At 40.3% G+C, this 72,089-nt stretch overlaps 2 protein-coding genes across 4 annotated transcripts; one reads left to right on the forward strand and one right to left on the reverse strand.

Annotated features, from left to right (window-relative positions):
* The first annotated feature begins 8,303 nt into the window (after positions 1 to 8,303).
* Positions 8,304 to 21,210, forward strand: LOC107811606 (uncharacterized). Of its 2 annotated transcripts, XR_001653944.2 has the most exons (3): positions 8,304 to 10,664; positions 11,606 to 11,956; positions 20,834 to 21,210. XR_001653944.2 is itself a non-coding variant. In XM_016636572.2 (2 exons), the coding sequence occupies exons 1-2, from the start codon at positions 8,388 to 8,390 to the stop codon at positions 11,621 to 11,623; spliced, it is 2,295 nt and encodes a 764-aa protein (XP_016492058.2). In that variant the 5' UTR covers positions 8,304 to 8,387; the 3' UTR covers positions 11,624 to 12,388. The 2 variants fall into 2 exon arrangements, 1 of the variants encoding a protein (XP_016492058.2); XM_016636572.2 differs by lacking the exon at positions 20,834 to 21,210 and having other exon boundaries at positions 11,606 to 12,388.
* A 1,800-nt stretch (positions 21,211 to 23,010) lies between these two features.
* LOC107811607 (pentatricopeptide repeat-containing protein At1g74600, chloroplastic-like) lies at positions 23,011 to 28,023 on the reverse strand. 2 transcript variants are annotated; one of them, XM_016636573.2, is made up of 3 exons: positions 24,505 to 28,023; positions 24,235 to 24,287; positions 23,011 to 23,458 (listed from the first exon to the last, which is right to left on the reverse strand). In XM_016636573.2, exon 1 carries the CDS (start codon positions 27,799 to 27,801, stop codon positions 25,147 to 25,149), a length of 2,655 nt encoding a protein of 884 aa, XP_016492059.1. In that variant the 5' UTR covers positions 27,802 to 28,023; the 3' UTR covers positions 23,011 to 23,458; positions 24,235 to 24,287; positions 24,505 to 25,146. The 2 variants fall into 2 exon arrangements, with proteins under 2 accessions (XP_016492059.1, XP_016492060.1); XM_016636574.2 differs by having other exon boundaries at positions 24,235 to 24,350.
* Between the last annotated feature and the right edge of the window lie 44,066 nt (positions 28,024 to 72,089).

The following is a 72,089-nucleotide window of genomic DNA, read 5'->3' on the forward strand; positions in this document are numbered from 1 at the left end:
CACTTTTCATCAAAACACGAACTTAGCATCTTTTTCCAACAACTTGCACAAAGGATTCACTACCTTCGAAAAGTCTTTGATAAATCTCCGGTAGAACCCCGCATGCCCAAGAAAACTTCGGACTCCCTTGACGGATGTAGGGGGAGGGAGCCTTGAAATCACATCGATCTTTGCTTTATCTACCTCAATACCATGCTTCAAAATTTTATGCCCAAGAACAATTCCTTCTTCTACCATAAAGTGGCATTTCTCCCAATTAGAACAAGACTGGTTTATTCAAAACGGGCCAACACCCTATCAAGATTCTTCAAGCGCTCATCAAATGAGTCCCCCACAACACTAAAATCATCCATAAACACCTCCAAAATTTCTTCCACCATATCGGTTAAAATGGCCATCAAACACTGCTGAAATGTAGTCGGTGCATTACTCAACCCAAAAGGCATCCTAGAGAAAGCAAATATGTCATACGGACAAGTGAATGTGGTCTTCTCCTGATATTCTGGAGCAATCAAGATTTGGTTGTACCCAGAATACCTATCCAAGAAGCAATAGAAGGCACACCCAACAAGTCGATCTAACATCTGATCCAGAAATGGCAAAGGAAAGTGATCCTTGCGGGTCACTTTATTCAACTTGCGGTAGTCCATGCATACCCTCCAACCGATAACTGTTTTTGTCGGAATCAACTCATTTTTAGAATTTGTCACCACAGTCATGCCACCCTTCTTCGGTACACATTGCACCGGTGAAGTCCAAGAGCTATCAGAGATGGGGTACACAACCCCGACATCCAACCACTTGATCACCTCATTTTTTACAACTTCTTGCATTGCCTCGTTCAACCTCCTTTGATGCTCTAAGGAGGGCTTTGCATCATCTTCCAGAATAATCTTGTGCATACAGAATGCGAGGCTTATTCCCCGAATATCAGTTAAAGTCCATCCAATTGCCTTTTTCCGCTTTTGAAGCACCGCCAATGTAGCATCAACCTGCATGTTAGTAAGGCAAGAAGAAAGAATAACTAGCAAAGTAGAATTTGAGCCTAAGAACTCATACCTGAGGTGTGGAGGAAGTGGTTTCAACTCCAACACCGGAGGCTCCTCAATTGATGGTTTGGTTGGTAGAGTCTTTCTATTCTCGAGATCCAAAGACAATTTCCTAGGCTCATAAGAATAAGAGCACATTCCATGTGAAGCATTCACGCACTCCACTCGGCTTGCATCCTCGTTGACATCAAGATTCAACAATACGGCCTCCAATGGATCCTCCATATTGATTATTGCACTGGTGTCATCAATTATCACTACTGTGACGAGGTCAACAAAAGAGCACACCTCGGTACTGTTGGGTTGCTTCATAGACTTGCACATATGAAAGACCACCTTATCATCACCCACCCGGAAGGTGAGTTCCCTTGTTTCCACATCGACCAATACCTTCCCCGTAGCTAGGAAAGGTCTTCCCAATATGATAGGAACTTCGTAGTCCACCTCACAGTCCAAAATCACAAAATCAGCTGGCAAGATAAATTTGTCCACCCGGATAAGCACATCATCAATAATACCCAAGGGTCTCTTCATCGATCTATCCGCCATTTGTAACCTCATGAAAGTCGGCCTAGGTTGCCCAATACCCAAAGTTTTGAAAACTGAGTAAGGCATCAAATTGATACTAGCTTCCAAATCACATAGAGCCTTGGCAAAATCCACACTCCCAATGGTGCAAAGAATGGTGAAAGCATCGGGATCTTCAAGCTTCGGGGCCATTGAATTCACTATAGCACTAACTTGGTGAGTCATCTTTATAGTTTCACAATTCATAGAACGCTTCTTTGTGACCAAGTCTTTCATGAATTTTGCATAGCCCGACATTTGTTCAAGTGCCTCCACAAAGGCACATTAATAGATAAGCTCTTCATCATGTCAATGAAATTTTTAAACTGATTCTCATTCTTTTGCTTTGCGAGCCTTTGAGGATAAGGTGGAGGTGGCCTTGGCAAAGGTGCCTTGGCTTTTGGCACAACTGGCTCCGGCATGTCTATTATGTATTCCCTAGACGGGTTCACATCATTTTGAGTTTCCACCTCGACATCTTGAATATCAATACTCACTTCATTGTTCACATTTTCATCAACCATATCTTCAACTACCAAAGGGATTTCCTCTTCTTGCAACTCAACACCATCATTCAAAACTTGCTTTTGCTTAGAGGCATTCACATCACCGCCTCTCCCACTTCTTGTTGTAACCGCCATAACATGATTGTTCCCACCCTTCGGGTTCACCACCGTATCACTTGGTAGAGCACCCTTGGGGCGAGTATTTAAAGACTGAGAGATTTGGCCTAATTGCACCTCCAAATTTCTAATAGAGGTATTGTGGGAAGCCAACTGTGCATCAGAATCCGCATTCTTCTTCATCACTATTCGAACATCATTTTAATTCTACCCAAATCATTGCTAGAAGAACTAGGACCTTGAGAAGGAAAAGGGGGTGGATTGTTCGGTTGTTGGTACATTGGGGGCCTTTGAAAGCCTTGCCCCCGGTTTCCTTGGCTTCCATTGTTCTATCCACCTTGATTGTTATTGCCACCCCAATTGTTGTTATTACCGTTCCAATACCCTTGGTTGCCTTGATTGTTGTTCTGATTGCCCCAGTTGTTGTTTTGGTTGTTGTTCCCCTAATTACTATTGTTTTGTTGTTGATTGACCCAATTGCTATTGCCTTGTTGTTGATTGCCCCAATTGCCTTGAGGTCTCCACTATTGTTGGTTAGAAGAGTTGCCCCGTTGGCCTAGATAATTGTTTACATATTGAACATCTTCACTTTGTTCATCATAGCCATCATTTTGAAACCCATCACAGTCATCATCAAATTGCTCAGAATTCCCTTGGTTTTGTTGCCTTCTTTGCCTTCTTTTGCTGACAAGCATATTAATACCCTCCACGGCATTCACTTGGTAAGGATTTTGAACTTTTTGCAACTGTGCCTTTGCCAATTGGTTCATAGTAGTTGTAAGTTCAGCTATAGCTTGCCCATGATCATGTAGTTCCTTGTGCAAATGAATAACCGCGGGGTCATCATGAGGCAAATTGGCTCTACTTTGCCATGCAGAAGAAGTGTCAGCCATCTCATCAAGTATATCACATGCCTCATCATACGATAGCTTCATAAAGTTTCCCCCAACAAGTTGGTTTACTATGCATTGTTTGTTATATTGATGCCTCGGTAGAAGGTTTGTTGTATCATAGCCTCGGTCATATCATTGTTGGGGCATTCTTTTACCATTGTTCTATAACACTCCAAAATCTCATGCAAAGGTTCCGTGGGCTCTTGCTTGAAAGCCAATATCTCATCACGCAATGCCGCCATATGCCCCGACGAGAAAAATTTAGTAATGAATTTATCTACCAACTCATCCCAAGTTGTGATAGAATGGTTGGGAAGTCTCTCGAGCCAATCTAATGCCTTCCCCCGAAGTGAGAATGGGAAGAGTCTCAACCTAAGAGCATCCTCGAACACATTCATTTGCTTACTCCCCCAACATGTATCTACGAACCCCTTGAGATGTTTGTAGGCATTTTGATTTGCATCGGCCATGAAATACCCATGCTGCTCAAGTAAGGTCAACATCATATTGGTTATCTAAAAATTGCCTGCCCGGATTCGGGGTGGGACAATAGCACTCGCATAGCCTTGGTTCGGAAGTACCCTGGGAGCCACTCTTGGAGGTGGCGGAGGAGGGTCTGGAACATTGTCATTGGGATTAGCATTGGCATTGCGGCCTACGTTGTCCTTGAGGTACAAGAGGGACCTCATCATCTCCGACATCATCTACCTCCTTCCTCGCAATCATATTTCCAAGAGGGTCATTAGCGTTGTTCGCTGCCATTTGGTACCTGAGTTGTGACACAAACAAATTAGTAACAAAGAAGGAAAAAAGAACAATACACAAGACTAACTAAATAGATAGCCAAAACCGTTAGATCCCGGCAATGGCACCAAAAAGGTTATCGCGGCCTACTCCGCACTACTATTGAGTAGCGAGAGAGGGTCAGAGCAGCTTTTACCCGATTTACGGTCGGGATCGATTTCCACAGAGAGCTAGAATTTGGAATTGAGTATCTATCTAATTTAGGATTGCGTATGTGTTCCAAATTACACTTCTAATCATTTTTGGGGTTTTCATTTTACTTCTACTATTATCAACTACAAATGGTAAATGCAACTAGATTAAGCTAAGGGTTAATCTAAAAAGGGTTGTTCAAATGATTTAAAAGGCACTAGGGTAATGACTTTCACCTAGGTGGTTAATTGACGGGTAACTGAATCTAAGACACGATTGACATAATTGGGGAGTATGATAATATTACTCACTCTACACCTCTCGGTGGTTCGAGTGATTTTGCCCGAATTGACTTTCTTAAGACCAATTGGGTATGCAAATTTGCACAAGCAACTATGTGTCAAGTCGGGTATTACTCTCTCGAGGTTTAACCCTTTAATTGGGGCTATCAATATCTTGAGTACTCCCCAATTCCTTGTTGGACCAATTTCGGAGACTTAGGCTCTCTTTCTCAAGAAGAGCCCTAGTCAACTAAACACAAACTAGTGTTTGCAACCACTAATTCAGCCATTAACCATGAAATTGGCCCAAATATCAAACACCCATAGTCAATCTAGCCCTAAAATACAAGACCCATCAATTACCCATACTAGGATTGAGCCACAACCCTAGCTTATGGGTCTAGCTACTCATAATTAAAGAAGAAAATCAAGAAATAGATGAAGAACAACTCATATTAATTAATTGCTAAGCTAAATAACAAGATTCAATGATTAAAGTAGATAAAATTGCCCAAAATAGCTAAGAATCTCGAACCCACGAGCGCAACTGCTTAATTACAATATCTGATACCCTAAAAATGAGAAAAGAAGCTATTTACAATAAGCTGAAAATTCTGGACAAAAATGCCCCTGCAAAGTTAGTGCGGACCGCACAAAATGGAGTGCGACCGCACTAGGGCTCTTGAATTCAAAATCCAACTCTCTTAACTTAGGCAATGCGGACCGCACAGAACGGACTGCGGTTGCGGAGGCTTCTAGTGCGGTCCGCACAGAATGGACTGCAGACCGTATTGGCTTGAAACTTCAAAACTGGCATCTCTCTGATTCTTGGGTCTGCGGACCGTACTAAGTCTAGTGTAGCCGCATTAACTTCAGTGCGGAATGCACAAAACGTGGTGCGGCCGCATTGCCTTTCTGCCTGAATGTCAACCTCTCTAAATCCCCTAGTGTGGACCGTACAAAATGTTGTGCGGCCGCACTGGGCCTGTTTTGCTTGAGCTTTGTCTTGTCTTGGGATTTATGCAAGTTTCACTCCTTTTTGAGTTGATCTTTGATATTTTGTCACTTTGTTGATCAAACCTGCAATCAAGCACAACTTGTGAGCCTTTTGGGACTATTTTGTATGAATTTCTAATCAAAGCATAAGCAAGAAGGAGTATAAAATGCGTTAAAATCCCTAGTTATCAACCACCAAGAGCAACCGTTTTTCCTCCAAATGGTCGATCCAAATTGGATGCATCTTTATATCTAAAAATATCTCTTAGAGTTCTATCTAGAGCTTCAAAACAATATCTATGCATCATTGGTGCTGATTCCCAAATATTAACTTTATCTTGACAATCAATTTTGATAGAGGAGTACTTTATTTTATATTACATATTGAATCTGTGAGTGGGATTGCAAATCTCAAATGAGCTGTTCGACCTCCTGATAACAAAAGAGATGCAGTTCCGCTGGACGCAACTGTTAACACAATGTCTCCTTTAGATCTTATGGTTGAAAACAAAGTCCTCCAAATAAATGTATTCCCAGTTCCTCATGACCATATAAGAAGAATAATCTACCTTTGTCCTCATGCATTGTTGTGATAATTCTATCATACACTAACTTTTGCTCCACTGCTAATTTAAATTCTTCATGTTCCTTAGACAAATAACACCTAATATAATGCAATTCATCACAAATGAGTCTATTGGCATTTTCAATACCATCAACGGAATTTCCAATCATACCATCACCAATTGCTAAATTCCTATCAGAAAATTGTCTTAGATCATTCAAATGTGAATCCACATTACTTTCTTCCAGCCTAATATTTTTTGTTAGCTTTAGGACATGATAGTGATTCCACAAATATGAAGAACTAAGGATAGCATTAAATATCTTGCCTAGTACCTTTTGGAATGACTGGAAGTATTTTTTTGAAGTCACCACCAAGAACAACCGTTTTCCTCCAAATGGTCGATCCAAATTGGATGCATCTTTATATCTAAGAGTATCTCTTAGAGTTCTATCTAGAGCTTCAAAACAATATCTATGCATTATTGGTGCTTCATCCCAAATATTAACTTTGTCTTGACAATCAATTTTGATAGAGGAGTACTTTATTTTATATTACATATTGAATCTTCAGTTACATTGAGTGGGATTGCAAATCTCGAATGAGATGTTCGACTTCCTGGTAACAAAAGAGATGCAATCCCGCTTGACGCAACTGTTAGCACAATGTCTCCTTTAGATCTTATGGTTGAAAACAAAGTCCTCCAAATAAATGTATTCCCAGTTCCTCATGACCATATAAGAAGAATAATCTACCTTTGTCCTCATGCATTGTTGTGATAATTCTATCATACACTAACTTTTGCTCCACTGCTAATTTAAATTCTTCATGTTCCTTAGACAAATAACACCTATTATAATGCAATCATCACAAATGAGTCTATTGGCATTGTCAAGCAGGAGACAAAGTGATGGTGGAAATTCCAAAGTGATACTTATTTGCAGGGGTCCATCATCCTCGCCTATTGCAAAAGTACATTGGCCCCTGGGAAAGTTGCATACCAGGTGGATACCCTAGCCTGGTCGAAGATTCATCCAATCTTCTATGTCAACCTTTTGAAACCTTTTCGGGAAGACATAGAGGATCCTTCGCACAACCAACTCATAATACCCATAATATTTTTCACAACATGACTCACAACTTGTTAGAAACCGGAGATACGATAAAAAGACAAAGGAAAAGTCCCAACATACACTACAATTTCTTTTGGCCGTCAGCCTCTTGTATCTCCTCTTCTTCAAAATTAAACTCTAAACTAGATAGAGAAATACATACAATGTGCTCAAACTACAGTCGTAGACATCATTGAAACTAAACCCGATTCTTCCTCACCTGCTTCTCCACTCAGCCGCCACCTTTGCCGAACTAACTCCCAGTCAGCTTAACGGCTTCAAAAATCAGTTTTTTTCCTCTTCAAAAGAATAAGAAGTTTTAACTGCAAAATCCTACAACACTTTCAGGTAATCTTGTTCTTCCATAAGACATGTATTTTCAATTTGTTACCTTTGATTTTGTTGTAAAAAATATATTTACTAATATGAAGATCTAAGTAATTTAATTCAAAGTTAGTGTTAAAGAGTAGATAGTCTTTCGTTTTTTTGTCCATGGTTTATTGTATTTTTTTTTTGCAAACTTTAATATTGTCTAATTTGAAATATAATCATGAAATCCATTATTAAAATATTTTGGGGAACTAAATTAAAGCTTTACTAGTCTCCTAATCGAGCCACATGTCCATCCCTTACAATTCTCAATCAAAATTTATAGAGTTTCAATTAAGATAAGACAACAATCAATGAATGTGTTATTTAGTTATCAAATGTGAATGAAGCTGTTGAATAACACGTTCATGGGCAGTAGTCTATAAATAATTGTTGATCATTAATGAGGGCGGCTCAACGGAACTGCTGGCTTAAAACTAAAATATATTAAAAGACCCTGAATTTTTTTCATAATATCCATATAATATTGAGGCAAAAAAATGGTGAGAGAACAATATATAATATGTGGGTTAGGTGTAAATCATATGGTATTGAACTCCCTATAAAATAATATAGCATTAAATGAAAATGGTAAAAGGATTGAGCCCATTATCGATCGTGTTTTGAACCTTACGATAATTGTCTCTAGGATTTCTTAGTTTAAAAAAACGAGATACAAAAGAACTTGATTATTAATATGAGGGTCTATCAAATGTGACAAAAAGGAATAGCTAATTTAGAGAATTCGATTTTAAATTAGAAAGTAAAATAGTTAAAAATATGAAAAAAGAAAGAAAAAAAGAAAAATAAAATTGATGAGAAGATAAATATATTATTTAATTTAGTGAGAGAGAAGCTTTATCCTGATTCAATCCTAATCTACCAAATTCAAATAAATATTAGAATTTAAAATATTTTATCAATAACTATTTGGGTGCCTTACCCTAGAGCCGCCCTGGATTGATTTCCTTGGATTGATTTACAGATATTATACGAATGAGTGCTGCTGTGCTTCCTAAACATGTGGCTGCTGTATTAAAATGTCAAAAGAACCCATTAAGGGCACTAGAAATATTCAATTCAGTGAAAAAGGAAGATGGGTTTAACCATAATTTGTCTACCTATAAATGTATGGTCGAAAAGCTTGGTTGTTATGGGGAGTTCAATGAAATGGAAGGCGTCATCGAAAAAGCGAGGCAGAAGATTGATAATAAGATGTTAGAAGGGGTGTACATTACTGCTATTAGAAGTTATGGGAAGAAAGGGAAAGTTCAAGAGGCGGTTGACGTGTTTGAGAAGATGGAGTTTTTCAATTGTCAGCCGTCTGTTCATTCGTATAACACGATCATGAATGTATTGGTTGAACATGGGTTTTTTAAACAATCTCATAAGGTTTATATGAGAATGCTGGAAAAGGGGATTTCTCCTGATGTATATACCTTTACTATTAGAATAAAGTCGTTTTGTAGGACGAACCGGCCTCATGTTGCTTTGAGGCTTTTGAATAACATGCCCGATCAAGGATGCAAATTTAATGCAGTTGCTTACTGTACAGTAGTTGGTGGATTTTATGAAGTGAATTGTCGAGTTGAGGCTTGCGAATTGTTCGATGAAATGCTTAGGCTCGGAATAACTCCTGATGTTACTACGTTTAATAAGCTTATATGTATGCTTTGTAAGAAGGGGGATGTCCAAGAAAGTGAAAGGCTTCTTAATAAGATTATGAAAAGAGGAGTGTTTCCAAATCTTTTTACATGTAATGTCTTGATGCAAGGTCTTTCTGAGAGAGGCCAACTAAATGAAGCTGCTAGGATGTTAGAGACTTTGAACAAAGAAGGTTTAAATGCTGATGTAGTCACTTATAACACTCTTATATGTGGTTTATGCAAGCACTCAAAGGTTGCTGAAGCTGAGTCTTATTTGCATAAAATGGTGAACAGTGGGTTTGAGCCTGATGCATTCACCTATAACACAATCATTGGTGCATATTGCAAATTGGGTATGATACAGAAAGCAGACAGAATTCTTAATAATGCAGTTTTTAAAGGTTTTGTTCCTGATGAGTTTACTTTCTGCTCCCTTATTTATGGATTATGTCAGGATGGTGACTTTAACAGAGCCAAGAGTTTATTTAATGAAGCCGCAGGTAAAGGTATGAAGTGTAATGTAATCCTATATAATACCTTAATTAAGGGAATGTGTCAGCAGGGACTTATATTAGAAGCGTTGAAGTTGATGACTGAAATGCCTGAGAATGGTTGCAGGCCTGATACATGGACTTATAATCTGATCATAAAGGGTTTGTGCAAGATGGGCTGTGTATCTGATGCTAGTAATATCCTGAATGTTGCCGTGGCCAAAGGGACCCTTCCTGATATTTTTACCTTCAATACCTTGATTGATGGTTATTGCAAACAGTCGAAATTGGCTGATGCAATCGAGATTCTAAATACCATGTGGGATCATGACGTTGTTCCAGATGTGATAACGTATAACACAATGTTGGATGGACTTTGCAAGCTTAAAACTTCTTATGATGTGATGGAAACCTTCAAAGTCATGGTGGAAAAGGGGTGTGTCCCAAACATAATCACATATAATATTCTCATTGAGAGCCTTTGTAAATCAAGAAAGTTTATGAAAGCTTTAGACTTACTTGAGGATATTCAAAGCAAGGGTCTTATTCCTGATACAGTGACTTTTGGCACTTTGATAAATGGGTTTTGTGAGAATGAGGATTTGGAAGGAGCCTATGAGCTATTCAGAAGAATGAAAACACAATATAATTGCTCTCATACTACTGCAACGTACAATATTTTGATTAGTGCATTTGCTAAAAAGCTGAAAATGGACATAGCAGAGAAGCTATTTCTTGAGATGAGTGAATGTGGCTGTTCTCCTGACAATTACACCTACCGTTGTATGATAGATGGTTTCTGCAAGGTAGACAACAGCGAATTGGGGTACAAGTTTTTGCTTGACAACATGGCGAAAGAGTTTCTTCCATCAAAAGAAACAGCGGGACGAGTGATCAATTGCCTATGCGTGAAGAACAGGTTGCTCGAAGCAGTTGGTATCATTCATCTCATGGTGCAGAAGGGTGTTGTACCTGATGTGGTCCACACAATTTTTGAAGCAGATAAAAAGGATGTGGCAGCTCCCAAGATCGTTGTGGAAGACTTGCTGAAGAAGAATCACATAACCTATTATGCCTATGAGCTTTTATACGACGGGATAAGAGACAAAAAGGTTTTGAAGAAATTATCCGTGCAGGTTCGTCCTATTCAAGTAATTACTTTTCTCATTTACTGGAGTACACATAACAATGACCCACTCAAAAGTCTTTTGCCTGGATACAACAACTCTAATAATTGTATTTATAATGTATAAATATTTAAGCCAAGATGGTAAAAGTTAAGTGATTCAACTAGCTATCCAGTCAAATGGTTATTCTTGTTGAAAGTTGAATATATGAAAAATAAAAGGGGACTTGTTTCGGAGATAATCTGGCAGGTGAAATGATTGTGTGTGTTTGACCGGTTTCAGCTGCAAATTGTTTTTATAACATTACTTGAATAAACTTTGCTCTGAGACAGTTTTATAAATTCTTTTTCTGGAAAGTCACTACAAAAAGTTAAGCTATCTAAACACATTTTAGTGTAATTAATTCTTCCAGAAAACCTTCAGAAACCTCTCCGGATTATTTTCAAAACACCACCTAGCATATTCTGCATGCAACAATGGATTGGAAGATGGAGGATAAAATGAAAGAAACTTACTTTTCTCTTATATTTGGCTTGAGGGAGGAGAAATGGAAATGCATGAGACAGAATACCACATGAACATGCATTTTGCAAATCGGGGACATTTTACTTTTTCTCCAGATGCAAAGTAAGAATGCTCAAAATGAAGAAATATAAGAACACAGGTTATGTTCAGCCCTTTCCCCAGAGAATCAAGAAGCAATTGCACTCACCAGCCTGCTGATAGATCACCTAAAAGAAAAAAAATGCACGAACAAATGAAACTCTAATCAACTGGATTAAGATTACGTTTTATTCAGAAGATCAATTAAAGCTGAATGAACTATAAATTTGACATGTAAACGAACTTCTTGGATTGAGACTACTTGCAATGACAAGAGAGCTTGCCCACAACTCAGAAGTCTAGAGCTAGTTGTTCTAAGTATTTTTGCTTCTTTCTTCTGTACACAGAAAATATTCTACCACTAGTCACTTGAGCATTGATGGCAATCAAACTAAGGTAATATTGAGTCACGATTTGTGAGAAGTAGCAAAACATGATTGAAGCTATGCTGTTTCAAATCCATCTTACAAGAGCGATATAGCTGTAGTCTCATGAAGAAGACAGTGGTGCAAAAACATGATGGCGAAAGCCTGTGACAGTAGCTGAAAACAGCGGACCTTTGAAGAGAGAGTGGGTTTAGCCTCAATGCTTCTTGGCTAACTCAATCATGTTGATTCAATGCTTAATTATCCAATGATGTTTCCCAAGTCTCTCCATGGGACATCTCCTGGTTACACCTCTCAGCACTCTTAGATCAGGTAATTTTACAGCATTGTTCTTTCTTCTTCAGCATCCAAAATAATAATAAACTCAGCTAAAAGAAACCGTATATTTGCAAGTGTAAGCTGATAGAAAGGAGAATCCAAGCCCGGCTTCTTATGTAGATTTGTTGGAAATTTGACGAAAGTTTCAAACAAATAAATAAATTTGTGATCTATAGTTAGATACTGTAAAAAGAAGACCGAAAATTTTGAAACAATATCAAGTTCTTTTCTATAATTACATGTTGTAGAGAATCTCATGATGAGTTTCAGACCATTTTCAGGATTTACTTCCCGAAATGTTATGGATGTCCCTCCCCCCACCCCGGGGCTTGTAATGAAAATATCATACATATATGGAGGAAGTGATCAGAGTAAAAGACATTTCTCGTCTGACTACAAAAAAAAACTGATGACAATTGTTTGTTTTATCTGATGTGGCTCATGATTTTCCCCTGTTGATGTAAGGACTTTGACAAAGGTCTTAGCAAGGAGTACATCGATGCTTCTATAGATATTGTACCACTAAGGACCTAAGCCCAGTTGTGCATCAAAAAGGTTGAAAAAACTGCTTGATCCCTATACCGATTGTTAGATAGTTATGTATATAATATGAATTAGTCCTAGTCCCACATAGAATAGGAATATGATATGTATTGTATAAATAAGGTTCATTGTATTGTAATTAAACAAAATATCAATAATAGATTTTTCTCCTGTGTGTTCTCACATGGTACCAGAGCAACCGTGAGAAGTTTATCGCTGTGCATAAATTCCAGCGACTCTAGGAAGAGAAATCTCAATCGGAAGCCCTTTATCCGGCAAAAACAGGTTTGTCCGCAAGAACAATAGTATCCATCAGTGTTGTGCAAAAACCAACACTACTAGGAAGTAGATTAGGGCTCGGCGGCCAAACTTTTAAAAAATCTCCGACAGAAAAGGATTCACACGCTCACGCGCGGCAGAAGAATTTCTCTAGCGAAGTTCCGACGTCCATGCGCCGGGGCTTGAGGTTGTTTCCGGCCAGATTTTGGCAAAACTTCTTCAGGAGAGCCTGTTCTCCTTGCAATTTCGAGCCTACCCATCCAATTTAAATCAAATTCCGACCACTTTTATATATTTTTGACGTGAACAGTGATTATTCCGGCGCAAACATTATAATGGCATTCATATTATAATGGCATTCATATTAGAATCCAATTTAGATGGTTTCTTTACCAAATTATATTGAGTTCCTTCAGTACAAAGCATGTAAACAAACATCTTTAGGGATAGCTTCCGCTGTACAAACAGATAGTAGCGTGACTTGTGTCTCCCAATCTTCAGCCTTTGAGTCTTGGGTCATTGATTCAGGTGTATCTGATCATATTTCTAGTAACAAATTGCTTTTCACTACTCTTTCATGTTCTCAATCTTTCCCAACAGTCAAAATGGCCAAAAACCACCATGGCAACTGGAATAGGTCATGCAAGTCCACTTCCTTCCTTACCTTTAGATTAAGTTCTTTATGTTCCCGGTAGTCCTTTTAATCTCATAGCCGGTAGTCGCTTAGCTAAATCACTTAAATGCTCTGGTTTATTTGTTGATGACCTTGTTTTTATGCGGGAACGCACTACAGGGCGGATCATTGGTACCGGGCGTGAATCAAATGGACTTTATTACCTTATCCTTGCAAAATCACATGGTCTCACATCTTGTCTTCCTTCAATAACTTGTCATGTTAATGATTCACCAGATTTATTACATAAATGGTTGGGACATTCAAGTTTCTAAAAACTTCAGAAAATGGTACCTGATTTATCTCACTTGTCCACTCTAGAGTGTGAGTCATGTCAGCTCGGTAAGCATACTCACTCCTATTTCCCTTGGCGTCTTGATAATCGAGCAGAGTCACCTTTTACTTTAGTCTATTCAGATGTTTGGGGTCCTAGTCGGGTCAGTTCTACCTTGGGATTCCGCTACTTTGTCAGTTTTATTGATGATTATTCCACGTGCAGTTGGATATTTTTGATGAAAAATCGATCTGAGTTGTTTTCTATTTTCTAGACCTTCTACATTGAAATCCAAAATCAGTTTGGGGTTTCTATCCACACATTTCGTAGTGATAATGCCCTAAAGTATTTATCTTCCCCATTTCCCTATACATCTTATTGAAAATGCTTGTACCCTACTCATACAATCTCATGTCCCCTTGCATTTTTAGGGATGCAGTTCTTAATCTTGCTATCTTATTAATCGTATGCCATCTTCAGCTATCCAGAATCAAGTTCCATTCTTTATCCTATTTTCCCACTTACCTTTGTTCTCTCTTCCACCCCGTGTCTTTGGGAGCACGTGTTTTGTTCATGATTTTATTCCAGGAAAAGATAAGTTTGCTCCTCGTGTTCTTAAGTGCGTATTTTTGGGTTACTCGAGAATGCAAAAGGGATATCGATGCTATTCTCCTGACCTCCACCGGTATCTTATGTATGCTGATGTTGCATTTTTTGAAACCCAATCATACTTTACAAGTCCAGGTAATGACTTAGATATTTCTGAGGTGCTACCAGTTCCATTTTTTGGAGATTCAGTTACTATCTCTCATTCATCTTCCTCTATAACTCCAGCTTCACGAGCTACAGCTCCAGTTGCAGCTCCACCACCTAGTCCAGTTCAACCTTCTACAACTCCACCACTCTTAACTTATTATCGTCGTTCACGCCCAGCATATGGCTAGCTGATTCACGTCTTGCACCTGACCCTGCTAATACTGCACTTGTCTCCTCTTAGTCAACCGATTGCACTACGGAAAGGTATACGGTCTCACTTAATACTAATCCCCATTATGTCGGTTTAAGTTACCATCGTCTGTCATCACCCTATTGTGCATTTGTATTATTTTTGTCCTCTATTTCCGTCCCTAAGTCTACAAATGAAGCACTGTCTCATCCAAGGTGGCGACAAGCTATGATTGACAAGATGTCTACTTTACATACGAGTGGTACTTGGGAGCTTGTTCCACTTCTTTCGAGTAAATCGACTGTTAGCTGTCGTTGGGTGTATGTAGTTAAAGTTGGTCCAGATGGCTAGGTTGATCGACTTAAGGCTCGTCTTGTTGCCAAAGGGTATACTCAGATTTTTGGGCTCGATTACAGTGATACTTTCTCTCCCATGGCTAATATAGCATTAGTCCGCCTTTTTCTATCCATGGATGTTGTTCACCATTGGCCGCTCTATCAGTTGGACATTAAGAATGTTTTTCTTCACGGTGACCTTGAGGATAAGGTTTATATGGAGCAACCACCTGTTTTTGTTGCTCATGGGAAGTCTAGTGGCCTTATATGTCGGTTGCGCCGGTCCCTCTATGGTCTAAATCAGTCTTTTCGAGCCTGGTTTGGTAAGTTCAGCACAATTATTCAAGAGTTTGTCATGACTCGTAGTGAAGCTAATCACTTTGTGTTTTATCGACATTTTGCTTCAAATTATCTGATGGTTTATGTTGATGATATTGTTATTACTGGCAATGATTAGGATGATATTACTAAGTTGAAGCAACATCTCTTTTAGCACTTTCAGACTAAGGATCTGGGCAGATTAAAGTATTTTCTAGATATTGAGGTCGCTCAGTCTAGCTCAGTTATTGTAATCTCACAACGGAAGTATGCCTTAGACATTCTTGAGGAGACAAGAATGATTGGCTGTAGACTTGTTGACACTCCTATGGATCCAAATTCTAAACTTCTACCAGGACAGGGGGACTCTCTTAGCAATCCTGCAAGATATATGCGGCTGGTTGGTAAATTAAATTACCTCACAGTGACTAGACATGACATTTCCTTTCTTGTGAGTGTGGTAAGTCAGTTCCTGCATTCTTCGATATATAAAATCAGCTCCAGGCAAGGGATTATTATTTGGCCATGAGCAATTTGTTGGGTACTCAGATGCTGGGATTATTATTTGAAGATCGAGGCCATGAGCAATTTGTTGGGTACTCAGATGCTGACCGGGCAAGATCATATTTTGATAGACGTTCTATGCCTGAATATGTATTTTAGTAGGAGGTAATTTGGTGTCTTAAAAGAGTAAGAAACAGAATGTGGTTGCTCGTTCTAGTGCAGAAGCAGAATATCGAGCAATGGCTGTGGCAACATGTGAGCTAGTTTGGATAAAAATATTTGTTTAATGAGTTGAAATTTGGTGAGGTCAGCAAGTTGGAACTTGTATGTGATAATCAAGCTGCCATTCATATTGCATCAAATCCGGTGTTCCATGAGAGAACTAAACACATTGAGATTGACCGTCACTTCGTCAGAGAAAAGATACTCTCAGGAGATATTGCTACAAAGTTTGTGAAGTCGAATGATCAACTTGCAGATATTTTCACCAAGTCCCTTACTAGTCCTCGTATTAGTTATATATGTAACAAGTTCGATACATACGATTTGTATGCATCGGCTTGAGGGGAGTGTTAGATAGTTATGTACATAAATATGAATTAGTCCTAGTCCCACATAGAATAGGAGTATGATGTGTATTGTATAAATAGGGTTCATTGTATTATAATTAAACGGAATATCAATAATAGATTTTTCTCCCGTGCGTTCTCACACTGTTACCAATTTTCATTTTACTATAACAAATTTTCTTGGCCATCCCACGTGTTGTGCTGTTGGTATGTTTTTACCCGGACAGAGAGAACTTTTCTCTTTTAGGTACTAGTTATGTAAGCAATGGGAATCTCGTTGTTGTCGTCCTCTATAGTGGTTTCGTAGAAATGCATGTTTGATCATTTTACAAGCTTGAGAAACAAGTGTTTCAGTAGATGAGTTTTCATGTTTGTGCTGGAAAATACGCATGCAAAATAAATATAGACTCCTTATGTTAGAGCTAAGGGTGGAAACCAGATGGGCCATGGCGTGGCAAAGAAAAAATGGGGCAGGGAGGTGAGTTCTTAGGTGGCACAGGGTGGGTAGGTCAAAATTCAGTTTTTTTTCATAAAATAAAAAACGCGGTAAAGATTAACAGAGTTTAGGTAATTAAAGATTAACGCGGTATCCATTTTTGTGAATAACGAGCATCTCTAAGTGGAGAAGTTTAGAGCTTGCGTTCACAGAGATTTTTCAAATCATAACCGGTACAATATCAAGAAATTTCCAAGAACACCTAAATTTTCCGAAGCCATCGTTTTACCATGACATTGTAATTTCACCACTCTCTTTAATTATGAAGTTCAACTGATGTTATATAGTATTTGTGTATGAAAAATATGATTGGAACTTGGTATTAAAGTAAACAAAAAATAGATTTTCTTGACGTTAAAGAGTTGAAGGAAGAAGAAGATGAATAGTAACTTGGGGTATTAAATTGAGTTAATTAATGACTCTAAATAATTCTATTGAGTTAACATATGCTTTGTAATGACATTTTGGACCTAAATTATGGGAGTAATTGAGAAGAAGGGTATTGGATGCCTTGATACCGATTGTGAGTCCAAAAATGGGTTATGATAATTTGTTTGAACTTGAATGGATGAAGTTCAATTGTAAATATTGTAGATTGATAATTGTTGAATGTATTGGACGTATCGAGACCATTATTGGGAGCGAAATAAAGGTAAGTTAAGATGTACCTTCCTTTAAGGAGTTTTGCAAAAAATACATGAAAGTGAGTCTATGAAATTGTCTAAACTGTTTGTATAGTTTTGTAAAGAACGAGCTATGCATTCCATGTTTGAAATGAATGGGCTATCGTGTGCTTAGATATCCATATTGTTATGTTGGTTATACTATTGCCTCAATCTAAACGATAGCACCATGATGACACTGTCGCTCTTACTTTCATGTCACTACCATCAGAATCCCTATTCATTACCATATCTTTTTCATGAGTCCTGACTTTGACAGCGTTTGATTATATCGTTACTCTGTCTTCCTTCAAACAAACCATTGGTATTTTAACAGGTGTTTTTAACTTATCCGGGGCATTCTTTCTTTCCTTTAATTTCATTCCCAATATGAGAGTGACAATTACCTTATGCACTACACTTCAAGTAGCTAGTGCCATCGCTTGAGTGTCGAATCTTGCGCCCTTCAATCATGCCGTTTGTCACCCATTTGTGAGAGAGACAAAAATAGGAGTTTGATTCTCATTTTACGCTTTAATGCATGATCAAGAATGAAAAAAGCGAAAACGTTTCTAAATGTTATGTTGCATCCCAATTATAAGTGTGGAAGCGCAACATACCAATAAGAGAGGACTCTACTAGACACTGTCACACCTCCTTCCTATGCAACCTAGCACTCTGATACCATGTTTTTCACATCCCAAAAAGACAAACGCAGCCGACACCCAATGCCATCAAGTCACACCGAGTGAACCACATAAACCTGTCGACCCCTTCTTGATTATTTCAAAGTTTTAATTACAACTTAAACATTTAGAAACCATTTTAAATCATTTAGTTTCAAAGTCTCCTTTTTAGCTCAAAACATAATTAGGCATGTGGCCAAAGTACATGAGTGCGGAATGAATTATGAGAAATAAAAATATAAAGCCCATCTACATGATTAGACCGACGCACAGTGTCATTGGGACCTCTATAGACATACAAAGTTAATATAATCTCTAGATGCACCCACTGATAAAAGAAGCAGGGTCACCAAAGTATAGTAGAAAATAAAGGAGACGCCTAGTTTCGTGCTGTCAACTTCAGATGCTACAATATATCTGAAACGTCAAGTAAGTTGTCCCACAAATGAGACTGAGTATAATTTCTATGAAATCATACCCTTGAGTATCATTAACTCCTCCCGAAAAGATTCTTGAGCACTGGCTTTGGAACTCCGGGATACAGGATAAAATAGTATATCATGACCTTTTTTTTTGAGAAAGGTAAAAATATAACGTGACATTTTGACAATGCAATTAATAAAGCTTTAAACAATGAAATGCATTTTATGTGATAAAATGCAATAATTTAAGTCAAAGCATTATTTTAGCAATTTCTTATTTAGGTTAGGGAGTTCTGGATAAGGATAAGGGGATCTATTAGGCAGAAGTAAAACATTCACTCAACAATTGTTCCTCGCAAAAGGAATATAACCAATTGAGATCATCATCATCATTGTGCCATGTGTAATATCATGACGGACGAATGTTCACTCAACAATTGTTCCTCGGAAAAATAATAAAACATTCACTCAACAATTGTTCCTCGCAAAAGGAATATAACCAATTGAGATCATCATCATCATCACTGTGCCATGTGTAATATCATGACGGACGATTGTCAAGTCGTTATAAACTCATCATGGTGCTATCATTTATTTCAAGGAAATAGTATAACCAACATATCAATCTAGATATTTAAGCATATGTAGCCCATTTCATTTCAAACATCGAATGTATAGCTCGCTCGATCATACAAAACTATACAAACATTTTAGACTTTATCATAGACTCACTTTCATGCACTTTTAGCATAACTCCTTAAAGTAAGATATGTCTTAGCTTACCTCTATTTCGCTCCCAATAACGGACTTGATACATTCAACATGTCCAATATGTTCAACAATTATCAATCTACAACACTTACAATTGAATTTCATCAATTTAAGTTCAATCAATTCATCATAACCTATTTCCGGATTCACAATTTGCATCAAGCCATCCAATACTTTTCTTCCCGATTGCTCTCATAATTTAGGTCCAAAATGCCATTACAAAGCATACATCAGCTCAATGAAATTATTAGAGTCATTAATTAACTCAATTATTAACCACAAATACTATTCATCTTCTTCTTTTTTGAACTCTTTAATATCATGAAAAGTCATTTTTGGATTTACTTTAATAGTAAATTTCATTCACATTCTACCCAAATACACTTAATAATATCATTTGGACTTTATAATTGAAGAGAGAATGGTGAAATTACCTTGTTGTAGTGAAATTCTAGCTTCAGAAGATTTAAGTGTTCTTGAAAACTTCTTGAGATTATTACCACTTTTGATTTGAATAATCTCAAGCAAGCTCTAAGCTTCTCCATTTAGAGCTGCTCGTTATTTGCAAAAATGGAGATGGGCGTTTCCTCTTCGCTACCTTCGGGTAGAAATCAAGAAATGGGAAAATGCCCCATTTTTTGCTTCTCTCTCCGCAAGTTACTGCATAAGATGATTATATAATCTTTGAGCCTTACTTAGTGTAAAGCTTTTAAGTGGGTAGCCAACTTTGATTACTTTATATTTATCATATCAAAGTATCTCTTATTATACAAACGTATGCTACCAAAAGGATTATTCTTATTTAAAGCACACGTTCTCCCCACAATGACTAATCAAGATTTAATTTTTTGATTTTTCCTTTTCCATTTTTCCCCCAACTCTTGGCTAGACCTTGCTACTTCCAATCCCTTCCAACTAGTTCCATAGGCATGCTTATGTATCCCAATGACATCACCACCCTCGTGTATGCCCAGATACACCTCAGGATCACTTTAAATGCATCTTTTAGGTTTTAAATAACCCAAAATAAGGTCCAAAATTTATGGGGCTTTGTAAGCTGGCCATCGGGGATTTATCAGATATCTACGGAAAAAAAGAAAATAACTCAGTTTTGGAAAGCCATTATTAGAAGCGATGATGCTGCCTAGTCCTACCATTCTCTACCGCTTCCTCAAAGCCATGCTTGACGAAAAAAGTACTCTCCCTGGTTTATTATTGTTCTTTAACAACGCCAAGTTCTGTTTTTCCTTTGTTTTCTCTGAATTTGTTTTATGCCTTTTTTAACTTTAATCAAGCTTTGTTTGAACCCAAGTTTAATGGTATATTTACGATTCTCTGTTTCCCTTGTTTTTTACTGCTGAGGTTAGAATCTGATTTTGTCTTTGATGGGCAGCATGTGTGAGAGTTGGTGAGAGAATATCGCCATGACTGAAATGCATGGGGCGTGGATGGTAGAAGTTGATCTGAATATCAAGAGTGGAATCTTAGATGCAGTGAAATCTTTTACCCCTTAACTGATGTTGTGAACTGATAACTCTCTCTGAGGCAAGGCGTAGATCTCCTTTATGGGACATGCAGAGCATAATGACTTGGGTCATTGCTTAATAGAGCCTAAAGCCATCTTTTCTGGAGCTATCAAACAGAATTTTGACAGTTGAAAATGGTTAGATCTAATCAGCTAGTATTTGGTATATCGTAAATGTTGTCTTCTTGTGGAACTGTTCTTCTATTGTTTCTTGATAAGTGAACATAAAAAGTGTTTGTGTGCAATATAGCCATAGTCCCCTGTTCAGTAGTGTAGGGAACTGATAGAATCCATCATATCGTCCCATCACGACTCACACACAATACTAATATTACACCAAAAAGGTGTGAACATGCAGACTTCAAGCTATTAGGGGCTTTCTAATTGCTCCAAAACATCTATAGTACGTTTATTATAAATGACTAAAAAAGTACAAAGTGGGACGTAGTTCCAGCTCTGTAAGATAGTCTCCAAGTCATTGGCATCACATAATGAACATACACAGATCCCATTAAGCTGTAGATTAATCACCTAGTTTCTCTATCCTTCACAAAATAGTTTCACTTCATTAGTATTTTGGTCTTCGGTTTGTGAACTTGGTCAACTATTGCTTGTTTAACAATTATCACATTGTGATATTAAAGATTTGGCTTTTGTGAGACTAGAGCAGTTTAATTTGCATTTGATTTTGGTGAAGATTGGCCATAGCTGCAAGATTGTACTTTAAAATTTATCATTTGTTATGCCTTTCTGTGTATAGAGTACTTGAGAGAAAAAGGAGTTTGAGTAACTTTTGTCCTTGGCTACTATTTAGTTCGTAGACTTTACTTTCCTGTAGCTGCTCAAGGATTTAGCATGTGTAGTGTGATATGACCAGTAGGAGAGCAGTGTTTAGTAGCCTAATAAATTCAAAATTTGAAGAATTTTCAGTGTAGTTCTTTAGTAGGTACTGGAACGTTGTGCTGTTTGGCCACTGTAGTGGCGCAGTTACTGATTCCTTTGCATTGTAGTTGGGGTAGAAGCAGCAAAACGGTATTCGTTTCTCACTATAGTTGCATACTGAGTGGCGGTGCATGATGTACTTGGAGCTCTTTCTTGTCCAAGGAAAGAGTTGTAGAGAAATATGTACATCTGTTGGCTTAATAGATTATGTATTTATAATGGTGGCATTCGGACACCCACTTCATTGGCCACTAAGGTCAAATACTTGAGTACGTGCTTCTTAATAGATACAGTAGTACGAAAATTATTATGTAAGGCTGCAAATCCACAAATCTCTGATGCAAAGTCTCGTTGGCAGTTTGATATTAATTCTGCTCAGGTGCTTGAATGCTCTGCCAAAAAAAGAAAAAGTTAATACACTAAATCTGAAGAAAAAGAAGTTTAGGCTGAGGGGATGGGACGGCTTACAAGAACAAAAGGAAAACATAGCACAGGGTGAGGGAAAAGTATAGTGGGGTAGTCTTAACCTGTCTTTTCCCGTTTTGTTTGCTACCTCTATTTAGAGCTGTAACATCAAGCTCAAATATTAGCTAGCCTAAGTGAGAAATTGTATGAAAGTTAGATGTGAAACCAATTCTAGACCATATACCAATTGTTATCATGTCTTGGTATCATCTGAGATGACAGTAATTTGGATATAACGGGTTTATATACAAGTTATTTTGGAAATGGTTGTAAAAATTTGTGAGATAATAGTCGTTGACTAAGATAAAAGAATCAAAATATAATACAGATATTCTCGAATCTGGAGAAATATTATAATGATGCCAGCTTATATAGGCAGTTAACCATCCCTCCATAAACAGAAAATGCTTTGCCAATTCCAAGTGTTTCATCTATTTCTTTCCTATTGCTAAATAGGAAATGAGGAATATTATCAGACAATCTGCAGTCAAGGTGATACAGGCCCTTCTTCTTGAGCATCCGAAGTAATAATGTGAAGGTTCAGGCAAATGAAACTTCAATTCACAAATCTAAAGGGGTATCCACGCCAGGTTGCTTGTGTAGACAATAGTTAACCCCATTGCTCGAAGACATAAGTAGAAAACCCAAATAAAGAAAAGTAGATAAAAAAATTTCTCTGGAAATACGTACAGCAACACAGTGCATGGGATGACAGGAGTATCTATACTAAAGTGAAACTGGGAATCGACACAGACGTATTTGGTTGATTGTTGATGGAACTGCAAAAAGCAGGCATCCACGTTTCTGAGAAACACCTGCACTTTCCACAGCCCATTAGCTGAGTGTCGAGGTAGTAATTTAGTTACTATGCGTACATAAGAGTTACTGGACTGAGACGGGCTTTAATGGAGTGACATGGACTGTGAGGCGTCCCATAGCAGACCCCAACTTGCTTGTAATTGAGGTGTAGTTGTTGTTGTTGTGTGTACACAAGAACGACTACCACAATCTTTATAGAGGCATTCCCTAATGTTCTTCTTGTAAGTTCTGTCAGTACTGTCCTCAAGAGAAACTAATGAGCGACATCTGAAAAAAAAAACAAGTCACATTAATTGAGGTGACCCTAAAAGTTGGTATACACCATTCATTAACTGAAACTTGTTACCTTCAATACTTAACTAAAAGTGAAGCCATAAAATTCATTATACTATCTAATTATAGATCATAAGAATTTTGACATTGTTCAGAACTAAAATCTAAATCTCCTTATGTTCATTCACTTTGCAACGAGAAAGAAGTGATTGAGAAGTTGTCTTTCCATGTATGTGCTGGAGCACCAATGCAAAATGAAACAGACGTTTTATTTGATATAATCAATATATACTTGCAAGCTTCTGAGCTGGCACACGGGTAACTTAATTATTTGTGTTTTCTTTTGGGTCCTCCCTGATAATTGGTAAACCGAACTTTGATTCCTCCACCTAAAAGAAGGAGAAAAGACAAAAGGAAAAAAAGAAGGATACTCCGTGGAGAGGACGTAAAGGCATACTTTCAGTGGTTTCTTCAATGATCAATCTGTGATCTAAGTAAAAGAGGCAAGAAAGGCAGGTTTATTACAGTCCACTGAATGTTTTGGACCTTCCGGTTAGTGCTAGGAATGGTGTGAGAAATGGCAAGGTTGGGAAATAAGAAGGTAGATTCCAGATAAGATAAGGAAATTGAAGATTGATCTTGCATTTAAATGCCCATTGCTCCTCAAATCCATCCCCGTTAGGGAAAAATAAGCTCCAATATTTGTTCAGAATGAAAAATGAAGTAACCATGATAAAACTGAAAAGAAGTAGAGAGGCAAGCAATGAAACCTGGAGTTGAGTAAAGTAAATTGTCCAGTCCAGGATCGCTTCAGTTCCGTGATCTGGAGCATAAATTTCTCCTGAAGTTAATACATCTCTTGGTATGGCATAAATCACAGGGGAAGCTATGCAACCAAGAAAATTAAAGGAACAGAGCATGAAACATACACTACTATCTTAAACTAAATAGAAAGGAAACTGAAAGATACATCATAATGTGAAAGAGAAAATAACATTCTTTGCACGAGGGAAGGGGGTGGGTGGAGGCACTTGTCTCACCATTTGTATGGAGACTCTTCTTCGGCTTTGACTTTAGGGGTGAGCAGCTAGATGATGAAAGGAGAGAACGGGGCTGTTTAGAGACCATCTGGAACACCAAAGTCTATCAGTGTATCAGCACTAGGACAAGCTCATAGCTAGGACTATGCCAGAGACAGGGCAATTACTCTTTGCAGCAACCTTCCACTCTTGCACACCAATGAGATAGCCATTGGGTTGAACTGGAGTTTGCATGATTGAAACAGGAATACATAAGGGAAAGTGGAGGGTTGGGTGGGAGTCGGTTACAGTACTCCACATATCCAATGGTAAGTGTGGTCAAACATTTTCCTCTTCTTCAACTCCTAATCTACAGCATATGATGCAAGGAAACCTTTCTAGGAGAGGCAAACCAAAGGTTCGGCAACCTATGACCAAATTTTTGGTAAATTATCCAACTGGATGGTAGAGTCACCGTGTAGAAGAGGTCCAAAGATTGGTAGATATGATGCTATATCTCTAAAGATATTCACAGTACAAGTCTTCATCCATTTTGTTTCTGTGTCGGTAGCTCCCCCAGATACTTTGAAAGTTCTCCACCTTGACAAAAATATGCTAACCAGTAAAGAGCGACATGCAAAGACTTATTGTACTGAATGTATTTCACAAAGAACTCCATCCGGGCTCCTTCGCTATCCCAGTTCCTTGCATTGAACCCCTTATTTTCAAGACTTCTTCCCATTGGCCCACACTGGCCCAGATATTTGACAATGAGATATATGCACCAACTTCACTTGGCTCCAGCTCTATAATCTTATTTGCTGCCAGTTTTCCTAGCTCAACGTCGCCATGCACTTTACAAGCAGCAAGTAGTGTTCCCCAGACCAAAGCATCAGGTTTCATTGGCATCTCGATTATGAACCTCTCAGCCTCAGTTAATCTACCAGAGCGACCGAGAAGATCCACCATACAGGCATAATGACGGTAACCAGGCTCAATTCCGTAGTCTTTCATCATTGAAGTTAGAAAGAAATACCCTTCTTCAACCAAACCAGCATGGCTACAAGCAGAAAGAACACCAACAAAAGTCACTGAATCAGGCTTGATTCCTGAATTCCTCATTAACTCATAAACATGCAAAGCATCATCCCCTTTTCCGTTTTGAGCATAGCTTACAATCATAGCAGTCCAGCTCACCAAATCAGGTGCCAAGATTTCTTCAAATGCTTTGCAGCAATCATCAACACTTCCACCTTTTGAGTACATCATAACCAGTGAACCTCCTGTCGATGCTTCTGATTGTGATCCCATTTTTATACAATATGCATGCACTTGGATGCCAATGCCAGATCTGTTAGAAAGAGCAAGAACCCCAAGAATAGAAGAAATTGTAAAGGAACAAATATCTAAATCAGCCATCAGCATTTGCTTGAATAGCTGAAGCGCATCTTCCACATAACCCCTTTGAGCATACCCGGTGACCATGGAAGTACAAGAAAACTTATCTTTAAGGGGTAACATATCAAAGAACCTTCTCGCCGAAACTAGATCACTACACTTTGTATACATATTCACAATGGCACCATTGGCAATGCCGAGCTCACCAACACCGTGCCGAAAAATGAAGCCATGAATTTCTTTGCCAGTTTTCACGGTCTGAAGAGAACTACATGCGTTTAGGATAGCAGTTAATGTCATTTCATCAGGAGTGACGTCCTCCACGGACATCTCTCTGAACAATTCAACAGCTCTATCTGAAAAACCGTGTTCTACAAGACCAGCAATCATTGAGGCCCATGAGACATTATCCTTATCCTCAATCAGCTCAAATATGATATATGATTCCCCTATACTACCACATTTCGAGTACATTGTGAAAAGAGAGCTGCTCACATTAACATTAGAGATTAACCCCGATTTAAGAGTGTAGCTATGTATCTGTCTACCCAAGTCTAGACAGTCTACAACTCCCAAGACACTAGAACAACAGAACTTATCAGGTTTCAGGTCCTCCTGAAATATTCTTTGAAATAGATGAATTACCTTATCAGAATCACTATTCTGGGCAAGAACAGAAATCATGTTAGACCATAAACCTAGGTGCTGCAGATTTTCAGCCTCTGCAAAAACTGCCTCAGATAGGGAAACTTCCCCTATCTTCGAGTACATATTGATCAAAGAATTTTGCACAACTGGATCCTGATAAAGCCCAGTTTTATAGATCCAAGAATGGATTTGGATTGCTTCCTTTGCCATAGCAGGATTAGCACATGCAGTAAGCACACTAGTGACGGTGTAGCTGTTTATCTCGACCTCTTTATTCCTCATTTCCGCAAAGATTCCAACTGCAGAAAGAGGATCACCATTCTGGACGAAACCATTTAGCATGGCAGTCCAAGAAACAACATTGCTGACTGGCATCTGCATGAATTCCTTAAATGCTTCCTCCATAACCCCACATTTTGCATAAAAATCAACAATAGCAGTCCCCACGAAAACATCTTTTTCCAGGCCGCATTTTATCACCGCTCCATGAACCGTTTTGCCAAACCGAAGTTCCAAGAGTGCAACACAAGCATTCAATACACTAGGAATTGTAAATTCGTTAGGCTTTAAAAGCCCACCCCACAATCGCTTATAAATATCCAAACCAACCCAATACTCCCTATTTTTTATTGCCCCTGCTATAATAGCATTCCAACAAACCACATTATCACACAAACAATCATAAAACACCCTTAAAGCATCACGAAACCTACAACTTTTTGAAAACAACTCAATCATCCCACATCTTACATATCCATCAGAGAAGAACCCATTTTTCATCACAAGCCCATAAACCTGCTCGCCCCACAATGTAGATGTTAAAGCACCACAAGCAGAGAGAACACTGCCATATGTAAACATATTCATCTCAAACCCCAACATGTGCATCCTACAAAATAACCTCCAAGCATCCTCGTACAATAACGCTTTATTAGAATTTGAAATCATAAGATTCCACGAAAATGTATTTGGGTTAGGCATTTCATCAAGCAGCTTCGCCACATTGTCCAATCTTAATTTACAGTAAGCATCAAGCAAAGAGTTTGCAGCATATACATTGGATTCAAGATTCTGGGTCTTTATGAGATGGGCATGCGCAATTTCGGGTTTTGAGTGAATAATATTTCTGGGGTTGGTGCGTGCATTGAGGAACTGAATAGGGTGCTGGTCTGAGAAATTAGATGTGCTATCAGCTAAGGCAATGGAAGAGATGAATTTGCGTCCAAAAGCTGAGAATTTCTGCTCTAGTTGGTGGCAGCTGACAGAGCTCATTAATGAAATTGGATCATGGGAAATATGCAGGGAGTGGAGGGGTGGCCTGTGAACTGTTAAACTGAATATTGAAAAGCGCGGTAATGAGATGTGAAGGAGAATTAAGGCATTGGTTCAAAATCCCATTGCTGATAGTATTAAATTTGGACTGTGGGTTTCAAACTTTCAATTTCGATTGTATTGTTACTTTTAAGTGCAAAATTGTATTTGTTAAATCTGTTGTTACTAATAATGAATAAGTCATTGTAACAATCAGTTTAATATGGTGTTATGAAACATTAGATTACGGTGGATGTCCATATCTCCTAAATGAATAACACCCATTACTATTATTCATTATCTCCGTAACTTCCACTACTCTAATATTTATGGTTGTAACTCCCATACCTCCATAATCTCTCCCATGATCTTCATCCATCATCTCAAATGCTTAATGACATATTTATAGAATTATTTTGGTATACTTCTATGCAGTACTATAAATAAAGGATGATAAGTCATTTTGTAACACACTTGAATACATGGAAAAAATAAGAGTCTCTCCTCAGTTTCTCTCTATATCTCTTATCTATTTTCTTGTTTTATATTGTTGCTTTGAGCTTAGTTTCTTAACAAGTTATCAACACGAAGCACTAATCAAGTTAGAGGATAACTTCTTTGATGATGGAATTATGAATGGCCGACAACCTTGATTCAATTTGGTTGAGCCTATGGAAATCTGGGCATCTCATATGCCACATCAATGCTATGTCTGCTTCTATTATACAGGGAGTATCATTTTTCAGTTGCCATGAATTCTACAATTAACTAACGTTAGTATTTAAGACTTGGTCTAATTTGTGTTACTTAACAATTTAATTTTATTTGTGCATATGTATATATATATTGTGATGACCTTTTACTTGATTTACAAGTTAATTCTGTGTTTCGAGGCCTTAAAAACCTCCTTTTATCTCATCTCGATTTGCGTGCACACTCCGGATGTATATCTGGAACGCTTTTATGTGAAAATTTGATAAAATGCTAATTTTACCTTTAAAATTGAATTTAAGTTGACTTCGATCAACATTTTAGGTAAACGGACCCAAACCCATGATTTGACGGTCCCGGAGGGTCCGTAGGAAAATATGGGACTTGGGTGTATGCCCGAAATTGAATTCCGAGGTCCCAAGCCCGAGAAATGAATTTTTAAAGAAAATTGTTTAATTGAAATTATAAGAGTTTCTGAAAATTTAAAAATATTTGAATTTGATGGTATCAGGACCGTATTTTAGTTTCGGAGCCCGGTACAGGTCTTATATGGTATTTAAGTTGAGCCTGTAAAATTTGGAAAGAAACGGACTTCATATGACGTGAATCGGACCCTCGGTTGTGAAAATTTGAACTTAAGAGTTATTGAGATTTTTCTTTAATTTTGATGCTAAACTTGTAGTTCGAGGTATTATTTTGGCGATTTGATCTTACGAACAAGTCCGTATGATATTCTTAGGGTTGTGTGCATGTTTGGTTTGGATCCCCGAGGGCTCGGGTGAGTTTTGGGGTAGGCTTCGGGGTGGTTTTAACTTAGAAAAAGTTGCAGGCTTTGCTGTATCTGGTGTCTGATGCACCATGCTTCGCGATCGTGTAGTCACTCTCGCGATCGCGAAAAGGAAACTGGGAGTGGATTTGTTCTACGCGACCACGTAACCTGGATCGGGAATGCGGAGCACTAGGGGGCTGCTCTACGCGAACGCGACCTGTGTCATGCAAACGCGTATAGTAAATTGGAGGTGGGTTGGGATTCATCATTTCTTCTACGCGTATAGTTTAACTGCAGGTTATGTTGTTTGTTGTGTCCTAGACTCGTCACTACTTCGCCGAGGTTAGGCTCGACACTTACTCAGTACATGGGGTCGGTTGTACTGATACTACACTCTGCACTCTTTTGTGCAGATCCCAGTACTGGAGCATAGGGACCTTAGTTAGGGGTTGCTGCCTTCAGTCCATCAGAGACCCGAGGTAGTCCTGCAGGCGTCTGCAGGCCTTGACGTCCCCTTCCTATCTTGTTTCTCTGTTCTTTTCTATTTCAAAGAGAGATATGTATTTATTTTGTTCATACCCTATTTGTAGTATTCTTAGATAGTCCATGAGATTGTGACACCAGTCCTGGGAGGTTTACTTTTATGGATTCGTATTGGTATTAGCTTAATTGTTAAATTTTGTTCTTCCGCATTATTATTTCCGCTGTTTATAATATGTTAACTTGCAATTGTTAAGAGGTTAAAAATGAAAAGGGTAAATTAATCGGAATAGTTGGCTTGCCTAGCTTTCACTAGTAGGCTCCATCACGACTCCCGAGGGTGGGAAATCTGGGTCGTGACATATACGGAGTACCTCTACTTTCGAGTTGCAAACAAAAGCATATTTCGATGCCTTGATATCATCTCCTATATATACGTCTGTGCTTATCCCCCAGAGGCTACAGAGTTAGGAACAATTTCACTTCTATTCTTCTTTGTCGTGCGATTTGGTTTCTCAATGCTAATTGAACTTCTACTTTGTTCTTTCACAGATGGCGAGAACACGTGATTCTTCATCCGCTGATCAGTAGCCCGAGCCCCCAGTGGCAACTTCTATGAGGGGCAGAGGATAAGGCCGAGGCTGTGCTAGGGGCCGAGGCAGGGGCAGAGCTCAGCCTAGAGCAGCAGCTCTAGCGTCGGAGCCTCAGGTTGAGTTTGATGATGAGGTTCCGGCCCAAACAGTTCTAGTGGGCCCAGATCAGGTCCTAGAGGGGTTCATCGCTACCCGAGTACTCCAGGATGCTCTGGTCCGTCTAGTGGGCCTTATGGAGAGTGTTACCCAGGCAAGCTTACTTCCTGTAGCACCAGCCATCTCTCAGGCTGGGGGAGGAGCACAGACCCCTGCTACCCGTACTTCGGAGCAGATGGCTCCCCAGTTTCAAACTCTAGCAGCTCAGCTAGTTGGAGCAGTTCAGCTGGGTGTAGTAGCTCAGACCGGTGATGAAGCAGCTATGCCTGCCGATGCTTTGTGGAGTTTAGACAGGTTTACCAAGCTGTTCACTACTACTTATGGTGGTACACCTTCAGAGGATCCCCAAGATTACTTAGACAGCTGTCATGAGGTTCTTCGGAACATGAGGATAGTGGAGACTAATGGGGTCGACTTTGCTACTTTTCGCCTATCAGGTTCCACCAAGAAATGGTGGAGAGATTATTGTTTGGCCAGACCAGCTGGATCACCAGCTCTCACTTGGGACCAGTTCTTGTAGCTATTTCTCGAGAAGTTTCTTCCCGTCACTTAGAGAGAGGAGTACCGCAGGCAGTTCGAGCGTCTCCAGCAGGGTTCTATGACTGTCACCCAATATGAGATGAGGTTATTGATTTGGTTCGTCATGCTCTTCTGATACTCCCCACTGAGAGAGAGAGGGCGAGAAGGTTTATTGAGGGATTTGTTTAGCCTATTAGACTGCAGATGGCTAAGGAGACAGGTAGAGAGATTTCTTTCCAAGATGCGGCCAATGTGGACAGGCGGGTTGAGATGGATTTAGCTCAGGGGAGCGGTCAGGGATCTGATAAGAGGCCTTGTCATTCTAGCAGATTCAGTGGTACCTCGTCTGGAGGCAGTGATTCTTTTGGTAGAGGCCATCCTCCTAGGACATTTCAGTCAGCACTTCAGGCTTCTCACGATGCTCCAGATGGCCGTGGTTCTCATATGCAATATTCTGATCAGTTGCCCTACAGTGCATCACTAGCTCCTATTAGTGCACCTCCACTCCAAAGTTTTTAGGGTGGTTATCCAAGCTGTTAGGGTCAGTTTCAGGGTCAGCAGTCTTAGAAGCCGAAGTCTTACTATACTCACGGCGATACGAGGCACATTTCTAGGTGTTGCCCTTGAGCCTCAAGCAGTTCTCAACACCATGGTTCTCGTGCTATGGTTCCAGCACTAGGTGTTCCACCGCCCGCTCAGCCAGCTAGAGGTAGGGGTAGAGGTGTTAGAGGTGGAGGCCAGCCAGCAGGAGGCCGTCCTAGGGATGCAGTTCATAGTGGTGGGGCCCAACCCCGATGTTATGCTATTCTAGCCAGACCTGAGGCTGAGGCCTCCGATGCAGTTGTTACAGGTACGATTTTGGTGTGCATTAGAGATGTCTCAGTTCTATTTAATATAAGGTCCACATATTCTTATGTATCATCTTATTTTGCCCCTTATCTGGTTGTGCCTCGTGATTCTTTGAGTGCTCCTGTATATGTGTCTACACCGCTGGGTAATTCTATTGTGGTAGATCATGTTTATCGTGCTTGCGTGGTCGTTATTGGGGGTCTTAAGACCCATGTAGATCTCGTACTTCTCGATATGGTGGATTTCGATGTCATTCTGGGGATGGATTAGTTATCCCCTTATCATGCTATATTGGATTGTCATGCCAAGATCATGACCTTAGCACTATCGGGGTTGCCTCTTTGGAGTGGAGAGGGACTCCTGGTCATTCTACTAGTAGGGTTGTCTCATAAATGAAAACTCGGCGTATGGTTGATAAGAGATGTTTGGCTTATTTGGCGTATATTCGTGATTCTAGTGCTGAGGTTCCTTCTATGGATTCTGTGTCCGTTGTTTTTGAGTTTTTATAGGTATTTCCTTCAGACCTGCCGGGGATGCCACCCGACAGGGACGTTGACTTTTGCATTGATTTGGCTCCGGACACTCAGCCTATTGCTATTTCGCCATATCGTACGGCCCCACCAGAGTTGAAAGAATTAAAAGAACAGTTGCAGGACTTGCTAGATAAAGTCTTTATTAGACCGAGTGTCTTGCCTTGGGGTGCGCCTATGTTGTTTGTTAAGAAGAAGGATGGGTCGATGAGGATGTGCATAGATTATCGGCAGTTGAACAAAGTCACCATCAAGAACAAGTATCCATTGCCGAGGATTGATGATTTGTTTGATCAGCTTCAGGGTGCCAAGGTATTTTCGAAGATTGATTTGAGATTTGGCTACCATCAGTTGAGGATTAGGGCATCCGATGTCCCTAAGACAGCTTTTCGTACTCAGTACGGGCATTATGAGTTCTTAGTGATGTCATTCGGGTTGACAAATGCCCCCAGCAGCTTTCATGGATTTGATGAACCGAGTGTTCAAGCCTTATTTGGATTCCTTCGTGATTGTCTTCATTGATGATATTTTGATTTATTCCTGCAGCCGGGAGGAGCACGAGCAGCAACTTCGAGTCGTACTTCAGACTTTGAGGGATAGTCAGTTGTATGCTAAGTTTTCGAAGTGTGAGTTTTGGTTGAGTTTGGTTGCATTCTTGGGTCATGTTGTATCAGTAGAGGGTATTCAGGTGGATCCTAAGAAGATTGCGGTAGTCAAGGACTGGTCTAGACATACATCAGCTACAGAGATCCGGAGTTTCTTGGGTTTGGCGGGTTATTACCGTCGGTTTGTAGAGGGGTTTTCATCTATTGCATCCCCCATGACCACGCTGACCCAGAAGGGTGCCCAGTTCAGGTGGTCGGACGAGTGTGAGGCGAGCTTTCAGAAGCTCAAGACAGTTTTGACTACGTCGCCTGTGTTGGTTTTGCCCACAGGTTCAGGGCCATATACAGTATATTGTGATGCATCTCGTATTGGACTTGGTGCGGTATTGATATAGAATGACAAGGTTATTGCATATGCTTCGTGGCAGCTGAAGATTCACGAGAAGAATTATCCAGTTCATGATTTGGAGCTAACAACCATTGTTCACGCGTTGAAGATTTGGAGGCATTATTTATATGGCATGTAATATGAGGTGTTCATGGATCACAAGAGTTTGCAATACTTGTTCAAGCAGAAGGAGCTAAATTTGAGGCAGAGGAGGTGGTTGGAACTATTGAAAGACTATGATATCACCATCTTGTATCATCCGGGGAAGGCCAATATAGTGGCCGATGCTTTGAGTAGGAAGTCATCCAGTACAGGCAGCCTTGCATATATTCCGGTCGGTGAGAGGTTGCTTGATTTGGATGTTTAGACTTTAGCCAATCAGTTCGTGAGGTTGGATATTTCTGAGCCTAGCCGTGTTCTAGCTTGCACAGTCGCTCGTTCTTCATTATTTGAGCGTATCTGAGATCAACAGTATGATGATCCTCATTTACTTATCCTTAGAGACATAGTGCAGCACGGAGGTGCCAAGCAGGTTACAGTTGGAGATGATGGAGTTTTGAGGATACAGGGTCGTATTTGTGTGCCTAATGTGGATGGACTTCATGAGTTGATTCTAGAGGGGCCCCATAGTTCCCGGTACTCTATTCATCCGGGCGCTACTAATATGTATCAGTACTTGAGGTAGCATTATTGGTGGAGGAGAATGAAGAAGGATATTGTTGCGTATGTAGCTCGGTATTTGAATTATCAGCAGGTAAAGTATGAGCATCAAAGACCTGGTGGTTTGTTTTAGAAGTTTAAGATTCCTGAGTGAAAGTGGGAGCGGATCACTATGGATTTCGTTGTTGGACTCCCACAGACTCAGAGAAAGTTCGATGCAATGTGGGTTATAGTGTATAGGCTGACCAAGTCAGTGCATTTCATTCCTGTGGCAATTTCCTATTCTTCTAAGAGGTTGGCAGAGATTTATATCTAGGAGATCGTTCGTCTTTATGGTGTGTCCGTATCTATCATTTTTGATCGGGGTACGCAGTTTACCTCGCATTTCTAAAGGGTAGTATAGTGTGATTTGGGTACGCGGGTCGAGTTGAGCACATCATTTCATCCTCAGACGGACGGACAGTCCGAGCGTACTATTCAGATTTTGGAGGACATGCTCCAAGCATGTGTTGTTGACTTTTGAGGTTCTTGGGATCAGTTCTTGCCTTTAGCAGAGTTTGCCTACAACAACAGCTACTAGTCAAGCATTCAGATGGCTCCCTATGAGGCATTATATGGTAGGCAGTGTCGGTCGCCAGTTGGGTAGTTTGAGTCGGGAGAGGCTTGGTTGTTGGGTATAGATTTAGTTCAAGATGCCTTGGATAAGGTGAAGATCATTCAGGATAGGCTTCGTACCGCTCAGTCCTGGAAGAAGAGTTATAACGACCGCAAGGTTCGTGATGTGGAATTCATGGTCGGAGAGCGAGTGTTGCTTCGGGTGTCGCCCATGAAGGGCGTGATGAGATTTGGGAAGATGGGCAAGCGAAGCCCTAGATTCATTGGTCCTTTTGAGATTCTGGATCGAGTGGGAGAGGTGGCTTACAGACTTGCGTTGCCGCCAAGTTTATTAGCTGTGCACCCAGTGTTTCATGTGTCCATGCTTCAGAAGTATCATGGCGATCCATCCCACATGTTAGATTTCAGCACTGTCCAGTTGGACAAGGATTTGACCTATGAGGAGGAGCCGGTGGCCATTCTGGACCGGCAGGTTCGTCAGTTGAGATCGAAGAGTAACCCTTCTGTTCGTGTTCAGTGGAGAGGTCAGCTTGCCGTGTCAGCTACCTGGGAGTCCGAGTCCGATATGCGGGGCTGATATCCCCATTTTTTCACCGACTGAGGTACTTCTTTTTTATATCTGTTCGAGGACGAAGAGTTATTTTAGAGGTGGAGGATATGATGACCCAAAAGGTCATCACTTGTTTTACAAGTCAATTCTGTATTTCAAGGCCTTAAAAATCTCCTTTTATCTCACCTCGATTTGCGTGCACGGTCCGAACGTATATCCAGAATGCTTTTATGGGAAAATTTGATAAAAATGCTAATTTTGCCTTTAAAATTAAATTTAAGTTGACTTCGGTCAATATTTTGGGTAAACGGACCCAGACCCGTGATTTGACAATCCTGGAGGGTCCGTAGGAAAATATAGGACTTGGGCGTATGCTCGGAATTGAATTCCGAGATCCCAAGCCCCAGAAATGAATTTTTGAAGAAAATTATTTAACTGAAATTATAAGAGTTTTTGAAAATTTAAAAATATTTGAATTTGATGGTATTAGGCCCGTATTTTGGTTCCGGAACCTGGTACAGGTCTTATATGGTATTTAAGTTGAGCCTGTAAAATTTGGAAAGAAACGAACTTCATATGATGTGAATCGGACCCTCGGTTGTGAAAATTTGAACTTAAGAGTTATTGAGATTTTTCTTTGATTTTGATGCTAAACTTGTAGTTCGAGATATTATTTTGGCGATTTGATTGCATGAACAAGTCCGTATGATGTTTTTAAGATTATGTGCATGTTTGGTTTGGAGCCCCGAGGGCTTGGGTGAGTTTTGGGTAGGCTTCGGGGTGGTTTTAACTTAGAAAAAGTTGTAGGTTTTGCTGTATCTGGTGTCTGATGCACCATGCTTCGCGATCGCGTAGTCACTCTCACGACCGCGAAAGGGAAACTGGGACTGGGGGTGGATTTTTTCTACGCGAACGCGTAACCTGGATTGCGAACGTGGAGCACTGGGGGGCTGCTCTACGCGAACACGACCTGTGTCACGCGAACGCGTATAGTAAATTGGAGGTGGGCTGGGATTCATCATTTCTTTTACACGAACGCGTACCTTGGTCCGCGAATGCGAAGGTCGGAGGGGGGGGGGCTTAACCCTCACGAACGTGTAGGAGAACTCACAATCGCGTAAGCCTGAGGAAGGCGGCCCTTCGCGAACGCGACAGGCCCTTCACGAACGCGAAGAAGGCCTGCCCAGTCCTCTTAAAACAGTAGTAGAAACGAGATTTAGCCCACATTTTCATATTTTCAAAACTAGAGAGCATTGAGGAGATTTTCAAGAGGCAAGTTCTTCCCCAAAGTATTGGTATATGATTCTAAACCTTTTTCTTTCAATTTTCCATTGCATTTCATCAATCTTTATCCAAAAATCTAGGGCTTTTATGGTAAAAACTGTGAATTTGGGTAGAGTTAGGGCTTTTTGAATAATTGGAATTTAAACCTCGTTTTGGGGTCGGATTTCAAAACTAATTGCATATTCGGGCTCATGGGTGAATAGATGATCGGGTTTTGGTCCGAACCTCGAGTTTTGACCAAACGGACCCGGGGTCGATTTTTGGCTTTTTGGGAAAAATGATAGAAAACCTATAATTAAGCGTTGAGTATGAATTCTTTAGTATTTATTGATATTGTTAAATTAATTTGGGTTAGATACAAGTAAATTAGAGGAGAATTCTAAAGGGAAAGCGGTGTTTGAGGCTTGAGTTTGGCCTTGGAAGTTCGAGGTAACTGTTTGGTCTAACCTTAGCTTGAGGGAATAGGTATTGTGCCTTATTTGATATGTGCTACTGTAGTGTACGACGTATAGGTGTGGTGACGAGTATCTATACATTGGTTTCAAGCATGCCCGTGAGTCTTAAATTGTGATCGTTGTGTTTCTTAATAAGTACTACAAATGCCTAAATTGTTGATTATCCATGTTGAGCAAGACTTATGATTATCTTCTTGGTATTTGTTTATTATTGAGCATTGGCTCCAGTTGAGGTTCATTTGTGAAGTTAATTATTGGTACAAGTTTGGTTATAGCTGATTCCTTTGTCGGGACGTATTTAATTCTTATTGTTGATTCCCTTGCCGGGATGTGATTATTCTTATTGTTGATTCTCTTGCCGGGATGTTGTTGTTGCTATTGTTTGGGAGGAAAGAGTGATAAAGCACGAAGGGTGATGCCGTGCACATTCATACTTATGCATTTGGTGAGGAAAGAGTGATAAAGCATGAATGATGATGCCGTGCATATTTCTAATATTTATGTGGTGAGGAAGAGAGATAAATCACGAAGGGTGATGCCGTGCACATTTTCATTATTGATTGCATTGGTGAGTATTGAGAGTAAAAACACAAAGGGTGATGCCGTGCACTTTTTGCTTGTTTGTTATGACATTGTTACTGTGATTTTTTATGTTGGTATTTCCCCCATAGCATGCTACCCCTCCCCGTTACCTTTGAATTGCTTCTATTACTGTTATTCTACTAGATATTATTTAACTGCAGGTTATGTTTTTTGTTGTGTCCTAGCCTCGTCACTACTTCGCCGAGGTTAGGCTCGACACTTACTCGGTACATGGGGTTGGTTGTACTGATACTATACTTTGCACTCTTTTGTGCAGATCTCGGTACTGGAGCATACTAACCTTAGCTAGGGGTTGCTGCCTTCAATCCATCGGAGACCCCAGGTAGTCCTGCAGGCGTCCGTAGGACTTGGCGTCCCCTTCCTATCTTGTTTCTCTGTTCTTTCTATTTTAGAGACAAACATGTATTTATTTTGTTCAGACCCTATTTGTAGTATTCTTAGATAGTCCGTGAGATTGTGACACCAGTTCTGGGTGGTTATGTTTATGGATTCGAATTGGTATTAGCTTAATCGTTAAATTTCGTTCTTCCGCATTATTATTTCCGATGTTTATAATATGTTAACTTGCAATTGTTAAGAGGTTAAAAATGAAAAGGGTAAATTAATCGGAATAGTTGGCTTGCCTAGCTTTCACTAGTAGGCTCCATCACGACTCCCGAGGGTGGGAAATCTGGGTCGTGACATATACGGAGTACCTCTACTTTCGAGTTGCAAACAAAAGCATATTTCGATGCCTTGATATCATCTCCTATATATACTACTCCGATAGTTTGCAAGCCAAAATTATGGAATTGTTAGTTATTGAGAAGATTTCTAATTAATCTTAAAAGTAAAAAGAATTTCAATTTTGTGTTGTGGTCAAAATAAATTTGTAGGACTAAGATAGTTCTATTCCCGTTATATTTGATCATGTAGTTGTTCGTGAAAAAGATCCATGCGAACTCTTACTAAAGTACGAGCAAAAATAACTATTCATTAGAAAGTAGTAAATCATGAAAGGCTCAAGGGTGAGTCCACTTTGGCTTATTATGCCATTGTATGAGAATAAAGCATAAGGTTTGAGTTCTGGTACACCATGATGGTAAGAGTTGGGTCCAAGTCCCAACTCATTATGGCCTAACAGTCTTTATATGGGTAAGGCATTGGGTTTCAGTCCCAATGCACCATATTAATGATATAATAATGACTAAAGAAAAATAATGTAGTTTTCATAAAAATGCGTGAAGCTTGTCCCACTTGATTTGCTCCATTCTTGAAGCGAATGTGATATCAGTGCATAGTTAGTCAAAATGAAGACAAGTGATTGACCAATAAACACGGACGTACCAAAGACCAAAATGATAATAGTCATCATTATGATAATTATAAAATGGAGAACAATAAGGGTTCTCAAAATAATCCTTCAAAGGTGAAGGAAATGTTTATCAATGTGGTCTATAAATATGAGGCACGTTCAGATGATTATAGTTCATTCCTTGAAAATGTGGCTTGTGATAAGCGTTGTAAATACAGACTCATTCATGAAAGTGAATATGGAAATATATATTTGATACAAATTATGCATAAGAATATGCTTATGCATGGTTGAATAAATACTATAACTCACCTCTACGGGAGGTTTGACATAAAGAAGGATAATGAATGTTATGGTTACATGAATATGTCATTGGTCGCGTACATGTGATACGCCAAAAAAATATATTTTGTCGTGCCTTATAAAAGGTTATTAAAGGCAATTTTAAAGCAAGAAATGATTTTGCTTATGATGATTTTGACTATGATAATTATTATAATATGATTTTCTCTGTAAAGGAATATTCACCATATGGATGGTATGATAAAAGATCTTGTAGTACAAAATCAATTAAGAACTCCGGGAAGAACTAATTTGTTGCTATCCGGATGAATAAAATTGTTCTTGACATTGATATTGTAGTAAGTCTCAAAATAAATTTTTTGAGTTTCAAATGTATAAGCCAAAGTGGTTGGCATATTGAAACTATAAATAAAAGGAAGATTGAATATCTTTATATTACTATAATAATACCGAGTAAATATAAACGGTTACCCATCTTTTATTCTATTTGTACTACACAAGTATAAGCATGATGTTGGAATTACATGCCACAAGTAAACTAGAGGTTTACTGTAACAAATATTAGTTGGCATGACCGGTTGGCCATCCCGGTTCAATTATGATGCGAGAAAATTAATTGAGAATTCACATTGGCATATACTGAAGAAATGAAAGATTCTTCAAGAATTCTCTTGTGCTGCTTATTCTCATGATATACCACTTAAGATTGGGATTAAATCCCTTGATATCTGGAACGAATAAAAGGATATATATATGTATGGGCCCAATCACCTGCCATGTTGACCTTTTACTATTATATAATTTTAATAGATGCATCTATTCTATGGTCACATGTGCGTTTGTTATCAACTTGCAGTTTGGCTTTTGTAAGGTTGCTTGCTCAAATTATTAGAGCGCAATTCCAGAATGTAAATTATGATGATTTATCTTAATAATGCTGGTTTAACTCCAAGTTAGTTTAGCAGAAAACTGTATGCCTCCAATTATAGCTAAACCATTAGTTATAAGAATAAACATTTCCAAAAAAGGAAAATTTGGTATGAGATGTATTTTTTAATATACAGCAGCACTTGTACGCATCTAGCCAACTAGTTATGATAATTTTTCTCTATCCCAATTGGTTCAAGGTCAGAAATCAAATAATTTATATCTAGAAATATAAATGTGCTATATGATTTAATTATCACACCACAATGTACAAAAATAGATTCCCAAAAAAGTTTGGAAAATGTGTTGGTGACTCCAATATTAGGGGGAGAAAATGGGCAGCTAAAAAAGTAATGCGTGAAATGAATTATTATGAGTACATCTAAATCCTCATAAAAGAAAATGTGAACTTGAAGTTCAAGTGATAATTCAATAGTAAAATATTACCAGGGGCTTTTGTTGACCCAAAGCAAAATGTTATACTCCAACTAAAATAAAGTCCATTAGTGTCACGACCCGGATTTTTCACCCTCGGGAGTCGCGATGACGCCTACTCGTGAAAGCTAGGCAAGTCAAGTATTATAGATTTATTAACCCTTTTACTTAGCCTTTTTAAAAGTTCAATATAACAGGTGATCAACAACGGAATAATTATAATAAACAGAAATATAGAAAACGAAAACTAATAGTTTATCCATATATTAGTATAGAATCCAACATACAACTCTACCTAGAACTGGTGTCACAATCTCACGGACTATCTAAGATTACTACAAATAGGGTCCGAACAAAATAAATACATGTCTGTCTCTGAAATAGTAAAGAACAGAAGAAAACTAGATAAGAAGGGGACGCCAAGGCCTGAGGATGCCTACAGGACTACCTCGGGTCTCCTGATAGACTGAAGGCAGCAACCCCTAGCTAAGGTCTGTATGCTCCAGTACCGGGATCTGCACACAGTGCAGAGTGTAGTATCAGTACAACCGACCCCATATGCTGGTAAGTGTCGAGCCTAACCTCGGCGAAGTAGTGACGAGGCTAGGACAAGACTACCAAATAAACCTGTGCAGTTATATCATATACAACAAGTAATAATGACAGAAACTAGCAGTTAAAGATGGGAAGGGGAAACATGCTGCAGGGAGTATCATGTACAAAAACAGAAGTTCAGTAAAAGCATACGGAACACCAAAATTCAACTATAAACAAGAATAAGGAAATCAATGACAAGTGCACTTCATCACCTTCGTGCTTTTACTCTCGTTCTCACCATAAGAATAAATATATTCGGCACGACATCACCCTTTGTGGTTTTACCTCACATAATCATGGCACGACATCACCCTTCGTGCTTTTACACTTACAATATCGGCATGACATCACCCTTCGTGCATTAACACTCTCTCACAAATTTCACACACGACATCACCCTTCGTGCTTTTACACTCTTCCTTACCCAAGCAACAATCACAAAGCAATGCGGGCAAGGGAATCAATAAAATCATAATAGAATCCCGACAAGGGAGCAATAGAATATCAATAATATCCCGGCAAGGAAAACAATATCATGAGCAATAACATCCCGACAAGGGAAACAATATCAAAGCAATAATATCCCGGCAAGGGAGACAATATCATAAATCTCTTCTCTTTTCCACAATTACATCGCAATTCAATTCTCAACTTGAGCCAATGCTCTACAATGTTCAATTACCAAGAATACTTCCATAAGCCTTGTTTAACATTAGAAATCATCATACTGATCATGGACAATACAAAAAGGAGTCACATCAATCATAGTACAATACTCACGAGCATGCTTGACACCGACGTATAGATACTCGTCACCACACCTATACGTCATACTCAACAATTAACACATAGCAAATAAGATACAACCCATAATCCCTCAAGCTAAGGTTAGACCAAACACTTACCTCAATGCCACGAACACAATCAAGCCTCAACTACTGCTTTACCCCTCGATTCCACCACCAATTCGCTTATATCTAGCCACAATTTATTTAACGATATCAATAAATACTAAATGAATCAATTCTAATGCATGAAAATAGGTTTTCTAATGATTTCCCCAAAAAGTAAAAAATCGACCCCGAGCCCACATGGTCAAACTCAAGGTTCGAACCAAAATTCGATTACCCATTTACCCACGAACTCAAATATATAATTTGTTTTGAAATCTGACCTCAAATCGAGGTCCAAATCCCCAAAATTGGAAAATCCTAAGTTCTACCCAAAATCATCCATTTTCCCATGGAAAACCCTTGATTTTGAATTGAAATCATGTGAAAAGATATTATTGATTGAAGAAAATGAGTTGGAAATGACTTACTAATGATTTGGAGAAGTTGTGCCTTTGAAAAATCACCCAAGATGTTTTAGGGTTCGAAAGAGTTGTAAAAATGAATGAAATCCCGTCAAAATCCCAATTAACTGGTCGCAGATGTCGCAATTGCGAAGCTCGCAAATGCAAACCAGGCCTTGCATTTGCGAACCTGTGCATTGTCTGCTAACCTTGCAATTGCGAACAAATCGTCGCAATTGTGATACTAGCCCTCCCCTGATGACTTCGCATTTGCGAAGGATGGTTCGCAATTGCGAACACTGGCATGCCTGGCCTTTGTTCGCAAATGCGATCAAGCCCTCACAATTGCCAAGCCTGTTTGGCTCGCAATTGCGAAGCCTGACCTCGTAATTGCAAGATCAGAGCCTGCAACACAGCTGAACCTGTAACAGCCATTTCTCTAAGTCCAAATTCACTCCCTGGCCTATCCAAAACTTACCCGAGCCCTCGAGGCTCCAAACCAAACATGCACACAAGTCCAAAAACATCATACGGACTTGCTCGTGAAACCAAATCATCAAAATAACATTAATAACTATGAATTAAACCTCAAATTAATGAAATCACTCAAGAACATCAAAATTTCTATTTTCTCAAATAAGGTCCGATTTATACTAAACGAACTCCGATTCTTACCAAACTTCATAGATTCAACCTAATTATTATGTAAGACATGTACCGGGCTCCGGAACCAAAATACGGGCCCGATACCATCAATTTCAAACATCTTTTCTTTTCTAAAAACTCTTATAATTTCAGTTAAATAATTTCTTTCAAAAGTTCATTTCTCGGGCTTGGGACTTCAGAATTTGATTCCAGCCATACGCCCAAGTCCCATATTTTACTACGGACCCTATGAGACCGTTAGATCATGGGTCCGGGTCCTTTTACCAAGAATGTTGACCAAAGTCAACTTTAATCAATTTTAAAAGCCAATTTCCTTATTTTACTTAGTTTTCACATAAAAGCTTTTCGAAAACGCGCCCGGATTGCACACACAATTTGTGGTGAAACAAAAAGAGATTTTTAAGGCCTCGGAACACAGAATTTACTTTCAAAACGAGTGATGACAAAAGGTCATCACATTCTCCACCTCTAAAACAACCGTTCTTTCTCGAACGGACATAAGAAAAGTACCTGAGTCGGAGAAAAGATGGGGATATTGGCTCCGCATGTCAGACTCGGATTACCAGGTAGCTACCTCGGTAGGCTGACCTCTCCACTGAACACAAACAGAAGGGAAACTCTTCGATCTCAACTGACAAACTTGCCGGTCTAGAAGAGCTACCGGCTCCTCCTCATAGGACAAGTTCTTGTCCAGCTGGACAGTGCTAAAGTCTAACACGTGGGATGGATCGCCGTGATACTTCCGAAGCATGGACACATGAAACACTGGATGCACGACTGATAAACTCGGCAGCAACGAAGTCTATAAGCCACCTCTCCCACTCGATCAAGGATCTCAAAAGGACCAATGAATCTAGGGCTTAGCTTGCCTTTCTTTCCAAATCTCATCACGCCCTTCATAGGCGACACCCGAAGCAACACATGCTCGCCGACCATGAATGCAACATCACGAACCTTATGGTCGACATAACTCTTTTGCCTGGACTGAGCTGTACGAAGCCTATCCTGAATGATCTTAACCTTGTTTAAGGCATCCTGTACTAGATCCGTACCCAACAACCGAGCCTCACCCGGCTCAAACCACCCAACCAACGACCGACACCGCTGTCACGACCCTAAATTCAGACCCGATTGTGATGGCACCTATCATGAAAGAAGGCCAGTCGACACAACTCCCAATTCATTTTAACAGTTATAATAGTTCAATTTAAATCATTAACAGGTGATAAATCCCAAAATAAGGTGAAATAGAACAACGCAGAAATAAACAGCCCGACATCGGGGTGTCACTAGTCATGAGGATATAACATAAGTCTAATAGTATGGAAAAGGAATACACAGTCTATAACAAAATCAAGTACAAGGGAAATAAAGATAAGAGGGAGAAACACTAGGTTGCGAATGCCGAGTAGCTACCTAGTGAACTCCAAATAGCCCGCTGGAAGATCTCAGCCCTTGCTAGCAGGACCTGAGGCTCTTGAATCTGCACACAGGGTGTAGGGAGTAATGTGAGTATGCCAACTCAGTGAGTAATAAAAGTAAAAGAAGCTGAGAGATAAGAAAACACGTAAAACACAGCAAAATGCTATAAAGAGGCAGTATAAAATCAATACAATGCAATAGAACAGTGAAAACTTGTAAAAACACCTCAGTTTAGTAAAACCTCTTTTAACAGTTAAAAAAGTGAATGAAAAGCAGCGAGAAAAGATAAACACTTAAAACTAGCCCCTCGGGCACAATATCAACAGAAATTAGCCCATCGGGCAATAACATGGAACAACATCAGGCCCTCGGGCTATATCACATATCACATTGGGTACCCGCGCTCACTGGGGGTGTCCGGGAGGGGACCCTTATGACCCAAGCGCTATCAAGCCATCTCGTGGCATAATAAATAGGCTCTCGGCCTCATATCAAGCCACCTTGTGGCATAACAACTCAGGCCCTCGGCCTCATAATCATAAGTCTGTACAACACTGCTGCAACGTGTAGCCTGATCCCAAAATAACCTCACAACACAGGCCCTTGGCCCTACTCAGTCAGAAAGTCTCTAAAATTCACTCGGGCACAGTTAAATATGATGCTAAGCTCAAAATATCACTTAAGATGTCAAAACAGAGTTAACATGGTTGAGTTATAAAAGCAGTGGAATATAGCATGACTGAGTACAAGTATAAAGTCAAAAGAGTGAGGAATAGTAGTAAAAGTCCCCTAAGGGTCCAAAACAATTGGCTCAAGGCCCAAATATGGCATTCAGCCCAAAACATGATGATAACAAACAGTTTTCAATCAAATACATAGTAAAACGGTCATTCGGGACGGACTAAGTCACAATCCCCAATAGTGCACGACCCCACACTCGTCATCTAGCGTGTGCGTCACCTCAAAATACACAACGATGTGAAATCCAGGGTTTCATACCCTCAAGACAACATTTACTATCATTACTCACCTCTATCCGGTCCAAACTCTAGACCACAATGACTTTGCCTCTCGAATCGGCCTCCGGATGTTCCAAATCTAGCCAAAATCAGTACATAACCATCAAAATATGCTAAGGGAACAAAGCCCACTCGAAAGAAATCAAATTACAACACAAATCCCGAAATTGACCAAACCCGACCCCAAACCAACATCTCAGAATCCGATAAAATTTCATCAATGAACTCCTTATCCTCCTACGAGTTCATCCATATCAAAAGCACCAAAACCAACCACAAATGACCCCTAAAATCCCTATTTTTAGGTCTCTAATTACAAGCCCTAGTTTCCAAATTTTTAACCCTTAATTTCTATTAATTTCAAGTCAAATCAGTGAAATAACACCATAGAAAAGTGTTTAGTGTCCGAAAACCTTATCTCTTTGAAATCCCTCTTCAAATAGCTCCCTCAAGATCAAACCCGCATGAAAATGGTGAAGAATAACACAAAAATCGCGAAAGAAATCTTTTATACTTTCTGACCCAGGCTTTTCGCACCTGCCGTCCATACACCGCATCTGCGGGCCTGCTTCTGCGGTCCAAGACACCACATCTGCGGTTTTCACTTATGCCCTAATTTCTGCATCATCGATGCAAAGACAGCGCAAGTGCGCTTCCTTAATCACTTCTGTGGCTCCAGTTGATACCATCCTTGGCCGCTTCTGCAGCTTTCTTCCGCATCTGCGGGGGTCGCATCTGCGGCCTCCCAACCGCAGATGCGATTATGACAGCAGTCCTAAAACTTCAACTGCAAACTCCCAACTCCTAACTTTCCGTCAACCATCCGAAATCACCCCGATGCCCCCGGGACCTCAACCAAAAGCACAAACAAGTCATATATTACCATCCAAACTTATACCAATCTTCAAAACACCTCAAACAATATCGAAACAACCAAATCACAATCGGATTTAAGCCTAAGAACTCTAAAAACTTCCAAATTCCGCTTTTGATCAAAAAGTCTATCAAACCACGCCCGAATGACCTGAAATTTTGCACACACATCCCGAATGACATAGCAGACCTACTGCAACTCCCAGAATTCCATTTCGACCCCTATATCAATATCTCACCTATCAACCGGAAAATGCCAAAATTCCAATTTCACTAATTCAAGCCTAAATCTACTCCGGACCTCCAAAACACGTTCTGATCACATTCTTAAGTCCCAAATCATCTCCCGCAGCTACCCGAACCATCAGAATTCACATCTGAGCCCTTTTTCACATAAGTCAACATCCGGTTGACTTTTCCAACTTAAGCTTACTCAAAAGAGACTAAGTGTCTCAAACCTTACTAAAACCTCTCCGAAACCTGAGCCAACCAACCCGATAACACATAATACTGCTGAACAAGACAATAAGAAGCAAAAATGGGGAAAATTGAGTGGTAATTCATGAAATGACCGGCCGGGTCGTTACATCCTCCCCCTCTTAAACAAACGTTCATCCTCGAACGGGTCAAGAAACATAGCTGAAGCCTCAAATAAGTGAGGATATCTGCTCCGCATCTCCAGCTCAGTCTCCCAGGTAGCCTCCTCCGGGGCCGACCTCTCCACTGCATTTTCACTGAAGCTATATCCTTTAACCTCAACTTTCGGACCTGACGCTCCAAAATAGCTACTGGCTCCACATCATAAGTCAAATCACCATCCAACTGAACCGTGCTGAAATCCAGAACATGAGACGGATCCCCAATATACTTTCTAAGTATAGAAACATGAAATATCAGATGCACACTCGACAAGCTGGGCGGAAAGGCAAGCTCATTATCCACCTCCCCAATCCTCCGAAGCACCTCAAAAGGCCCAATGAACCGAGGACTCAATTTACCCTTCTTCCCAAATCTCATAACACCCTTCATGGGTGAAACCTTCAACAGAACCTTCTCACCAACCATGTAGGACACATCCCGAACCTTCCTGTTAGCATAACTCTTTTGTCTCGACTGCGCTGTACGAAGCCTCTCCTAAATCACCTTCACCTTGTCTAAAGCATCCTGCACCAAGTTTGTACCCAATAGCCTAGACTCACCCAGCTTAAACCAACCAACTGGAGATCTACACCGCCTCCCATACAAAGCCTCATACAGAGCCATCTGAATACTCGACTGGTAGCTGTTGTTATAAGCAACCTCTGCGAGTGGTAAAAACTGATCCCATGACCCTCCGAAATCAATGACACAAGCACGTAACATGTCCTCCAATATCTGAATAGTGCGCTTGGATTGCCCGTCCGTCTGAGGGTGAAAAGATGTGCTCAACTCAACCCGAGTACCCAACTCTCGCTACACAGACCTCCAAAACTATGAAGTAAACTGAGTGCCCCTATCTGAGATGATGGAAACTGGGACACCATGCAAATGAATAATCTCCCGAATATAGATCTCTGTCAACCGCTCTAAAGAATAGGTAGTACACACAGGAATGAAGTGCGCAGACTTGGTCAGCCGATCCACAATCACCCAAATAGCATCGAACTTCTTCAAAGTCTATGGGAGCCCAATTACAAAGTCCATGGTGATCCATTCCCACTTCCACTCTGGAATATCCATATGCTGAAGCAAGCCACCCAGTCTCTGATGCTCATATTTCACCTATTGACAATTGAGACACCGAGCTACAAATCCCACAATGTCCTTCTTCATTCTCCTCCACTAATAATGCTGTCTCATATCCTGATACATCTTCGCGGCACCCGGATGAATGAAATACTGCGAGTTATGGGCCTCCTCTAGAATCAACTCCCAAAGCCCATCTATATTGGGCACACATATCCGGCCCTGCATCCTCAATACCCCATCATCACCAATGGTCACATATCTAGCATCATCGTGCCGAACTCTGTCCTTAAGGACAAGCAAATGAGGATCATCATACTGGCGCTCTCTGATGCAATCATATAAGGAAGACCGAGAAATCACACAAGCTAATACCCGACTGGGCTCCAAAATATCCAACCTCACGAACCAATTGGCCAAGGCCTGAACATCAACTGCAAGAGGTCTCTCCCCAACTAGAATAAATTCCAAACTCCCCATACTCACCGCCTTCCTACTCAAGGCATCGACCACCACATTGGCCTTTCCTGTATGGTACAAGATAGTAATATCACAATCCTTTAGCAACTCCAACCATCTCCACTGCCTCAAATTAAGATCCTTCTGTTTGAACAAGTACTAGAGGCTATGATGATCAGTAAACACCTCACAAGACACACCATACAAATAATGCCTCCAAATCTTCAACGCGTGAACAATGGCAACCAACTCCAAATCATGGACAAAGTAGTTATTCTCATGGGACTTCAACTAACGAGAAACATAAGCAATAACTCTACCCTCTTGCATTAATACACACCCAATACCAACTCTCGAAGCATCACAATACACGGTATATGAACCTGAAGCTGATGGCAAAACTAACACTAAAGCTGTGGTCAAGGCAGCCTTGATCTTCTAAAAGCTCTCCTCACACTCATCCGACCACCTGAATAGAGCACCCTTTTGAGTCAACTTGGTCAAGAGCGATACAATAGATGAAAATCCCTGAACTAATTGACGGTAATAACCCGCCAAACCAAGAAAGCTGCGTATATCAGTGGTGGAGAACGGTCTAGGCCAACTTTGAACTGCCTCTATCTTCTTCGGATCAACCTGAATACCCTTACTGGACACCATGTGCCCCAGGAATGCCACTGAACTGAGCCAAAACTCGCACTTGGAGAACTTTGCATAAAGCTTCTCTTCTCTTAATCTCTGCAACACAACTCTCAAATGCTCCGCGTGCTCCTCCTGACTACACGAATACACCAGAATATCATCAATGAAAACTATGACAAATGAGTCGAGATGCGGTCGGAACATGCTATTCATCAAATGCATGAATGCTGCTGGGGCATTGGTCAGCCCAAAAGACATCACCAGGAACTCATAATGACCATATCGGGTCCTAAAAGCTGTCTTAAGAATATCTGAGTCCCTGATCTTCAACTTATGATAACCTGAACGGAGATCAATCTTGGAGGACACTCTCGCTCCCTGAAGTTGGTCAAACAAATTATCGATACGAGGCAAAGGATACTTGTTCTTGATTTTTACTTTGTTCAACTGCCTGTAATCAATGCACATCCTTATAGAGCCATCCTTATTCTTCACAAATAGAACAGGCGCACTGTAAGGCAACACACTAGGACGAATAAACCCTTTATCAAGGAGTTCCTGAAGCTGCTCCTTCAACTCCGCTGGTGCCATACGATATGGTGGAATAGAAATGGGCTGAGTGCCCAACACCATGTCAATACCAAAATCAATATCCCTATCCAGTGTCATGCACGACAGGCCTGCAGGAAACACATCGGCAAAATCCCTCACCAGTGGAACAGAATCAATACTGGTAGTCTCTGCACCTACATCCCTCACAAATGCTAAGTAAGAAAGACAACCCTTACCAACCATACGCTGGGCCTTCAAGAACGAAATCACCCTACTAGGAACATAATCAGTCGAACCTCGCCACTCAATCCCTAACACACCCGACATCGCCAATGTCACTATCTTAGCATGGCAGTCCAAAATAGCGCGACACGGAGATAGCCAATTCATGCCCAATATAACATATAAGTCTACCATACATAACAACAAAAGATCCACTCGAGTCTCCAAACCCCCAATAGTCACCACACAAGACCGATACACACGGTCTACAACAATAATATCGCCCACCAGAGTAGATACATGAATAGATGAAACAAGAGACTCACGAAGTGTATCCAAACAACAAGCAAAGTATGATGACACATAAGAATAAGTGGAACCGGGATCAAATAATACAAAGGCATCTCTGTGGCAGACTAATACAATACCTGTGATCACAACATCTGAAGCAATAACATTGGATCTAGTTGGGAGTGCATAGAAACAGGCCTGACCGCCACCTGATCGACCTCCCCTTTTAGGGCGACCCCTAGCTAACTGACCTCCACCCCTAGCTGACTGGATGGGTGGTAGTGAAGTAACTGGCGTTGAAGTCGATGGCTGACTCCTCTACTGAGATGAACCCCCAAGATGACGAGGACACTACCTCCACATATGACCCAACTCTCCACACTTATAGTAAATCCTGGGTGCTGGAGACGGGGACTGAAGGGAATCCCTAACACAAAAATGACTAGCAGATGCATTTGGTATAGAAGAGCCCTAAACTGATGGAGCACGGGACAAACTCTAGGCTGAAAGGGCACTGAGTGATGACTGGCCTTGATGAGAACTATGAGAACCATGACCCGATAATGCCCCACGATAACCTGTGCGAGTTGACTGAGCATGCCTGAATGGACGGACTCTGCCATGCTGAAACTGACCTCTTGAAGGAGCACCACCATAACTACCTGATCCCCGAGGCCTCTTGGCCTCCCTCTCATCTCGCTCCTGGCGACAAACTGACTCAATCTCACGAGCAATGTCTACAACCTCCTCAAAAGTAGCACCAGTCACCCTCTCCTTGGTCATGAGAATACGAAGCTGATACATGAGGCCATCAACGAACCTCCTAATCCTCTCCCTCTTCATAGGAACCAACCAAACAGTATGACAAGCTAACTCCGAGAACCTTATCTCATACTGCATCATAGTAATCTCTCCCTGATGCAATCACTCGAACTGCCTACGCAGCTCCTCCATGCGAGACCACGGCACATACTTCTCCAAAAAGAGAACGGAGAACTGCTACCATGTAACAGGTGCTGCACCAACATGCCTGTGCCTCTCGAAAGCCTCCCACTAAGTGAAGGCAGCTCCAGAAAACTGAAAAGTAGTGAAAGCGACCCTGCTGGTCTCCAGAATATCCGTTGTACGAAGAATCCTCTAACACTTGTCCAAGAAACCCTAGGCATCCCCGCCCTCTGCACCACTGAAAGTCGGAGGCTGAAGTCTACCAAACCTCTCCAACCTCCTCTAGCATGGTAGGAGCTACATAATCCTGAGCAGCTACAATCGGCTGGGCTAGATATGCCCCCGGTGTCTGAAGTCCCTGCACGACCTGCTCAAGTGTGCGGGCGGCGGGAGTCTGAGTGCCTCCCCCAGCCTGAGAAGTAGCTGCGGCTGTAGTAACTGAGAGTGACTGAGCTAGGCTAGTGCATACCGATAAAATTTGGTCCAGGGCCTTCTGAAGACTCGGAATCACAATGGGCACAGCTGGTGCTGCTGGAGCATCTACAATTGGAACCTGATCATGAACTGGGGCGGCTGGTGGATCTATAGGTGCTTCCCTGGCTGCGGTGCGGGCTACACCTCTACCCCTACCACGACCTCGACCGTGTCCTTGGCCCCTAGTAGCCACAGCTGGTGGTAATGGTAGTCGTCCATCTTAATCGGTCGCTCGTGTCCTCACCATCTGTGAGAGAATAGAATAACAGAAGTTTAGTACTCGGATCAACAGATTCGCACGATAGGAATTTCAAGAATATGAAGTTTCCTAAAGGTTTTGCAGCCTCTCAAGGATAAATACACACATCTCCGTACTGATCCGCGAGACTCTACTATACCTGCTCATGACTCATGAGACCTATGTAACCTAGGATCTGATACCAACTTGTCACGACCCTAAATCTAGACCCAGTCATGATGGCGCCTATCGTGAAACAAGGCCAGTCGACACAACTCCCAATTCATTTTAACAGTTATAATAGTTCAATTTAAATCATTAATAGGTGATAAATTCCAAAATAAGGTGAAATAGAACAACACGGAAATAAACACAACCCGATATCGGGGTGTCACCAGTTATGGGCATTTAACATAAGTCTAAGAGTATGGAAAAGGACTACACAATCTATTACAGAATCCAGTACAAGGGAAAATATAGATAAGAGGGAGAAACGCTGGGATGCGAACGCCGAGCAGCTACCTAGTGAACTCTAAATAGCCCGCTGGAAGCAATCAGCCCTTGCTAGCAGGACCCGAGGCTCCTGAATCTCCACACAGGGTGCAGAGAGTAATGCTAATAAAAGTAAAAGCAAATGAGAGGTAAGAAAATACGTAAAACACAGCAAAATACTATAAAGAAGCAGTATAAAATCAATACAATGCAATAGAACAATGAAAACTTGTAAAAACACATCAGTCAGTAAAACCTCTTTAAAACATCTTTTAACAGTTAAACAAGTGAATGAAAACTATCGAGAAAAGATAAACACATAAAACCAGCCCCTCGGGGATAATATCAACAAAAATCATCCCCTCAGGCAATAACATGGAACAACATCAGCCCCTCAGGCTATATCACATATCACACTGGGTACCCGCGCTCACTGGGGGTTTACAAACTTCGAAAGGGGCCCCTTACGATCCAAGCACAATATCAAGCCATCTCGTGGCATAATAAATAGGCCATCAGCCACATATCGAGCCACCTTGTGGCATAATAACTCAGGCCCTCGGTCTCATAATCATAAATCAGTATAACACTGCTGCGGCGTGCAGCCCGATCCCATAATAACCTCATAACACAGGCCCTCGGTCTTACTCAGTTAGAAAAATCTCTAAAAGCCACTCGAGCACAGTTAAATATGATGCTCAGCTCAAAATATCACTTAAGATGTCAAAATAGAGTAAATATGGCTAAGTTATGAAAACAGTGGAATATAGCATGACTGAGTACAAGTATAAAGTGAAAATAGTGAGGAATAGTAGTAAAAGTCTCCTAAGGGTCCAAACAGTTGGCACGAGGTCCAAATATGACATTCATCCCAAAACATGATGATAGCTAACAATTTTCAACCAAATACGTAGTAAAACGGTCATTCGGGACGGACTAAGTCACTATCCCCGATAGTGCACGACCCCACGCTCGTCATCTAGCATGTGCATTACCTCAAAATAGCACAACGATGTGAAATCTAGGATTTCATACCCTCAGGACAACATTTACTATCATTACTCACCTCTATCCGGTCCAAACTCTAGACCGCAATGCCTTTGCCTTTCGAATCTGCCTCCGGATGTTCAAAATCTAGCCAAAATCAGTACATAACCATCAAAATATGCTAAGGGAACAAATCCCACTTGAAAGAAATCAAATTACATAACAAATCACAAAATTGACAAAACCCGACCCCCGGGACCATGTCGCGAAATCTGATAAAAATTACATCAATGAACTTTTTATCCTCCCACGAGTTCATCCATATCAAAAGCACCAAAATCCAACCACAAATGACCTCTCAAATCCCTAATTTTAGGTCTCCAATTACAAGCCCTAGTTTTCAAATTTTTAACCCTTAATTTCCATTAATTTCAAGTCAAATCAGTGAAATAACACTATAGAAATGTATTTAGGGTCCGAAAACCTTACCTCTATGAAATCCCCTTGAAATCCCTCTTTAAATAGCTCCCTAAAGCTCAAACCGGCATGAAAATGGTGAAGAATAACACAAAAATCACGAAGGAAATCTTTTATACTTTCTGACCCAGGCTTTTCGCACTTGCGGTCAATACACCGCATCTGCGGTCCAAGACACCGCATCTGCGATTTTCACTTATGCTCCAATTTTCGCATCTGCGATGCACAACCCACACCTGTGCTTCTTTAACTGCTTCTGTGGCTGCAGCTGATACCCTCCTTGGCCGCTTCTGCGGCTTTCTTCCGCATCTACGGGGGTCGCACCTGCGACCTCCCAACCGCAGATGCGGTTATGACAGCAGTCTTAAAACTTCAGCTGCAAATTCCTAACTTTCCGTCAACTATCCGAAATCACCTCGAGGCCCCAAAAACCTCAACCAAAAGCACAGACAAGTCATATACTACCGTCCAAACTTATACCAATCTTCAAAACATCTCAAACAACATCGAAACAACTAAATCACATCGGATTAAGCCTAAGAACTCTAAAAACTTTCAAATTCCTCTTTTGATCAAAAAGTCTATCAAACCACGTCCGAATGACTTGAAATTTTACACACACATCCCAAATAACACATCTGACCTACTGCAACTCCTGGAATTCCATTCCGACCCCTATGTCAAAATCTCACCTATCAACCAGAAAACGCCTAAATTCCAATTTCGCCAATTCAAGCCTAAATCTACTCCGGACCTCCAAAATATGTTCTGATCACACTCCTAAGTCCCAAATCATCTCTTGAAGCTACCCGAACCATCGAAATTTACATCCGAGCCCTTTTTCACATAAGTCAACATCCGGTTGACTTTTCCAACTTAAGCTTACTCAAAAGAGACTAAGTGTCTCAAACCTTACCAAAACCTTTCCGAACCCGAGCCAACCAACCCGATAACAAATAATACCACTGAACAAGACAATAAGAAGCAGAAATGGTGAAAATGAAGTGGTAACTCTTGAAACGACCGGCCGGGTCGTTACAACCGCCTACCATATAAAGCCTCATAAGGAGCCATCTGGATGCTCAACTGGTAGCTGTTGTTGTAGGCAAACTCCGTTAAAGGCAAAAACTGATCCCACGAGCCTCCAAAGTCAATGACACAAGCTCAGAGCATATCTTCCAAAATCTGAATAGTGCTGCTACATCTCGCGTTTTCGTACGTTAAAAAAAATTTCCTCTTTAGTTGATTGACGTAGACTCGGGGATGAGATCATCTTGACGTTAATGTATTTACACTATTTATAACAAGCGATAAAGAAGTTTCATGAAGGATAAAAGGTACTTGAATTAAAAAAAAGAGTTTCGTTGAAAGTGGCCAATTTGGGATAAAATACGGGTTGAGCGATAATACCCGATAATTATGAACTAGTACCATGCAAGATACCATATGACCAAGATAGTATAATGTATAAAGTATATTAAAAATAAATAAAATTTTAAGTAATTTGAGATAATTTTTAAATTATGCGGGTAATTAATTAATTACCGGATAACATGACATTACCCAATTAACTAATAAGTGGATAAAAAATTAATAAGGTAACACCCAAAGCAACGTGGCACAAAGCCACAATGACTAAGAATGACTCTTAGTCATTCAAGCCATGCAACTACTTATGGAGATTTAACTAAGTCTTATCAAAACAAGACTTGATTATAAGTCTTATATATGAGACATTGTCATATGAATTCCTTAAAAGTTCAAAAACGTTAAATTCTTAGTTCAGAAACGCTAGAGCAGAAGCAATCCTTTATTAATTCAAAAATGTTCCTTCTTAGTTCAAATACGTTAGGAGCAGGAGCAAAATTCGTTTCACAAAAGCTTCCAACGAGAATTTGTTGGAATAATAGCAACGTAAAATTTTACAGTTCTAAAAGAGTACGGTGCAATCTTCGCCAAGAATACTATACGGAGTTTTCCCTACTCTAGGTATGTTAAGACCATCCCTTCTTTCTTTTGGCATGGTCCAAATTATACAGAAGAAACGAGCAAATGCACAGTTTCCATAAATACTAGGGGTATCTATATTCTTGATTCCCCATGTGAATTATTATTATCTTCTGCTCATGGGTCTCAGAATAATACGCAGTTGAAAAAGTTTATACGGAAGAAATATTGAGATTTTGACATATTTTTCATGCATTTCACCCATTTATACATGTGTATTGACCCATGACCAGATGGCATTTTCGCGCCTCCTTTTTTCCCTTCCGTCGGAGAGGAGTCCAAGTTTCGACATTCATGGAATATAATGACTCATTTCCTTTTGGGAATTGGGTATTTTGAAGAGTCCCCAACTAACGATTTAAAGATGCTTTAGGGCACCTATGAGGTTCAACTACAACTATGTTTGATAACCAGAGATTGGGTAAGGGCTTGAAATTATCCTAAGGGGAAGGTGTTAGGCACCCCTCAGGATCCACTAGTGTGGTTCCCAGCCAGATAGTTTTTGTGAATTTGTGAAATTAGCAAGTAAACAAATAAAGGCTCAAGTAATAGGGGATTTAAGTTTAAATACACAAACGTTTGGAAAACGATTAAAAAAAAGATTTTAAAAAGAGTTACAATCCAAACATGCTTGTGAATATAAAAGGGGTCCTAGGTTTGTTTGTAATATGAATCACCTCAATGCAATACCCTGTATGACACTTCTCAGAAGAGGGGATACATGTGGTATTAGCGCACCGGTCATCATATCCATATCTACCCTTCCCACCCCGTTAAGGTATTAAAGCGAGGATTGGTTTCGACCTTTATTGCGTGCTGTTACCCATCCCATTCCTATAAGTCCTGGAGGAATTTAGGACTACTATTCTTATAAGGGGGAGGTTTTGGGCTGACTCTTTGGGTTTAAAAGTAAAAGGCTAAGGCGACATACAAAACACGTAGGACTGCATTTAAAAGGGAAACATGTAAACAATTAGAAGGCTCATGTATACCTCCAAATAATACATATAAATAGCACGACTTAAACACAGTTAAGGTCTGAATTTAAAATACTAAGCAGGGTGTTTGAGTTATTGAAGCAGAACCAAATTAATTACATAAATCAAATACGAAGTCCGAATCAGGCCTGCCTGCTGGTTGTACCAGTTGATATTTAAACAGAGGCAGTTTCAATTTCATTTGAATTATTATCTAAGGCTTGCCTAGGCGCGTGATAGTAATGTCTTATGCGCATGATATCTATTACTGATTAGGGATGCAATAAAGCAGTAAACAAATTTTAAACAGGCGATTTGATTAACACGAAAGAGTAGGTTATTTATAGGCATGGTTTCTAGTGATATTGATTAACACGAAAGAGTAGGTTATTTAATCTGATTCAAAATAGATAGGTACGAGTCAAACTGGTTTTTAACTAAACTGGCTTCAGATCCCCTAGGCATGATTTCTATTAAAAGCTGATTTTAAATCCTATAGGCATGGTATCTAATTATTAAAAGCTGATTTTAAATCCTATAGGCATGGTATCTAATTATTAAAAGCTGATTTTGATCTTATAGGCATATTATCTAACAAATACGTCTGAATCAAAATAGATCTTATAGACATGTTATCTACCCTTCTGCTAGCTAAAGCATGCATAATCACCCCATCATTTTTTCACTGGCCAACCCAATATTTGTTTACAAATTATTACAGACCAAATGATTGAAATACATAAGAAGTGAAAAATAAGAAGTTACAACCGTAGGAAGCCTGCTTTTGACTTCCTCTCTGAGTTATTGAATAAACCACCTCAAATGCCAATGTCATTTCAAAGTCTATCTCATATCTGGGTGTGTCAGAGTTCCCTAAGGACCTCAAGGGATCCCGGGCAGTGCTTACACCCAGATTTGCATAACCAAACAGAGTAAGTGTAGTGTGGAAGGGCCAGCTCATGTGTGTCTAAGTTCAGAGGGAGCTCAAGGGTCCCAAGGCAAGACTCACACAAGAGGGGCAGAACCTAGATTCTAAGAGTGTGGTGAAAGTGTAGAACACATGTTGAAAGGGATTTATTTGAAAAGCTAGACTGATGGTCCTTTTTTGAAAGCAATCAGTAACAGGAATGTTTGAAATCAATAATAGTAAATGAAACTCAAAACTCAGTAGTCACACAAAGGGGTCAAGGGACTTGGGGACACACAGACATTTGTCTGTAAACACTTAACCCCACCAGGGGTCTGGTTTTGACATGAACAACAATAGTTGATGCTGGCATGGTCACAAACCAGCCAAAAGAACACAAACACATAGAGGGGATATGGGGGTTTGGGATTCATAAGACAGCAAGTATACAGTAAGTGACTGACATAGCATGCCTTGGAACACATGTAGGGGAGTGCATTAATCTAAAGGGGAAGGGGATACATTATAACATGCTGGTAATGTATCTTGACTGCAGAACCACAGACAGAAGTAGACAAGAATGAGAGAAATTGGAACAATTAAAGAAATATGTTGTTGTTGAAACTTTTAAAATTAGCTAGGACATACCAGTAGAGAAAAGCAAGGTGCAGAAAGGTAAAGCAAGAAGTATTCCACAGTCTAGCCTTGGCTTTCAGCCGGCTAGACAAAGCAGTAACACAAATAGTAGTAAAGAAAGAGAGAGTTTTTGAGTGTGTTTTTGAACTCAATTGTTCGTGTCTTTAAAAAAAGAGGGTAGGATATTTATAGTTTTGAAAACGAGTAAAGAATAAGGTAACAAGTAAGGTTTCATCACAGACATGGAAGTAATCACAATCAAAATCAATTAACACAAGTACTTCCCTTTAATCAAGGGATTAATGCTTAAATGGATACTAACATGGTTAATTAAGCAAAAGAAATCAGTTTGAGACAGATTGATTCTTGCCATATAAGGGGGTAGTAAAAGTATAAGGTAAATATTTGAGTCTAAATACAAAATGTACTTAATTTTGGGAAAGGATTCAAGGTAAAACATCACAGTAATTAAAGGAAGGGAATCAATCAATTTAAACAAAAATGAGTAAAAAATTAGGGTTTATAAGGAACCTTTTGCAATGAGTCATAACATCGAGGAATCAAGATCAATCAAGAAAGAAACATGATTCTGTACTTTTCCATATAAATTGAGAAGGATGAACAAGAGCGTCAGACATGCAAGGCCAATCACATTGCCAAAAGAAGAAACACAAATATACAGTAGTAACAGGAGTAATCTAGGATTCATTATTAAAGAGATCTACTCGAAGCACAGTAATCAACAGAGTCGAGTAGTCACATAGAATCAAAAGCGAAGAAAACATAGTAACTGGTAAAGGAGGTCAACACAAGAAAAGTCTTTAAACCTATAGCAATAAGTGAAGAAAAGTTTTATAAGGAATTAGGGTTCATACAATAGTCGAGTTGAAAAGGTAAGAAATCAGAATCAGATAAGTCAAACAAGGAACATGGATTCAAATACAAAGTACTTAATCGAAACAAGTGTACACACAGACAAACAAAGGCATCTTCAAAACCCGGATAAAACAAAAACACTTAGGGTTTTTAACACGAGGAACTAGATGGAAGAAAAAAAATAAGCAAATCATTTAAACATAGTAAAACATCACTGGAAATCGGAGAAAAGATCTTTGAAAAAGTCTAAGAAACCCTAATTTGGAAACGAAGAGTCACTTTGAAAGAAAATCGAAAACCTTTTGGAAAACATCAAGAAGTTCACAACGTGCACTGATCTAAGACAGATCTGAAAGAAAAATCAAAAAGCTCTTAAAGCTAGGGTTTCAGAGAACCTAGAGAAAGTGAGAAAGACTTTGAAAAATTATCGATTTAGCCGGAAAAGTCAAGGATCTGACTTGAACAGCCATGGATGGCCGGAAAAAGGCCATAGGTGGAAGTTGAACCAAGACTGGACTAGATCCCTTTGAGATCTGTCCATGTAACCATGAAAATAGGTAACCAGTAGACATATGAGACGAGTACATGCCTCAAACCGCCATGGGAGTCCATGGATTAGGTAGGGATTGAAAAGGATTAGGGAAATTTAGGTGGTGGCGGCTAGGGTTTAGGTGAAGTTGTAGAGAGATTTTGAGAGGAAGGGGTTCAAGAGCGGCGGGTGGTGATAAATGACTTAGGGTAAGGGGGTCGTTTAGGTTTAAAAATGGTAGGTGAAATGGTGGCCGTTGATCTGAATGATCAACGGCCTAGATTAAATGGGGTAGGTGGGTCAATTTATGAAATTGGGTTTGGGTCTAGTCCGATGGGTATAATTGGGTTGGGAATTGGGTCTGATTTGGGTTATAATTGAAAGCCGAATGTGGCTACGAGTTATATAGCCACTTTCCCTTTTTATTTTTTATAAAAAATAGCAAATAGTTTCTGAAAATAAATTGACAATACTAAAATGATTATAACACATAATTAACAATTTAAAAGTACAAGACTCAATTTTATAAACATAAGACACAATTAAACCTTGAAATGGCTAATATTGCAATTATGTGCAATTTAGCTTTAAAAATACTAAATGAATTTGTAAAAATATGTAATAAATTATGTTATCCATATTTTGGCATAAATATGAAAATCCAATAGATGAATTACCAAAGATAATAATTTTGGAAATAATTATTGAGCTTTTTATGGATAAACAAGGGGAAAATAAATCAATTTAAACCTTAAAAATTATGGGAAAATAATAAACATTTGGACTTGCTTATATATGCATATATATGCTATTTTGAAGTTATTTTGCATATTGAAAATATAGGAAAAAATTGGGTATCAACAGCTGCCCCTCTTTACCCAGGAAAGATGAAAGAGTTGTAGGGTAAAGATATGATGGCCAATTTTGACCGAGCAAAACGGTTTGAAGAAGATTTTAGGCCGCACCCTGGCTTCTGAGCTACCTACATATCCTGGTTTTACAGGAATCAGCCCGTATGTAGTTCAAGATATGTCGGCAAAGTATGCCGATGCTGACTTTTCAAGAACGGACGCAATATCCAGGGCGGGTTGAGTGGACGGCTTGCGGGAATGGTTAGGCTTGATAAGGCTGCGGGAACTAGAGATGGACCACTCCTGCCAGGATGGCCATTTCTCGCCAGTTTACCTGCAATTAGAAACAATGCAAGCATATACTATGCATAAATTTAAACATAATGCAAATTCCCGTAGGACTATGAATGTTGTCTTTGGACGGTTAGGATAACGTCCTTAGACCATGATGTCCTGGGCCATGAAATGTATGATAAAGATTCGCATGCCATGAAATGATGCTCTCGGGCTATGAGGATAGTGCCTTTGAACCATGATGCCTTTGAATAATGATATGCAAAAGATTGAAAGGGATCCTCAGGCAATGCCATGGTGTTCTAGGGCTATGAAGATGGTGCCTCCGAACGATGATGCCTTTGGATGAGTTGGCAATGTTTCAGCCTATGAAAGATGCAGTAGCATGATGCGGACAAGGCAGAGCTTAGTCTTGCGAATTGAAGGGCAGAGTTTATCTCGTAAGAAAAGCGAAATAAATAGTGCTTGGGATAGTGCTTAGTTTCGAAGAAATGGGAGGCAGAAATTAGCCTCGAAAGACAAAATGATAGCCTTATTCAAGGTGAATGCAGATGGAGATGGTGCTTAGTCTCGGAAGGCAGAATGGTAGCCTTATGCGAGAATGCAGATGGTGACAGCGTTTAGTCTCGGAAGGCATAATGGTAGCCTTATGCAATTCCAATGTAGATAGAGACAACATTTAGTCTCGGAAGGCAGAATGGTAGCCTTATGCAATGTGAATGCAGATGGAGACAACATTTAGTCTCAGAAGGAAGAATGGTAGCCTTATGCAAGAATGCAGATGGAGACAATGTTTAGTCTCGGAAGGAAAAATGGTAGCCTTATGCAAATTGGAAGGCAAAATAGTAGCCTTATGCAATGCAGATGCAGATAGAGACAACGTTTAGTCTCGGAAGGCAGAATGGTAGCCTTATGTAGATTAGAAGGCAGAATAGTAGCCTTATGCAATGCAGGTATAGATGGAGACAGCGTTTAGTCTCGGAAGGCAGAATGGTAGCCTTATGCAAGAAATAAAATAACAAATGATAGTAGAGTTTTCTTAGCTGATAGCAGATTGCGCGTCGTGATTACTAGGAGCGTTGTGACGTACGAAACATCACTAGAGTGTGCTGATAGCAAATGTTGGCAAGTGTAATGGTTCTGAGAGTCGTATTTCGAACAATGTTTGTCCCGTGGGCGTACAATATGTTTAATGATTTCGCAATCCTAGTGCCTGCATCCAAAGAAAAATCGTGAGTTTTTTAAGGGGAAGGTTAGTTCGTATCCCCACTGGCTTTGCTTGATTCGTCCGGCTTTGATCTGGTGAAGCTGTCTATATCATTGGGGTAGCATTACTAAACAAAGCAGCTTCAATAATAAACATGCATGCTTTTGTAAGAATATGACATAAGTGTATAAAAATAAATTTTTAGATAAACCGATGACTACGACGTAGCTCGGGACATTGCAACCTTTCCAACTACGGAATTTTGAGGGTCCCTCTCAAAATTCTGCCCCAGTTTAACGGGTTGATATTTCTGACTATTGCTCGTGCGACAATCTGCTGAAATTACTTCGAAATTTTGAGGGCCCTCCTCAAAATTCTACCCCAGTTTCCAATTGCGGGGGGAAATAAAATTTTTATTGAATTGTGACCAAACCCATAGGGATGCCTACGTATCCCCTCTTAAATGAAAATCAGGTCAGATGTAGTTCAATTTACATCATATAAGGAAGCATAAAGATTACACATAGTAACGTTTGACTGCATCTGAATTAATCGGCTTTGACCAGACTTCTCCGTCCATTTCTGCAAGTATGAGGGCTCCTCTTGTCAGAACCCGGTGAACCATGTATAGACCCTGCTAGTTGGGAGAGAATTTCCCTTTGACTTCATCTTAATGCGGAAAATTTTTCTTTAACACCAGCTGCCCGGTGCGAATTGTCTTGGCTTGACTCTTTGTTGAAGGCTCTGGACATTCTGTTCTGATAGAGTTGACCTTGGCAAACTGCGTTCATTCTCTTTCCGTCTATAAGGGCTAGCTTCTCATAACGACTTTTTACCCACTCTGCGTCGTCGAGCATGACAACCTCTGTACCGTAAACCAGCATATAGGGGGTTGCCCCAATTGATGTGCAGACTGTTGTGCGATACCCCAATAGAGCAAATGATAACTTCCCGTGCCACTATTTATGCTTTTCTATCATTTTCCTCAATATCTTCTTGATATTTATTGTTGGCGGCTTCTACAACTCCATTCATTTGGGGCCTGTAGGCTATGGAATTCTTGTGTCTGACCTTGAAAGTTTCACACATAGCTTTCATCAAGTTGCTGTTAAGGTTGGAGCCATTATCAGTAATGATTGACTCTAGAATCCTGAATCGACAAACAATGCGGTCATGGACAAAGTCTGCCACGACTTTCTTAGTCACTGCTTTATAAGATACTGCTTCGACCCATTTGGTGAAATAGTCGATGACTACTAGGATAAATTGTGTCCATTGGAAGTGGTATGCTCGATTGGTCTAATAACGTCCATTCCCCAGGCGGCGAACGGCCACAGTGAGCTTGTTGTGTTAAGATCATTTGGAGGTACCTTTATCATGTCTGCATGTATCTGACAGTAGTGGCATTTCCAAACATACTAGATGCAGTCCGTTTCCATAGTCATCCAGATGTAACCAGCCCAGAGTATCTTCTTTACTAAGACAAAATCGTTCATATGTGGACCACAGGTCCTAGCATGAATTTCCTCTAGTAGCCTGGATGCTTCCTTTGCGTCGACACACCTTAATAATCCCAAATCAGAAGTCCTCCTATACAGGATTCCTCCGATGTGAAAGAAATTGTTGGACAATCTCCGAAGTGTGCGTTTCTGAGTAAGAATTGCAAGCTCTGGGTACTCTCCTTTTTCCAAATATTCCTTGATATCATGAAACCAAGGCTTTCCGTCTGCTTCTTCTTCAACATGGGCACAATAAGCTGGCTGATCATGGATCTTTACTGGAATGGGATTAATGAAATTCTTGTCTGGATGCTGTATTATAGATGAAAGGGTAGCCAATGCATCAGTGAACTCATTCTGGACTCTAGAAACATGTTGGAATTCCGTCTTTGTTAACCTCTTTCTCAATTCTTGTACATGATGCAGATATGGAGTATCTTGGAGTTCTTGGTGGCCCATTCTTCTCGTACCTGATGTATAAGTAAGTTTGAATCTCCAATTACTAGCAGCTCTTGAACGTTCATGTCGATGGCCATTTTGAGTCCTAAGATGCATGCTTCATACTCGGCCATATTGTTGGTGCATGGGAACCTGAGCTTGGCAAACACCAGATAATGCTGACCGATTTTTGATACTAGGACTACTCCTATGTCTACTCCTTTGAAGTTTGCCTCTCCATCGAAGAACATTCTCCAACCGTCATAGGATTCTGTGATGTCTTCTCCTATGAATGATACCTCTTCATCAGGAAAATACGTTTTCAGGGGTTCGTATTCTCCATCCACCGTATTCTCAGCAAGGTGGTCTACTAGGGCCTATCCCTTGATCGCTTTCTGAGTTACGTAGACAATGTCAAACTCACTCAACAGGATTTGCCACTTGGCTAGCTTGCCAGTGGGCATGGGCTTCTGAAAGATGTACTTCAAAGGATCCATCCTTGATATAAGATATGTAGTATAGGCACAGAAGTAATGCCTTAGCTTTTGAGCTACCCAGGTCAAAACACAACAAGTGCGCTCCAACAGAGAATACCGGGCCTCATACGGGGTGAACTTCTTACTGAGATAATAAATGGCCTACTCCTTCCTCCTCGTTTTATCATGCTACCCCATAGGACAACCGAAAGCTCCATCCAATACTGCAAAGTAGAGTAAAAAGGGTCTACCTAGCTCGGGCGAGACTAAGATTAGTGGTGTTGACAGGTACTCCTTGATTCTGTCGAAGGCCTTTTGGTAGTCATCAGTCCATTTGGTAGCGGCGTCCTTCTTCAACATCTTAAATATTGGCTCACAAATAACTGTAGACTGCGCTATGAATTGACTGATGTAGTTGAGCCTTCCCAAGAAACTCATCACATCCTTCTTGTTCTTTGGCGGTGGCAGTTCTTGAATGGCTTTGACTTTTGATGGATCCAGTTCTATTCCTCGGCGACTCATAATAAACCCAAGCAATTTCCTAGTAGGAACCCCAAAATGCGCACTTTGCGGGGTTTAGTTTCAAGTTGTACCTCCATAGTCTATTGAATTACTTCCTCAGATCTTCCATGTGATCAGTGGCCTTCTTGGATTTGATAATAACGTTATCTACATATACCTCTATCTCCTTGTTTATCATATCATGGAATATGGTAGTCATGGCCCTTATATAGGTGGCCCCCGCATTATTCAGGCCGAACAACATCATCTTATAACAGTACATTCCCCATGAGTAATGAAAGCCATTTTCTTAGCATCTTCTTCATCCATCCAGATCTGATGATAACCAGCGAAGCAATCTACAAATGACTGCAGCTCATGCTTGGTGCAATTGTCAATTAGGATGTGTATATTTGGCAAAGGGAAGTCGTATTTTGGACCGGCCCGGTTGAGATCCCGGTAGTCGACACAGACTCTAACCTTCCTGTCCTTCTTTGGCACTGGCACGATATTGGCTAACCATGTCGGGTATTCTACTACCCTGAGAACCTTAGCTTTGACATGCTTGGTGACTTCTTCCTTGATTTTCAAACTCATATCAGGTTTGAACTTTCTGAGCTTTTGCTTTACCAGTGGACACGTTGGATCGGTTGGCAGTTTGTGAGCCACAATAGACATACTCAGACTAGTCATGTCATCATACGACCAGGCGAATATGTCCTCATATTCCTTTAGAAATTCTGTATTCTTTATTTTCTGATGGCGATAGGTGAATACTGATTCGTGTTTCCTTGACTTTTTCTACATCTCCCAAGTTAACAGTTTTAGTCTCATCCAGGTTGGACTTAGGTCTGTTTTCAAATTCTCAACTTCTCTAACAATCTCGTCAGGTATGTCATCCTCCTCCGAATCAATGTCCATTTGTTGCGTTGTCTCATTGCATGTCACAATCATTGGTTCATCAAGATAAGTAATAGCAATGCTGTATAAGTAAAGTAATGAGAGAAAACGATAATGAGTGTCGATTCATAAGAAAAATCAAAATGCTTCGATAAATTGCATAACTGTTTTGAACATTGAAGATCTTATTGCTGGAATTGAAAATGCGAAAAGAAAAATCATTTAGTAAGAACAATGGATAACACTTGTTTTAGCCTTACTACCCCGAGGCTCGTTGGGCTCTGGTTATTTTGATGGTCCAGTTATTGAGCTACGCACCTCTGCTTACAGCCTGTATGGAAGGTCCTTCCTCCCCTTCCTCCTCAAGAACAACACAACAGTCCATGTTATTGTCTTCTAGGAACAAGTTCTTCATCGCTGCAAGTTCTTCTTCTTCATTTGACCCATAAACAATGTCGGCCTATTGGAAAGTCTGTTCCAGATACGGTATCGGCTGCTCTAGTGGGTAGTAAGGACCGCGCCATGGTGGCGACCAGTTGTTGAATTCCTCCCAGGTGTATTCATATCCTAAACCGAAGGTAGTGCCATGTTTCTTGAGTTTTATGGGCTTAGCGATTCCTTAGAGGTTTTTGACAAGCCCTTTGCCAGGTTCGTACCCACTCCAATTTAGTATACTCTCGATTTTATTATCTCACCACTTTTCTTTATCTACAATATTGACCCGTTCAATATGGTGGTAAGTCTCTCCACCCAGCTTCCTTCTTCCCTCGATCGCCGGAATGGTCTGGCGACTGTATATAGGGTTGCTATCATCGCTGTAAATGATCACTTCCGGGTGATTCCATTTGAATTTTACTACCTGATGTAGTGTTGATGCTACGTACCCAGCAGCATGAATCCATGGCCGCCCCACCAACAAGTTGTAAGACGCTAGCTGATAAGTTAGGATTTAAACATGTTTTATGCCCCTACTTGCCTATGCTTTGATCATATATTGTTACAAAATAATCCTAAAAGGCTTACAAGTTATGCCTGATTGCAGGTTTGATCGACAAAGTGACGAAATGTCAAAGATCGGCTCAAAAAGGAGTGAAACCTGCTCAAGTATCAAAGGCCAAGAAATCTAAGAAAATAAGGCCTAGTGCGGACCGCACAAAATTGAATGCGGCTGCACTAGGTGGTTTAGAGAGTTGGTAAATTAGGCTAGAGGAAACACAACCGCGATACACATCTCGCGGTCCGCAGTGAAGGCTCCGCCGCTGCACTACTCTTTAGTGCTGTTCGCGGTCATGAGATTCAGAGAGATGAAAGTTTGCAAATCCAACGCCATGCGGTCCGTGGTCGTGATTGCGCGGACCGGGCCAGCTCCCTCTGCGGCCGCGATTTATTCTACGTGGTCCGCAGAGTCCAAGTTCAGAGAAGCACAAGTCAAAGTCAAAGAGACCAGTGCAGCCGTGGTCCATTTAGTGCGGCCCCCATTGACCTCGCAGGGGTATTTTTGTCCAGTTTTTTCAGCCTAGTATAAATAGAACATTTTATCATTTTTTAGGTTATCAGATATATCAGAGTTGAGCTGCTCTCATGGGAACATCATTTGTAGCCATTTTTGGCATCTTAGCTTCAAATTAACAATAGATTCTCTGTATTTACATTAGCATTTAATTAATATGACTTGTTCTCCATCTATTTCTTTATTTATTTCTTCAAGCATGAGTAGCTAAACCCATTAGCTAGGGTTGTGGCTCAACCCTAGTGTGGGTAATTGATGTGTGTTGCCATCTAATGTTAGATTGACTATGGGTGTTTGCTATTTGGGTTGATTTTATGTTTTAATCTAGAATTGGTGGTTGCAAACACTGATTCAAGCTTTGTGGGTTTAACTCTTCTTGAGAAAGAGAGTCTATGACCCCAAAATTGACCCAACAAGGAATTGGGATGGACTCATGAGAAATGATAGTCCCAATTAACGGGTTAAACCTCGAGAAATAATTACCCTACTTGAACCCTAGTTGCTTGGTCTAATTTGCCTACCCAATTGGTCTCGAGAGAGTCAATTGGGCAAAATCACTTTCTCTATCGAGAGATGTGAGAGTGGGTAAAATTGTGCAATAGTTATAGCATAAGCCCCAATTATGTCAATCGAACCTTAGTAACATCTACCCGTCAATTAGCCACCTAGGTAGTGTCACGACCCTAGTGCCCTTCTTCCCATTAGATACAACTTAGCAATATTCTCGTAGCATAATTTAGTGTTAATCAATAGTTTTATAAAAATAGTTATAATTCGAAAACCTAAAAATGTTTGAAGTGACATTAGGAGTACAAACACATCTCTAGGCTAGACAGACAATCCAACTCCACTACTAGCTCCCTGAGGAAATTGATCCCGACCCTCATATCGGGTAAAAGCTATTGCAACCCGCTTTTCCTACCTTAGTGTAGCGTCGAGTTGGTAGCGATCACTTTTTGGCGCCGTTGCCGGGGAGCTTTTGGTGTTGACTATCTGTTTATTTAGTTTTGTGTTTTGCTTCTCTTTCCTTCTTGTTTACTAATTTTGTTTGTGTCGATCAATCAGGTACAAATGGCTCTTAATGCAAATGACCCTTTAGGAAATGTGATAGCGGGGGAGTAGGTAGAGGATCTAGAACAAGATGAGGTATTACCTCAAGTTCCACGAAGAGGCCGAAATGCCAATGTAAATGCAAATGAGAACAACAATATTCCAGACCCTCCTCTGCCACTGCCGAGAGTGGCCCCTAGAGTTTTACCAAATCAAGGATATGCCAGTGCTATTGTTCCTCCACGAATCCGGGCGAGGAACTTTCAAATCACAAATGTTATGTTGACCTTGTTCGAGCAAAGAGGGTATTTCACAGGCGCCTCCGATCAAAATGCCTACAAGCACTTGAAGGGGTTTATGGATACATGTTGGGGTAGCAAGCAGACAAACGTGTTCGAGGATGTGTTGAAATTGAGGCTTTTCCCATTCTCTCTTCGGGGTAAAGCATTGGATTGGTTAGAAAGGCTCCCCAATCATTCTATTACAACATGGGATGAATTGTCGGGCAAATTTATTGCCAAGTTCTTTTCTCCAAGTCATATGGCGGATCTTCGGGATAAAATTCTAGCCTTCAAGCAAGAGCCAACGGAACCTTTGCACGAGATATGGGAAAGATATAGAACAATGGTGAAGGAGTGCCCTAATAATGACATGACCGAGGCTATGATTCAACAAACCTTTTATTGGGGCATCAACACCACAAATCAATGCATTATGAACCAATTAGACGGAGGGAACTTTATGAAGCTTTCTTACCAAGAGGCATGTGATGTACTTGATGAAATGGCCGACACCTCTTCAGCATGGCAAAGCTGAGCAAATGTGCTCCAAGGTGACTCCACGGTCATCCATTTGCACAAGGAATTGCATGATCATGGTCAAGCTATTGCCGAGCTTACAACAACTATGAATCAACTGGCGAAGGCGCAGTTACAACAAATCCAAAATCTACGCCAAGTCAACGCAATGGAAGGTGTCACTATGCTTAAGAGAAGGCAAAGAGGGCAACAATCTCAAGGGAATTGTGAACAATATGACAATGATGGTAGTGGGTTTTCAAATGAGTGTTATGATGACCAAAGTAAAGAGGTTCAATATGTCAACAACTATCAAGGCAATAGAAGCAACTCTTCTAACCAACAATGGTGACCTCAAGGAAATTGGGGTAATCAACAACAAGGCGGAGGTAATTGGAATAACAACAACCAACAACAAGGTGGTGACAACTGGAACAACAACAATCAAAACAACAATTGGGGTAATCAAGGTAGCAATCAAGGCAATTGGAACGGGAACAACAATAATTGGAGCAACAACAACAATCAAGGAGGGTGGAACAATAGCGGGAACCAAGGCAACTAGGGGCAAGGCTTTAAATGGCCCCCAATGTATCAACAACCGAGAAATCCACCCCCTTTCCCTTCTCATGGTCCTAGTTCTTCCGGAGGTGATATGGGAAGAATTGAAAGCATGTTTGAGCAAATGATGAAAAAGGACCAAGATTTCGATGGCCAATTGGCTTCTCATAATACATCTATCCGGAACTTGGAGGTGCAATTAGGCCAAATCTCTCAAGCGTTGAATACTCCTCCCAAGGGTGCTCTACCAAGTGATACGGTAGTAAACCCGAAGGGTGGGAATAACAATCATGTGATGGCGGTTACAACAAGAAGTGGGAGAGGCGGTGATGCGAATGCATCAAAGCAAAAGCAAGTTGTGGATGAAGATGTTGAGTTACGTGATGATAATGTACCTTTGAGTGTTGAAGAGGTGGTTGAAGAGAATGTGAACAATGATGTGCAGATTGATATTGATGATGAAGCCGAGATAGAGACTCAAGATGCCGTGAACCCATCTAGGGAACACGTGATTGACATGCCCGAGCCAGTTGCACCAAAGGCCTAGGCTCCTTTGCCAAGGCCACCTCCACTTTATCCTCAGAGGCTCGCGAAGTAGAAGAATGATAATCAGTTTAAAAAGTTCATTGATATGATGAAGAGCTTATCTATTAATGTGCCATTGGTGGAGGAACTTGAACAAATGCCGGGCTATGCAAAATTCATGAAAGAATTGGTCACAAAGAAGCGTTCTATGGATTGTGAGACTATAAAGATGACTCACCAAGTTAGTTCTATAGTGCATTCAATGGCCCCGAAGCTTGAAGATCCCGGTGCTTTCACCATTCCTTGCAGCAATGGGAGTGAGGATTTTGCAAAGGCCCTTTGTGACTTGGGGGCTAGCATAAATTTGATGCCGTACTCGGTCTTCAAGACTTTGGGAATTGGACAACCTTGACCTACCTCAATGAGACTTCAAATGGCAGATCGATCGATGAAACGACCTTTGGGCATAATTGATGATGTACTTGTCCGGGTGGATAAGTTTATATTGTCGGCCGACTTTATCATATTAGATTGTGAGGTGGACTTTGAAGTGCCGATTATTCTTGGTAGACCTTTCCTCGCTACAAGGAAGGCATTGGTTGATGTTGAAGCGGGTGAGTTGACTTTCCGAGTGGGGGATGAGAAGGTGGTATTCCATGTTTGCAAATCAATGAGACAACCCAATAGCACGGAGGTGTGTTCATTTGTGGACATTGTCACAGCTGTGATAGTGGATGACACAAGTTCCATGATCCATGTTGAAGATCCCCTTGAGGCCGTGCTTCTTAATATGGATGTCAATGATGATGCTAGTAGAGTGGAGTGCGTGAATGCATTGCATGGTATGGGTTCATATTCATATGAGCCTAGGAAGCTATCTTTGGATCTTGAAAACCGCAAAACTCCACCAACAAAGCCATCGATTGAGGAGCCACCGGTGTTGGAGTTGAAGCCACTTCCTCCACACCTCAAGTATGAATTCTTGGGTTCAAATTCTACTTTACCTATTATTCTTTCATCTTGCTTAACTAACATGCAGGTTGACGCCACTTTGGCGGTACTTCAAAAGCGGAAAAGGCGATTGGATGGACATTGGCCAACATTCAAGGTATAAGCCCCGCATTTTACATGCATAAAATCATTTTGGAGGAGGATGCAAGGCCTTCCTTGGAGCATCAAAGAAGACTAAATGAGGCGATGCAAGAGGTGGTGAAGAAAGAGGTTATCAAGTGGCTAGATGCTGGGGTGGTTTATCCTATTTCTGACAGTTTGTGGAATTCTCCGGTGCAATTTTTGCCGAAGAAGGGTGGTATGACCGTGGTGACCAATGACAACAATGAGCTCATTCCCACTATCACTGGATGGAGAGTTTGTATGGATTACCGTAAGCTGAACAAGTTGACTAGAAAAGATTATTTCCCATTGCCATTCCTTGACCAAATGCTTGATCGTCTTGCGGGCCGAGATTTCTATTGCTTTCTGGATGGTTACTCGGGGTACAATCAAATTCTAATTGCCCCGGAGGACCAAGAGAAGACCACCTTTACATATCCTTATGTCACATTCACTTTCTCTAGAATGCCATTTGGATTGTGTAATGCTCCGGC

This window comes from Nicotiana tabacum, chromosome 20 (genome assembly GCF_000715075.1).
Source record: "Nicotiana tabacum cultivar K326 chromosome 20, ASM71507v2, whole genome shotgun sequence".
NCBI classification, from domain to species: domain Eukaryota; kingdom Viridiplantae; phylum Streptophyta; class Magnoliopsida; order Solanales; family Solanaceae; genus Nicotiana; species Nicotiana tabacum.

Bases quoted from the DNA above. Each gene is read 5' to 3' on its own strand.
- LOC107811606 (XM_016636572.2), top strand. From the start codon at position 8,388: ATGAGTGCTGCTGTGCTTCCTAAACATGTGGCTGCTGTATTAAAATGT.
- LOC107811607 (XM_016636573.2), bottom strand. From the start codon at position 27,801: ATGAGCTCTGTCAGCTGCCACCAACTAGAGCAGAAATTCTCAGCTTTT.